This window comes from Mytilus galloprovincialis, chromosome 4 (assembly GCF_965363235.1).
Source record: "Mytilus galloprovincialis chromosome 4, xbMytGall1.hap1.1, whole genome shotgun sequence".
Lineage (NCBI taxonomy): Eukaryota > Metazoa > Mollusca > Bivalvia > Mytilida > Mytilidae > Mytilus > Mytilus galloprovincialis.
This window is the reverse complement of record NC_134841.1, coordinates 401509-473597: the sequence shown is the minus strand read 5'-3', so window position 1 is coordinate 473597 and position 72089 is coordinate 401509. Positions and strand designations below refer to the sequence as shown.

General features: G+C 33.7%; 1 protein-coding gene and 1 long non-coding RNA gene across 4 annotated transcripts; both read left to right on the top strand.

The window, feature by feature from the left end:
* The first annotated feature begins 2946 nt into the window (after positions 1-2946).
* On the top strand, positions 2947-5026 carry LOC143070450 (uncharacterized). The gene is made up of 3 exons (XR_012976525.1): positions 2947-3312; positions 3656-3722; positions 4294-5026. It is a non-coding gene; the product is annotated as an uncharacterized LOC143070450 (long non-coding RNA).
* Positions 5027-16672: 11646 nt separating this feature from the next.
* Positions 16673-67326, top strand: LOC143071075 (zwei Ig domain protein zig-8-like). Of its 3 annotated transcripts, none has more exons than XM_076245152.1 (7): positions 16673-17275; positions 55768-55883; positions 56753-56966; positions 59769-59792; positions 60502-60804; positions 61814-61837; positions 64762-67326. In XM_076245152.1, the coding sequence occupies exons 1-7, from the start codon at positions 17209-17211 to the stop codon at positions 64893-64895; spliced, it is 882 nt and encodes a 293-aa protein (XP_076101267.1). In that variant the 5' UTR covers positions 16673-17208; the 3' UTR covers positions 64896-67326. The 3 variants fall into 3 exon arrangements, with proteins under 3 accessions (XP_076101267.1, XP_076101268.1, XP_076101269.1); XM_076245153.1 differs by lacking the exon at positions 16673-17275 and adding an exon at positions 17663-17720; XM_076245154.1 differs by lacking the exon at positions 16673-17275 and adding an exon at positions 44186-44417.
* Positions 67327-72089: the final 4763 nt, after the last annotated feature.

The window sequence follows — 72089 nt, the reverse complement described above, 5'->3', positions numbered from 1 at the left end:
TCCGGAACCATTAGATGCATTGCAAGGGTTCGTAAAGTGTAGAATATGGCGACTGATACCAGACATTTAACATTTAACATCTAAAGTAGGGAAGGCAATTCAAGATGGCGACTTACATCCCTTTAGGATTTTTTAGTATACGGATATGAATAGTTAACTGCAAATTGTTAGAAAACAAAGAAATATTGTTGTTAGCGTCAAATACGTGAATAAAGTAATACAAATAGACTGAGATACTAAAAAGTATATAAAAAAAAAACATTGATTAACAAATTTTAATCTGCTAACTGAGTCCCTGTGGGTAAATCCAGAAAATCGTATCGGACACATGAATTATCAAACGTGTTGTTTTAATCTTTTACAGAAAGAGTTTAATCGACAGGAAGTCCAAGGATGGTTAAACTTGTATACAGTAATTTCCTTTTTTTTTTTTAAATATTACACAAAGAAAAACAGTTATTGATAAAATTCGTCTATGACAATAGATTTGTTACGTCCTATCATTTGCGTATCATTTGAAATACTGTAAATTACACAATTATTTTTTTGATGAGGTCAATATGTGTTGTTATAACTTTAAAAAAAAAACCGAATTAATTTACTTTAGAAGAATCTGTTTGAAAATTCTTTAATAAAAAAAATTATTTTACGGCTATATTAATTCCTTCATTTTCAATCGAACGAAATCCACAGCCCATTTGAGGACTATGTTTTATAACTGACACCGAGCAGACAATCGATTGATATCACAGCCACTAGCACGTGTGTATAACAGATGTTAAAAGAACGTTGTCTCGTGTGATTCACAGAGTAAATGACTGTAGCTATCACCAAACACGAATGCATTAAACTGATTATAATGGTGCAAACATCGACGAATATTGCAGGAACTGTCAGATATTAATGTTAGGTTTTATTATCAAAATCACAAGGGAGAATTCAAAAGAAAATGTTTTAAATTAAATCATGCATCAATATGTGTCTGTATAAAGCCCCATTGACTTTAGCAAATTAAAGAGGAACTGCTAAAAACTGTTCTATGATTTTTGTTGATTGCTTGAATATTCATTTATTTCCTTAATTTATTTTCTCGGTAAGAAGGTCAATTGTTAAAACAATGACTTATGCTCAACATGTTCAACGTCCCATCGCCGAATTCCCCATGCTTTATTGATGTTTTTGGTTTTATTTACGAATATCAGGACCCATTTTTTTGACGAATGCACCACGTTTCATTGTCAAAGACAATAACAATTAAAACCAAGGAGTAAACAAACACACACAAAACCAAAAGACATTTACATCAACAGTTATAGCTAATAATTAAGAAACAACACGAACTCCACTAAAAACCGGGAGTGAAATCAGGTGATCCGGAAGGGTAAGCATTCCCTGCACCGTATATGGCACCCGTCGTGTCATTTCTTTGTTCAGTTCGGTAATTATGGAAGGTTATTATGACTAAGGAAGAATATCAGATATGATTTCTGACACACTTTTGGTATAATGGCCAATCAGCTCATGATGGCGACCGTAAACTTTCTATAGTGATGACCTTATAATGATTGATTCATAGCCCGGTCTAAGCAACTTTTGAGAAAGCAGTATTCCTCGTTCTCAAATTAACGTACTTTGAGCCAGCTCTAGATTAACGTATCAATTGAGACACATATACTCAATATGCTGGTGCCGATGGGATGTAAGTGAACACTGAATCTATTATTATTAAGAGACAGTACATCATCAATATACCGAAAGGTGAAATTAAATGACTGGGCTAATTTCTTTTCTCCTTTTTGTACAAGCCCTTGTATAAATTCTGCTTCATAGGAGTATACAAACACGTCTGCAAGCAGAGGAGCGCAATTGGTACCCATTGGGATTCCAATAGTCTGTTGGAAGACCAAACCTCCAAATTCAACAAATATGTTGTCAATTAAAAAGTCCAGCATGGCAGTGATATCCTCGTCGGTATATTTTCTCCTTGACTCTGTCTGATTTTTCACAAAATAAGCTGAATTCCAGCCCAAAACTAGATATTTAAAACGTCTAGTGCCCTTTTTGTTAAAGAAACATAAGCTGACGAGTTCTTTAAGTCGAGCTTTAAGGTTAGTATGTGGAATAGTGGTACAAAGATTTGAAAATCAAAGGTTTTAATGTTGGTTCAATGTTTTAATGATTGAGATTGTAAATTCACCGATAACTTTTTTGAATTTTTCAATATCCACATCTGATTAAAACCACTTCTTGAATATACCGTTTCGGTATATTTCTGAAGTCCGTTTTTGACTGCAGTGAGTATGGCAGTAAGAACTTTAGAAAGGGATTTAGTGGAACACTTGGAAGAACCTGCAATATACCTTTCCTTATAAGGATTCTTGTGAAGCTTAGGAATCCAATATAAGGATGGAAGATCCTGGTCTTTATCCTTTGGATTAACACCAAAGGAGATCAGAACCGATTTGTGGTCTTCCATGATCATCTGCTTCGTAAACGTACTTATAGTATATGTAGGATTTCCAAGTGTGTTATTTTCCCCCAGTTCCTTAATCAGGCAGTCAATGTAGTGTTTCTGGCAAACAAAAACAATATTGTTTGAGGCTTTGTCAGCTGGAACGACAGCATATTTGTCATGGAGGCAAGACAACTCCTCTATGACCTAAGGGTCTTTAAAGATGGAAGGAACTTTGGTGCTCATTGACCCTTTAAGCTTAGTATACTTACTCTTATCTGAACCAATGACCTCACTGATTTTACTCACTCCGAAAGAGTGTCAACCTCAACCTTTTCTCTGTTTGCCCAGTCTTTTGCATAACCCTCAACAGAATACATAAGTAGTTTGAAGTTCTGCTTTCAATTGATTGGCTGTGGCTCTCTGTATTTCGGACCCTTAGAGAAAAGTTGTCTCAACTTGTCATAAACTATGTAATTTGCACTTTTGAAATCATTGATTTATATTAAAAATCTACTTATCAAATTCTTATTGAGTCTTTAGTTTAATTATTTCACTCTTGCAAAGTATTTTTACTAAAGGATATTTATCCTTTATGACTTGATTTAGTATATAATTTACGTATTGAGTAATGTTACTCATACATATTCATGAGGGTTGAAATTGAACTCTTGTTTTGATTGGTTCTCAGTTATTGGCGGTTAAGTTGAGTTTTCCTTTGTGCACATTGGGTAGAATTTACCTGGACACTGGTCAGTGAAAGACGTCCATGATTGATTCAGATTATATCATATCAGAAACCCATATTTACAGATTGTATGTTTGCTATATTCAGCTTTACAGTTTTCCAGACATGACTAGTAAGTCCTATTTTCGAGTAAATACTCTTCAGATTGCATGTTTATAACATCGGAATGAAAGATTTGAATGGACGTATTTTTATAAAAGTAATGTAATATTTGCCGCTGATTATAGCGAAATTATGTAATGTTTAGAGATATCGTAATAACAGAATTTTACGAATACTGCATGCAGAAAATGGCGTCATGTATGACAAGTTACAGTATATTGTGAAATAAATATTCGAGTTACATATTGTGTAATGCTATTTTTTATATGGACGAATTGAATAAAATTGTCATGTGATTAGAATTTTATATAATTACGAAGAGTCCGTTCTTATTATTGTATTTTGGTTTTCAGGACTCTGATGTAGATAATTTACATTGTGCCAAGTTCCTTATTTACTGGAGAACTCACTCCACAAGTGGTAAGCGAATAATTTGTAGTTTTTTGTATTATTTTATACCATAGAAATGACAGTAAGTCATGGATTATTTCCATTGGCGATTTGCGCGTTTTTAGCAAATCAATGGTTTAATTTGATATGTCGGTATTCAGACATAGTAAATACTTTTTGAATGTTGTAATATTTATTAAGTTTAATTGTAAACTTTCATGTACTTGCGAGAAGTAATTTTAAGATACATTTAATTCTATTTGGTTGTAAACGCAATGAAACTGGTTACCGTTATATTTAAATGTCGGTCACAGAAACCGGTTTGTTAAAGTACATGTGACATGTGATAAACATTTCACTACACGATTGAATGAATGAACACTCCATAGTAAATGTGTATCTACTGTTTATAGTAACACTATTATATTAGAAACTGTTTGAACTGTATTAAAAATGTCTGTGATATAATATGTGTATAATGTATTCTATATGTTACATGAACTATCATTAATGTTTATAATTTTGTTATTTCAGAGTTTTTATTGTCTGATAATAAAACTATCCGAACCTTAGAAAGTTTTTTGTTATTTCATTTACACAGGAAGAGACCCCTTTCACATTTGGCGCCCACGACGTATTATGGAATGATGTGGCACAGAGAGATCCGTCAGATGTCCGATGTTCCAGAATTATTGTCTTTCTACCCGTAGATCTTGATGTTTACCAATAGTGATGTCATACATATTTTCCAGATCACGTGCACGTGTTGATGTTTACCTCCGTTAGCCATGTGGATGTCCACGTGTATTTGTTTACAAAAATGTATACCGTTTAACCGACTAAGAAGATTGTTGTCCCGGGAGTTACTTTATTGTAACTTAGAATTTTTAGTTTTCAATATTTGAAAACTTGACATTTGCTTTTGATTATTGTACATTGTATTTGTGCATGCTAGAAACCGGTTTGTTAAAGTACATGTGACATGTGATGTACATTTCACTACACGATTGCACGAATGAACATTCAATAGTAAATGTGTTTATTTACTGTTTATAGTAACACTATTAAATTAGGAACTGTATTAGAATTGTCTGTGATATAATATGTGTATAATATATTCTATATGTTACATGAACTATCATTAATGTTTATAATTTTGTTATTTCAGAGTTTTTATTATCTGGTAATAAAACCATCCGAACCTTAGAAAGTCTTTTGGTTATTTCATTTACACCGGAAGAGACCCCTTTCACATTTAGGTCTCCAGAAATTACATGGCCAGCAGGATTATACACGAAATGGGAATGTGAACAGGCACAATCAGGTGGTTCAGCTTTGAGGTCATCAATATTTAGATTCTGCAACATCTTTTTGTGATTAAAATTTAGATGCAACAGGGTTGGTGCAGGAATACGATACTATAGAAGATTTTTCAAATTTTCACAATCCATTTTTCATGTGACTGTCATTTTAGATTGTATCTTTTTAATGCATATTGATAGCATTACAATGTCAGGATGACACTCATGTTTTTGCATAGTTCCGGTCCGATTACGGTGCGTTCTAATTACTTAAAGATATATTAATTATGTACATACTTCAAAGGATCGGTCCGTGATGAAGGAGATAAATAAATAAATTGCCTTTTTTGCATTCGACTAGTTAAATCAATTGCCCCCTAGCGAGTCTTTTATGAACAATAATAACCTTGTGCCAAAGTACTTTTAATAGAATATAACTATACCCAGCTATTCGCGTGGTCTTGACGGGTAAATAATAAACTATTATGATAAATAATTTTAGTTTTTTGTCTCATATGGTTCATAAAGACTTACTTGAAAGGAAAGTCGTTTGAGAGATCAGTCTTTCTTCTCCTGTGTATCATTCTTCAGGGCGACAAAATATAAGTCAGAGTGCTCAGACATTAGAAATAGGGATTACATAAGAATACAGGCATTCAGATACAATCAAAAGAAAATATTTAGCAAACGTCTATGATTCAAAAGTTCTATACTGAAATAAGATGTACAACAAACACCGACGACTAAATATTAAGCAACGTGGACCCCAGCTAATGGTAATTGGAGCTTTTATTTCTTGATTTTTTTTTATTTCAACCTAAATAATGTTTATGATTATTGGTATAAATCTTTTTGCATTTCAGGAAAATTAGCATGAAAGATTTTTTCATATATTCTTTGATATTTTTTCCAGACATCATTTCAAGATTTGAAGAAATTTAAAGCTTACCAGTAATATATTAATACATCGATTGTACTTTTGGACGTTTATCTCATTTTATCATATACTTATAGAAAATAATGGTATAATTGTACCCCTTTATAAAATAAATTTGTACATATTATAAATTATATTTGTAGGACTCGGAATCGCTATTGTACTCCGAATCGCGATTGCCATGCTGAAGTGTGATGATCCACGCTGAAGTGCGATGGTTCTACGCTGAAGTGCGATCGTGGCTACGCTGGAGTGTGATGGTCTGTCTTCCTGTGACACAGAGTATAAAGCAAAATGTGCATATTAAGCTGTTTAAATGGTATAACATCATTAAGATTTGTTTAAACAAAAGTAGCTGCTAACCTCTAAATATCAATTTCTGTTTAGATCCAACCAAAGAATTTAAATCCTAATTTGTTTCAATCTAGTTTTGAATTGTCCTATTATTACGCAGTAATATCGAGTCAGAAAATATAATGTAGAACGTTGAAAAAAAATCAGATTGTAAATTGATATAAAGTAGGTCCCGTTTTCTGCCCTAAAATACTTTAAAATTTGCTGGATCGCCGCTTACTCAGGAGAATAAAGTAAGTTGGGAAGTCCACTAAGCGACACGTCAGGTTAATTTCGGCCTAATATGGTTTACCAAACTAACAACAATAAAATAAGGCTAGGGTGACGATGTTTTTACAAATATAGTTCGAGTTCATCTTTTGCCGCTTTAATTTGTTTCCTATGGTTTGCCACTTCACAAAGTAATTAATGTTATATCCACCTTCACTAGTACTGTTTAAAACTGTTATAGGACTTGAATCGTTCTTTACTTTATTTTTCCTTTGTTTGCATGAAACGTTCGTCTACTCGCATTAAACTTTCATCTACAATATCTTATTCTCCTGACTGCGAATCCCTGTTATATTTGATGTATCGTTGTAATTGAAAACTTCACAAGTATCCAAACGTCATGCCAAAACCATCATACTTCAGCGAAAGGACCATCGTGCTTCGACGTACCCGTGGACCAACGCACTTCAGCGTCCCGATCGCAACACCGAGTCCTACATATGTATTGATTTTCCTTCAATTCGAAGAGTTGTCTTACCCGTGTAATGACTTTCGTTATCAACTGCTTCCGGTATATATCCGCTGCTTCCGGTTTATACCAACTGCTTCCGGTTATTATCGCATGTCTTCCTTTAATGTTATTCTGTAAATGCCGGAAAAAAACGTCAGTCATACATTTTAGTGAAAACAACTAAAAAGAAAAGAAGGACGAATATTAAGAAACAGGAAAATATATCATTTAAAAATGCAAAGCAAATAATAGAATAAATTAATTCTCTAATGTTTTAAAACATTTTTCTTGTCTGTATGGCTTCTTATATCTATATCCTCTGCAGAACACCAGATACATTTACAACACTACTAAACATATCCTCTGCAGACCATCAGATACATGTACCACACTACTAAACATATCCTCTGCAGACCATCGGATACATGTACCACACTACTAAACATATCCTCTACAGACCATCGGGTACATGTACACACAACTAAACATATCCTCCACAGACCATCGGGTACATGTACCACACAACTAAACATATCCTCCACAGTTCATCAGAAACATGTACCACACAACTAAACATATCTTCTGCAGACCATCAGATACATGTACCACACTACTAAACATATCCTTTGCAGACCATCGGATACATGTACCACACAACTAAACATATCTTCTGCAGACCATCGGATACATGTACCACACTACTAAAAATATCCTCTACAGTCCATCAGAAACATGTACCACACAACTAAACATATCTTCTGCAGACCATCAGATACATGTACCACACAACTAAACATATCCTCCATAGACCATCAGAAACATGTACCACACAACTAAACATATCTTCTGCAGAACATCGGATACATGTACCACACAACTAAACATATCTTCTGCAGACCATCAGATACATGTACCACACAACTAAACATATCTTCTGCAGACCATCGGATACATGTACCACACAACTAAACAAATCCTCTGCAGACCATCAGATACATGTACCACACAACTAAACATATCTTCTGCAGACCATCGGATACATGTACCACACAACTAAACATATCCTCTGCAGACCATCAGATACATGTACCACACAACTAAACAAATCCTCTGCAGACCATCGGATACATGTACACACAACTAAACATATCCTTTGCAGACCATCGGATACATGTACCACACAACTAAACATATCTTCTGCAGACCATCAGATACATGTATCACACAACTAAACAAATCCTCTGCAGACCATCAGATACATGTACCACACAACTAAACATATCTTCTGCAGACCATCAGATACATGTACTTAGTATCACACAACTAAACATATCCTTTGCAGACCATCGGATACATGTACCACACAACTAAACATATCCTTTGCACACCATCGCATACATTTACCACAGTACTAAATATATCCTCTACAGTCCACCGGATACATGTACCACACAACTATACATATCCTCTGCAGACCATCAGATACACTTACCCACAGTACTTAACATATCCTCTGCAGACCATCAGATACATGTACCACACTACTAAAATATCCTCTGCAGACCATCGGATACATGTACCACACAACTAAACATATCCTCCACAGTACTAGTCCATCAGATACATGTACCACACTACTAAACATATCCTCTGCAGACGATCAAATACATGTACCACACAACTAAACATATCCTCTGCAGACCATCAGATACATTTACCACACAACTAAACAAATCCTCTGCAGACCATCATATACATGTACCACACAACTAAACATATCCTCTGCAGACGATCAAATACATGTACCACACAACTAAACATATCATCTGCAGACCATCAGATACAAGTACCACACAACTAAACATATCCTCCACAGTACTAGTCCATCAGATACATGTACCACACTACTAAACATATCCTCGGCAGACCATGAGATACATGTACCACACAACTAAACAAATCCTCTGCATACCATCAGATACATGTACACACAACTAAACATATCCTTCACAGACCATCAGATACATGTATCACACAACTAAACATATCCTTTGCAGACCATCAGATACATGTACCACACAACTAAACATATCCTTTGCAGACCATCGGATACATTTACCACAGTACTAAACATATCCTCTGCAGACCATCAGATACATTTACCACACAACTAAACATATCCTCTACAGTCCATCGGATACATGTACCACACAACTAAACATATCCTCCACAGACCATCGGATACATTTACCAAACAACTAAACATATCCTCTACAGTCCATCGGATACATGTACCACACAACTAAACATATCCTCCACAGACCATCGGATACATTTACCACAGTACTAAACATATCATCTGCAGACCATCGGATACATGTACCACACAACTAAACATATCCTCCACAGAACATCAGATACATGTACCACACAACTAAACATATCCTCTGCAGTCCATCAGATACATGTACCACACAACTAAACATATCCTCCACAGACCATCATATACATGTACCACACTACTAAACATATCCTCTGCAGTCCATCAGATACATGTACCACACAACTAAACATATCCTCCACAGAACATCAGATACTTGTACCACACTACTAAACATATCCTCCACAGACCATCAGATACATGTACCACACTACTAAACATATCCTCCACAGACCATCAGATACATGTACCACACAACTTAACATATCCTTCACAGTTCATCAGAAACAAGTACCACACTACTAAACATATCCTCTGCAGTCCATCAGATACATGTACCACACAACTAAACATATCCTCCACAGAACATCAGATACTTGTACCACACTACTAAACATATCCTCCACAGACCATCAGATACATGTACCACACTACTAAACATATCCTCCACAGACCATCAGATACATGTACCACACAACTTAACATATCCTTCACAGAACATCAGATACTTGTACCACACTACTAAACATATACTCTGCAGACCATCGGATACATGTACCACACAACTAAACATACCATCTACAGTCTATCAGATACATATACCACACAACTAAACATATCCTCTGCGGTCCATCAGATACATATACCACACAACTAAACAAATCCTCTGCAGACCATCAGATACATGTACCACACTACTAAACATCCTCTGCAGTCTATCAGATACATGTACCACACAACTAACCATATCCTCTATAGACCATCGGGTACATGTACCACACAACTAAACATATCCTCTGCGGTCCATCAGATACATTTACCACACAACTAAACATATCCTTTGCAGACCATCGGATACATGTACACACAACTAAACATATCCTCTGCACATCAGATACATGTACCATACAACTAAACGAATCATATGAAGTCCACCAGATACATTGATTACACAACTAAACAATTCGTTTGCAGTTCGCCAGATCAAATAAATTCAATTATCCTCAGCAGTCCGTCAGTTATCACATAACTAAACAATTCCCATCTGCAGTTCGCATAATACGTTCATCACACAATTTAACACATTATCAGCAGTTCACAAAATGCATTCATCCCACAACTAAACTAAATTTTCTTCAGTCCGCCAAATACACATTGACCACATAACTAAACAAATTCTCTGTAGTCCGACAGATACATTCATCACATATCTAAACAAATTCTCTACAGTCCGCCAGATACATTTATCACATACCAGTAACTAAACCAATGTTCTGTAAGCCGCCAAATACATTTATCCAATAACTAAACAAATTCTCTGCAAGCCGCCAAAATCCGTTATCCCATAACTAAACATTTTCTCTGCAGTTCGCCACATACCTTAATCACATAACTAAAGAAGTAGTGTCCGCCAGATACATTGATTACATACCAGTAACTAAACAAATTTTCTGCAAGCCGCCAAATACATTTATCCCATAACTAAACAAATTTTCTGCAAGCCACCAAATACATTTATCCCATAACTAACCAAATTCTCTGCAAGCCGCCAAATACATTTATCCCATAACTAAACAAATGTTCTGTAAGCCGCCAAATACATTTATCCCATAACTAACCAAATTCTCTGCAAGCCGCCAAAAACAGTTGTCCCATAGCTAAACATATTCTCTGCAGTTCGCCACATACCTTTATCACATAACTAAACAAATGCAATCTGCCAGATACATCTATCGCGTGTTATCTACTTGGTGACATGCAGTCATTTAGATGACAATCAGGCATTACAATAGTAATTTAAAACATTTTATCAAATTATTATATAAAATTAGATGTTTAAAACAAAATTGAACACTTAAGGTTTATTGTGGAATAAAACACACCCAATATCAGCATATACATTAGCTGACAATATATGTGTATTTAGCAATCTGTTATTTTCTTGTTACTAAATGAATAATTCCTATTAGTTTCGCCTGGTTCAATTAAATAGTATAGCGTCTGATTATCTTGATAACTCCATGTAATGGAATATACTACAAAGAACCTAGTTTGATTAATGTCCATTAGTTATAAAGACAAGGTAGCATATAAAACTGTGGGTGTTGTAGGTAACGTGTGTGTTATGTTGTAAGGTTAGATTTATGATATTCAAATATAAATATACAATGTATTACCAAAGGCATGCATTTAGGACGTAGCGAGTTTTAGTTGTGTATTGTTGTTCATCTTAAAAGCACTTCTTTTGTGTTTTATTTTAATAAATATCATGTCTTTTCTAAGGGTTGCCATCGTATATATCTCGTATTATTATGATTTAGCATGTCGGAACTTTCATGGGGTTTTTATGTAATTAAAAGCTATCTCTAAATATGTGTTGAAAATACTTTTATTTTCATAAGTATTTACATGTAGTTACTTTTTTTAAAACCTTCTGGATCATCACAGAAAAACAATAGTTTAAAGAAAAAGAAGTAACAATGTACTTGGATTAGCAAAAAAATGAAAACATTCAGTTAAAAGTTAAAGGGGCACTAGCTGTCAAATTCATGTTCACAAAAGTTAATCAAATTCTCATATTTGATTGATAACAATGTAAAACATTTATCCAACCTACTGAAAGTCTATTAAAAATAAACAATTAACAGGGCACGGGCATGGACATACGTAGCTTCGTTTCGTGTGTATTTTAGTCTATACGCCTTCTAATTTACTATCGAGTTGACCTCTAAAGTCATCCGATGACAATATAAGCGATGTAAACATAAATATAGATATAAATAGATTAAGCAAACTCGTGCTGTTGGATTGTTCTAGGTCTATTTAATTTCATATTATAGATACAAAATAAATGTTTATAATCGTTTTTACCAGCATAAGAATGGTTTTGTGGATCGAATAAGACAATTAGATGATTTACCTTTGTTTCACTTTCAATGTTGACATTCTTTTTCTTTAAATAACTTTACACATACAATTCACGTGTTATCCATCTCAAGCTAAAGGGTTAAATTCTTCACATGAAAACGGATTCAATGAGGTCCAATTATTCACTTGCAATCTGTTGTTTTATTGCAAGTGAATAATTAGACCTCATTAACTAATGGATATTGTAAGTGAATAATTCATAATCAATTTTCGTTTTGCTTATGTTGACAAAATTGAACCATACTGGCTGCTAAAAGCGAATTATTATTTCACTATTTGCATTTCATTAAAGATAGAGCAAAACAATAATATCTTTTAGATTTTCTATCTATCTCGAAGCAAGTGCCCCTCAAACATTTTGTTTTATAAAAACGTGTATATTAACCATCTCTGAATTCACCTCAACGAAAATCTTTGTGATTTGAAGTATTACTGGTTCCATTGATAGATTAGTATGCAAATACATTGTTGTGTTCTTCACAATATTATATATAATAAGGTAACCATATAATAGCACTATAATAGTTTGTTATTGGATTAAAACAAAACCTTAATGGAAATTTCACATAGAAATAAAACCATCTGTCAGAATACAATAAGCAAACAATTATTACCTTTAAGGCTTTACTACAAAGGAAATTTATATACCACATGTGAAAATACCAGATGGTTAAAAAAACCGTCCTAAATATTTGTCATCTAATAGATTCATACTTAGATATAAACGTGTTTTCCATTGAAATCGTTTGACTTAGCCAATGTTACTTAATATAGTTTGGATACGACAAACTTAATATGATGCAACAAATTTAGTTTAATAAAAATAATAAAAAAAAAAACAGCAAACAAACTGATTGTACTCATCAACCTTATTCCGTTTTTTTTTATAATATTTCTCTGCACATTCTTTTCATCAATGATTATTCTAAATTAAATGCCAAGAAGCTTACATTATATATCTCATCACACTTTAACTAGGTTCAATGGGATCTGGCTGATTGCTATCGTTAATGTCCATATAACATAAACCGTAGTTCAGAGGAGGTTTTTAGAGGTTCTTTTATTGCTCGACCGACTGTTGTAAAATTGTGTTCAATACATCTAAACATTGTAAATAACTTTGAACCAAGTAATTAGTTTCTCTATATATCCTTCTTCAAACAAATCTTTGCAACTTTCGAGGACTTTACTATCTTTATAGTAAATGATGTCATTACAAAGTTGAACAGTTCAAACTGTATAACATGTGCTTTAAAACACAGTATTAATTTATCATTTCATATTCTATAACTCAAAGATTTACTTTATATATACCTATAAACAGTAAAACACCAAATCTTCTAACTGATTAATGATACCAGTAGTCTCTAAGAGATTACGGACCGAACATAGATGTAGATATAGGAAGATGTGGTGTGAGTGCCAATGAGACAACTCTCCATCCAAATATCAATTTAAAAAAGTAAACAGTTATAGGTCAAAGTACAGCATTCAACACGGAGCCTTGGCTCACATAGAACATCAATCTATAAAGGGTCCCAAAACTACTAGTGTAAAACCATTCAAACGGGAAAACCAACGGTCTAATCTATATAAAAAAAAACGAGAAACGAGAAACACGTATAGATTACATAAACAAACGACAACTACTGTACATCAGATTCCTGACTTAAGACAGGTGCAAACATTAGCAGCGGGTTAAACGTTTTGATGGTACCAAACCTTCTCCCTTTTTCTGACACAATAGCATAACATCACAACATAGAAAAACACACGATAAAATATCAATTGGCAGGCTTAACTCAAACAAAAAAAAACGTAAATTAATACATTATGAACGAATAAATTTAATGTGCGATATCTGAATGCAAATGCAGTTAATAAAATATAAGGGACAAACATTCAAGGCAAAAAGGCAAACAAACAAGTCCAAACAAAACCATGACAAGACACCACTGCGTACAATGTAGGACTTAAATCACATTCCATTTAGCTTTCAGAGACAAAACATATGTCAACAGAAATCACAATTTAAAGATTGCTAAAAATAATTGTAACAAAGGTAAGAGGGTGGTAAAAACTATGAGTGTTAATTTTTAGTTTTTTCTGATGTCTATTTAGCTACCTAGCATGTCCAAAATATTCTATATCGGATTTAAACCGTAACCACAACAGGTCTTGTGGCTGGTGGATCGTTGTCAAAATAAGGGACAACAACTGGAAGAAACTGTCAATAATTTGCCAACTTTGAGCCAACGAATTTCGGCCATATGGTAGCAATACACAGTTAGGGGAAACAAATGACACTTATATGTTTTAACCACCCTCGTTTCCTTCCAATCTAATAAATAAGGCTTACTATTTGTGTTATGCATGTGTATATTTCTGGAAAGAACATCTTCCATAGATTTCATTTTCAATAGTTAAAAAGGTAAAATATAATCTCTTTTTGGTGTTACCATGGCAACAATCTGCATTTATCTGATATAAAATATTATTAAAATCATGTCACAACAGTCTCAAAAATTTGGTTCAAAGGGAAATAATCAATTAGAGTGATATCTTTCCGGAAACCATAGACATATATCTATCAAGAGGTCAAAAAAAAAATCAAATGCATTTCTGCTCGTTTTTCAATAAAATTGAATTAAAAAGATCGAGCGTCAAATCTTTGTTGAAAAACACTACAATAATTTCTAGACGTACGGGCGGTACGGATAGGAAAATACGGACGGTCAAACAGAAAATGGCCTATATAACATGCCAAAAATCAATCTAAATGTTAATATAAACCCACTAGGAAGGCTATATTATTCTTCAACTATCTAAAAATCATTTCATGGTACAAAAACTTTCATATTTAAAAAAATCACCATGGCCATAAAGCGAAACTAAACTTCTAACTGAATAAATTGTTACCTATACCATATTCACAAAGAACGAATAAATGTTACAAAACGCCGAATTACATACCAAAATTTGAAGCGTGGATATACTGAACATTATGTATTGCACTATAATAACGTGATGTGTCAGTGTGATATCACCGGAGGACGAAGTGTGGTATTAAACTGATACACAAAGCCCGAATGTGAAAACTATTTTACATCTTAGCTGTCCTAGACTATGAACAATGTTTAAGCTTAAAACATCTGGTTAAGATTGCCATATAAAAATTAAAAAACAGTTGTCAGTAGATAACTGAAGGTCTGTCAACCCTCAAAGATCTATTTTGACATGAAAATATTAAAATTCGGTTTAAAATGTAATTTCAAGCGTCAAATGATAGCTTATTGTACGATGAATCCAAAAATATCTGGTTTCTATACAATTGTTTTTTTTTTATAAAAGGAGATAATGTCCGGTTTAAACAAGAAAGTATTATTTGATTGTTTACTGGACACTGATTCCAAAAAAATATGGTTTAATATACATGAACATTAGATAATACAAAAATAGCTACTTAAAGGGACAGAGGTTCCTCATCCTTTAATTACATCTTATTTCCTTGACTCAGGAGAAAACTGATGCTCTGGAGGGTCATGAGTTGTTCCTGCTTCATCAATGCAACTGGTGATCACCCAAGAAAACACTGCTCTAGAAGATCCAGTAGTTCCATTGTCATTACTGACAACTGCTGCGTTAGTTCTCAAAACGCTTATGTTCTTGAGGGTCCATTAGTTCCTTCATCATTATTGACAACGCCCTTGGTACTCCTTAAAACGTTGGCGTTAATGAAGGGTCAGTAGCTCTGCCTCGTTAATGACATCGCTCTTGTTAATTCTGAAACAAATCCCAATCTACTAAAGTATTTACTTTTAATTTGTCTTTGTGAATATGTCTCTTATTGTAAAATGGTCGTCGACAAATAAGTGTTAGTAAAACAGAAATAGCATGTTAATAAACAACAAAATGATTATAATAAACAAATAATAAAAAATATAAGTTTGAGAAATAAGAATTGTGAAAAATATATAAAAAACTAAGATAAATGAATTAGAACAAAACAAAAATGAGCAGGTTGTGCTAATTGTAGTTTTAAGCAGAAGACATATAAGGCAAAAAGAAGAAAACAAAAAAATATGTGCACTTGCATGACTAAAGATAAATTGAATAATGATTTTCATTCATTAATTGTTTCTCATAAGTAACATATAGATGAACGTGTAGTAACAGAACCACGCGATAGCTAACTACTATAGTAGAAGACATAAATACGACTACAGGCGTTATTAACGGAACACGTTGTCATAAACAATATTATACATAAGTAAATTAAACATCCACATAGTCTATTTCTCTGCCATTTCTAAATGGAATATCGGCATGCACAGTCACTAAACATTCAGTTGGCTGTTTTTAATTATTTTTGTGCTACCGTATGATCTGCTATTTAAAGAGGAATCGTCCACTTAATACATCGTTGTGAAACAGGAATATAGGAATTCTGATGTGTGTGATTAGAGTTTATCGCAGTTACTCAATAAATTAAATCAATCGAGCATATCGTCTTAAAATATCTGATATTGAATTCTTATCGGTCATGTGTTACGAGAAGTTATCAAATATAATAACTTGTTATTAATCATCTAATTACATTTCTCACATGGGATACTAGATTATCCTATTGGATATAACAAATGATCTGTAACGGTTCTAATTATAAAGTCATCAAATATTTAGAAATTGTTATTTTCTATTCATGAACATTGCAAATAAAGTGTCTCCGGAAATCTTATGCCGAATTCTAATGGTAATATATCAACGATAAATGTACAGGAAATTTAGCTATAAATGTGAAGGGTTATATAATGATAATATTGAAGATTTGACAGATGGATATGTTATGTGAAATAAGTTACTACCTGTGGATTATCATACCCTGGATTATACAAGTATTAGGTAAGACTTCTTTATTATCATATCATAGATTATACAAGTATTAGGTAAGACTTCTTTATTATCATACCATGTATTAAATTTATACAAGTATTAGGCAAGACTTCTTTATTATCATATCATGGATTATACAAGTATTAGGCAAGACTTCTTTATTATCATACCATGGATTATAAAAGTTTTAGGTAAGACTCTTTATGATCATACCATGGATTATACAAGTATAAGTTAAGACTTCTTTATGATCATACCATGGATTATACAAGTATTAGGTAAGACTTCTTTATTGTCATACCATGGATTATACAAGTTTTAGGTAAGACTTCTTTATTATCATACCATGGATTATACAAGTTTTAGGTAAGACTTTTTTATGATCATACCATGGATTATACAAGTATAAGTTAAGACTACTTTATGATCATACCATGGATTATACAAGTATTAGGTAAGACTTCTAAAAATTAATATCTATTTACCTGCGAAGTAGACTGAGGTGTAATTTTCGTATATTTTAAATGTATTCAAAATAAATGACATGTGTCTATCATAAAATTGATAATGGAAATAGGGACTATGTCAAAAGGAGACAACAATCCGACCAAAGTACATATAACAAGCGAGAAAATCCCGCTCCCGGAGGTGGTCCTTAGCTAATTCCCTCTCTCTCTCTATATATATATATATACATATTTACGTATATGGTTGTTTTCCAGTCTAGATATGATTGTTGCCTATTCTAGATAATGTTTCATTCATCTTCTGGACTCGTGCAATTTTACAAAACTATCAAATTGGAGGCTTTATACAAAACTATCAAATTGGCGGCTGTATATATATATATATATATATATATATATATATACAAAACTATTAAATTAGTGGCTTTATACAAATTTGAGGCTTTATACAAACTGGAGGCTTTATACAAATTTGAGGCTTTATACAAACTGGAGGCTTTATACAAATTTGAGGCTTTATACAAACTGGAGGCTTTATACAAAACTATCAAATTGGACGCTTTGTACAAATTTGAGGCGTTATACAAAACTATCAAATTGGAGGCTTTATACATAACTATCAAATTGGAGGCTTTGTACAAATTGGAGGCCTTTATACAACTTTGGTGAACTGGTATTCAGGTCCAAAAAATGTTTGAAAGTCAAAGTTACCATTCTTCTATGCCGTAGACTGCAAATTGTATGAAACTAGGAAAACAATTTAGTAATGGTGTGCTTATTATTTTATTTTGCTATGCATGTTTTATGTATATTATTCAATGTTCATGATATATATATATATATAAATAAATAATACATGGTATTTCTTGAGAAACCTGGAAGGTGGGAGGTCTTGTTGGATCTTTTAGTTTCAAACAGATATGTCAATCTATGATCGTATCTCAATATAGAGAACGTTTGAATTGTTATATTATATATTATATGTGCTTATTTCGGCCACTTTGAAAATATGAATAAATTTATTAAGAATGAATAAAGAGGAATGTTTTAAAAGAGACAACAACCCGATCAAAAAGCAGAAAACCGTTGAAGGCCACCAATTTGTCGTCAATACAGCGAGCAAAATTCTGCACACGAAGGCGTGAAGAATTTATGAATTCTTGAAACAATGTACGAGTTCAAATTTAGTCTTTATTTTGCCTGGGATTTAATTACATGCCTTCAAGATGGAACATTATTCTATACAATTAATATATACGGACTGAGTGTCTATTCGTCCGACCATTCGTCTGCGGATGCGCAAGTATTCAATATCAATAAAAGTGTCATATGACGTGGAAAGTGTCCCGGATGAGGATAACCCACGCGGTGTCGGATAACACACACGCGTATGCAATGGACGTGTTGAGAATTGGAGATCGTGATTCATATTTAAAGATGTCATAGAGAAATCCAGGGAGAATGTGATTGCCTTAAACAAATGTCTTTAGGAGTGATTCCAGAACAATAGAGTATACATGTTTACTGTGAGGAATAAGCCTGAAATTAAAGTGAAATTGATGATTTACCCCCATTAAACTTATGGAGGCAAAATGCATTCGGAAAAAATACTATATCAAACTTGCTTGAATGCATTATTTTTTAGTTATACTACAACGCAGATCTAGGAACATACTGATATGCCTGGACTGGGAATAAGACACCAGGGTTTGGGTATCCCCCCTTTTTTTGTTGTATCTAATATACATTTTTTTCTAATTTTTTTTTATCGAAAACACAATCCTCCTTTTTAGTACAGGTAACACGTGCCTGCCCTTCTCAAATTTCATATGAATTAAAAATTGCCGAACAATTTAAATGAAGAATGGTGCATAATCATATATGAGGACCTTACTTTAACCAAACTTCACAGAAACTATAAATTCAGGATCTTTTGAAATCATAGATGAAGCCAATAATGATTGGCCCGACTATTTCTCTTACAGGAAATTCATAGGCAGAACAACAAAAGAGAGAATCATTTTTGCTCCCCCCACCTAAACCCAAGTTCCTTTAGAATATTAGAATAAAAAAAATCTGAATCAAATGTATGTTGGTTTTTTTTTTTTATATAAGAATGAGTTTTTTTTTTCTTTCATAAAACGAAGTTAGACAATATATTTTAAAACAACCCGTGCTTCATTCAAAACCTTCAAAACACGATGTTATATCTTCATCATTATACATTTGGCCGGACAAATATATATTACAACTGATATCTTTGTGTTTACAAAGCGACAGTGAAACGTATGTGGGTTTTACATTATAACCATTATAAACGTTTTTAAATAAGTTTTATTGTTGAATACCAATAATTCCTCGGAATTGTTCTTTCCACAATGTTGACTTAAATTAGACGATAATAGGAAAACTTTGCGTCAAATTAAATCTGTACATTATATTCGGCTGATTTGACTGACCTTTTTACTCAAGAACAATTACAAGTCTTCAGTTATCCTAAATCCATTATTGAAACATAACCTGAACTACTTGTATATCTTTAAGTTTAATTAAAACAAAATCTATAAAGTCCAGTATGCCTTTATCATGTTTATCTGGTATTTATTTGACCGTTATTACATTCTCAAGTGATATATCATATGTGACATAGTAAATGGAACATTCGTGCATTCATTTGAAACATGAAAAACTTAAATGTAAATCTTTACTTTGTTTCCAATTATACGACAGCCTTATTTCATTTTAGTAATTACCTGTCGCTTTCTCTTAAACATTGTGGACCTTTTGTTCTGAAAAACTTAAGAGACTTATCTGACGCCAAGGAAAGCTCAAGCGAAGAGATATATTCTGGTTTCGAGTTGAAAACTTCATGTTATAATGTCATATCTTGCCATAAATAGAGGAGCGCTAGTTAAATCTATTCCATTAACTATCTGTCATGCCCTGTGCACACACTTCTTATAGTCATTCCCTGTACACGTAGCCATCTCCCCTAACAGTCCTGCTCTGTACACCAATCACTCCACATAATTCTTCCCAGGGCATTCCTTATAGTCCTTCCATGAACACCTATCTCCCCTAACAGTCCTTCCATGAACACCCATCTCCCCTAACAGTCCTTCCATGAACAGCCATCTCCCCTAACAGTCCTGCTCTGTACACCAATCACTCCACATAATTCTTCCCAGGGCATTCCTTATAGTCCTTCCATGAACACCTATCTCCCCTAACAGTCCTTCCATGAACACCCATCTCCCCTAACAGTCCTTCCATGAACACCTATCTCCCCTAACAGTCCTTCCATGAACACCCATCTCCTCTAACAGTCCTTCCATGAACACCCATCTCCCCTAACAGTCCTTCCATGAACACCCATCTCCCCTAACAGTCCTTCCATGAACACCCATCTCCCCTAACAGTCCTGTTCTGTACACCAATCACTCCACACAGTTCTTCAAGGGCACTCCTTATAGCTATTCCCTATACACCACCCTTCCTAAAAGTCCTGTCCTGCAAGCTTAAAATATATGCCATAACTAAACATCTATCTGTTCTGCTCTCTGTAAACATCTGCCCCTATAGTTCTGGCCTGTTGTTATATTAATGCTGAGTTCACACGCTAATTCGAATTCGATTCGCATTAACCAATTCGAATTAGTTTTATTCGCATTCGAAACGTTTTACGTCCTATCGTCAATTCTAATTCGAATTTCAATGCGAGTGAAATTCGCTAAACTGTCCAAACGACGTTAACTTTTAATTCGTATTCACAAAAGCGTATTTCTATTTGCAAATTGGATAATTCGAATTAGCCAATTCGAATCAATTCGAATTTAAAAAGAAGAGTGTGTGAACGCGATAAGCGAATTCGATTCGCATTTGATTCGAATTCAATTCGAATTAAATGTCCGTGTGAACGAGGCATCTGATTTCGGGTCTATAGGTTACTTACCATCTATGACACACATATTCGCCATGTTCCTTTACTTATTTTATATATGACACACATATTCTCCATGCTCCTTTACTCACTATATATATGACACACATATTCGCCATGTTCCTTTACTTACTTTATATATGAGACACATATTCGTCATGTTCCTTTACTTATTTTATATATGACACACATATTCGCCATGTTCCTTTACTTACTTTATATATGACACACATATTCGCCATGCTCCTTTACTCACTATATATATGACACATATTCGCCATGTTCCTTTACTCACTATATATATGACACACATATTCGCCATGTTCCTTTACTTACTTTATATATGACACACATATTCGTCATGTTCCTTTACCCACTATATAAATGACACACATATTCGCCATGTTCCTTTACTCACTATATATATATGACACACATATTCGCCATGTTCCTTTACTCACTATATATATGACACACATATTCGCCATGTTCCTTTACTCACTATATATATGACAGTTATAAAAAAATGTAATTGGCAAAAATAACAAATTATAGAAAACAATTGTTCATTTCTGCTTTATTACTATAGTAAATTACATAAGACGACTTGTCCCAAGACATGGTTAAATCGATAGGCATTATATGTTATACAGTCCATTACGTGCTCTGTGTATAGTGATTACTATAGAGTATGGCACTATTGCGTGATGCGATTGCTATAATTCAGAGGAGTTCCTAATGGACTAAATAATATATTGTTACTATCACTATTAGTGACACGAGTAAAAAGACTTACTTACTATATTTATTAAATATTCATTACAAGTGCTGTCTGCATAAATTACAAACAAAATTTTGGTATCAGTACATACGTGATATATTCAAGAGAACACATTATACAATTCAATAGCATTTTCAAGCGGAAGAAAATGTTTTACAATACATATCGTGAAATATTCTAAGATAAGATATTAATTTGTTATTGAATATTTGGTTATGTTTTAAAAATCAAAAAACACGCTAGTTGTTTGATTATTAAAAAAACACTTTTAACGATATGTATCAAATACATAAACAGAATAAATAAAAATAAAATAAAAAAATGTGAATCTAAATTTTTTTAACTTATGTCGTTTGTATTGTACAACATAAACTATTTTCAATCCATCGTTACATTTATCACTATACCAGTTAGTTTTAGCGCGTTATAAAAGTATGCGTCTTATCATTTTAACAAGAGTGAACGACATGCATCACACGTCATCTCCTGGATATAAGTAGTCAGTACTAATTAGCATACCGTCTTTTTATCTGCCAAAATGTGGCACTAGGCTAACGTGCTTTTAATCAACCAATTTGTCAGAACTATTAGGTAAATTACATTCGACCATTCAAAGCCGTTTATATTGGAAAACAAGCGGATATTGACCCATAGTTTGTTTTATCCTTTCTTGTTGACCGAATCGACGAATACGTATATTGTAAAATAATTTTATCGTTTGGAAATTTCATCATGATGTACCATCTTGCTATAAAGATGTTTAAGATTTCTTTGTATGCGTATTTTGACAAAAAAGTACCAGTAAAAAGTATTCAGTAAAATCCATAAAAAAACATCCTAAAATAGACAACTTTCGAGTTCGATGCATTTCCGTCAAAAACTCTGGTTTTAGTGATCATCATTTGTGCGTTTAGGGGCATCGTCACTTCCGCTCCAATGTTGAGCTAGTGGTTGAAAAACTATAATTCTATATTGCACGAATTATTCGGCAAATTAAATTCTTATATATTTGACAATCAGCACTGCTGTCATTAGGGAATTGTGATTAGGTACTTGCAAAACAAATATTATTTCTAGTTTATTCTGCACAATGACGATCACGTAGACGCTTGATAAACGTTAATAGTGCAGGGATACAGGCGATCCTCTCTATCTGGTAAATGACGTCATAAAGGCGCGTCTAATTGACGAGTTTTTTTCCGGTGACGGATGAACTCGAAAGTGGTCTATTGGTCTTATCTATAACTTAGGATACTTTCGAGAACACCACCCAAGTATAAGGTATCTACTTCCTAAGTCTATGGTATCTACATCCTAAGTCTTAAGGTATCTACTTCCTAAGTCTAAGGTATCTACTTTCTAAGTATAAGGTATCTACTTTCTAAGTATAAGGTATCTACTTCCTAAGTCTAAGGTATCTACTTCCTAAGTCTAAGGTATCTACTTCCTAAGTATAAGGTATATCGACTTCCTAAGTAGATTATTACAACTGCTTAAAGATCTTTAAAGAAAAATGAAGTCGAATTTCTTTTACGTTTTTTTTATCTAGATTCTGGGAAAACTTAGGATAGAATTAGTCCAGGTTGAATGTGAAGATTTTTGAATATGAATATAGTGTATTTTCTTCTTCTTTTAAGTATTATCCAGTCATTAACATTAACCTTGGATATCATTATAACTGGTATCCCAATCTCATGCAGCTTATATTAGTATAAGATACACGATATTTTAACTAGTAGTTACGGGCCAGATCTGCACTTAGTGTTTTTTTTGTGGGAATGTCTAAATACCCTACCATGTGCGGTTATTTTTTCTGCTTTGATTCGATTTGATGAGCTTATCCCTTTCCAACTGAATTTTACAATTTTTTCATGATATGTTGTACTGTCCAATGTAAGGAGTAGGGTTGAACCACTACAAACATATTTCAACATAGCCACAATATGTATGTGGCTGTTAAAAAAAATGTAGGAGTCAGGAGTTGGTTTAACAAAAAAAAAACTTACGAGTTAGATTGATCTTAAGTCATGAACAATTCAGTATACTTACGATGAATCTTAGTCGTAAGTTTTTTTTTTGTGAAATCGACTCCAGGTGTCTGTAATTCAGGGCTCTTGGTCATAAAACTTTACTCAGTACTCCGAGTACAAAATAAGTGCTCGAAACACAAAATCCAGTATTTTGATTGGTTGATTCTTGAGTCTGAGTACAAAAATAGTGCTCGAAATTTTTAATGACCGCAAGGCCAGGCGTTATCGTTTGATGCTGTACGTTATGGGTTTTGATCACTGTTGAAGGCCGTATATGACCTATAGTTGCTGATTATGTGTGATTTGGTCTGTGTTCTCCTTTATTTTAAAGTGTATATTCCTTACACTGCGCTGTGCTCTCATAAATATGTGGGTGATAAATATATTTTCTTATTTATTTTCTTTCCGTTAATATGTTTATATTATATTTCCTTTGGTTATTTACTTTGAATATTCTTACATAATATATCAAACCAAGAATCCATAACAAAGCAATAAAAAAGAAATCTCTACTACTAGTAATAACGTGATGAAATATATTAGACAGGTTTTGCCTATCCCGTACGAAATTTATAATGTGCGGAATTAATGACTACATATAAATCATAATCTAATAAATGTTTTAGAACCGAATGTCTGTAAGACTTGTATATAAATAATATAAAAATACTAGGATGATGTGGTATGATTGCTCTGGCATGATTGACAGTTAAATAAACTAACCACCAGAAACCAAACGACGTTACTGTACTCAACTATAGATCATCTTACTGTCTTTAACAATGAACTTAACCATACCATTGGTTACGTCCATTTGTGCTCATGAATGAAATAGAGAAAGTCGTTGGTAAACCATCTTGTCATATATGAATAAGGGCGATTTTTGTTGTCCTACACGTTCGGCTCTAGCGTTATAGAAAACAATGGTGTCATGTCATGTGTACTATTGTTTGTTTGTTTCAATTTTAGCCATGGCGTTGTCAGTTTTTTTTTTTTTGATTTATGAGTTTGACTCTCCTTCTGGTACCTTTCGTTCTTCTTTTAATCGTGACGAAGACATAAGACATAAAGCTTTATTTAGAGTCGGTATAATCATTGCAAGTACAAACATGCACTCTGAAGAAGAAGAGCTTTTAAAACCGACATAACAAAACATACATATCAAGTCATGCACACAAAATATTAAATATATAAAGCAAGAGTTAGTATTAATATCAGTATATAAACATGCAGGCTAGCACGAAAGTTCTTTAAGCATCTTACAAGTTAAAAACATACTGATACATAAATATGAGATAAAAACACAAAAAGCAAAAATAAGTAACTGATTAATTGTAGCATGTACATGTAAGCGTGGCGAATTTATAAACATTCAACTGTCGCATGTAACATGCGTAAGCATGACAAAAAAACTTAAACAATTGTATCAACATGTAAGCGTGACGAAGTAACTTAACATTTGTAGCAACATGTAAGCATGACAAATTCACAAACATAAATGTAGGAGTGACGAAGTTACTTAACAATTGTAGCATGTCACCGTGACGAATTCACAATCATTTAACTGTCGCATGTAACATGCGTAAGCGTGACGAAGTAACTAAATAATTGTAGCATGTCACCGTGACGAATTCACAAACATTTAACTGTCGCATATTACATGTTTAAGCGTGACAAAGTAACTAAACATTTGTAGCATGTTAGCATGACTAAGTTTATATCTACAGTTGTTGTTAATTAGGTACACAGATATACAATGATAGTGTAGGAGTTACAGTTGTTTGATCTTAAGAAGATTGTCAAAATACATGTAATAAAATAATAAGAAAGAGAGAACATAAGTATACCGAAAGAATTTGATGCAAGTTTGGGAAACGATATAACGGTATCAGTAAAGCAACCAAGGAACTATACTAGTATTATGTCTGCATTATTGTGGTTTAAATCAGAGGATAGTGAAAATTCTAGATGCCTTGAACTTTTAAATTATATGAATGTCACATTTCTATTATTGTTTTCGCATGGAACGATTTACAAAAAGTACAGTAAAACATTGCCTCGCTTGTATACGTATATTCCTGTTCAAATCAGCAAAATAAATCAAATTCACTTTATACGTATATTCATATGTGGGAAATCAGCACAGTAAATCATTGCATCACTTATACATAATTTTAGAAATAATAAAGGAACTTATTTTGAATGTATATTATTCGACTTGCAAAAGGGTAAACAAGTTAGGAAAAAGTATTAAGAAACGCCATTTCTACTTGGGACCAAAATTTATTATTGTTTGTTATTCCAATAATCAAAAGTTAAAAGAGGAAGGGTTAGATTAATGAAAAAAACCCTAATTGAACCCCGCTACACAATAGTAATATTTATTTTTATAGAGTAACTGCGACAATACTATACTTTTTATAATTTTTCCCCTGAAGAATCCGCCATATGTTGAGAATATAAAAAGAACATTTTTATTTCATAAGGATTTTATATTTTTTTGTCAATTTTTTGTGTGTTGTTTGTCTTAACTTTTTTTTGCTCGTCATGGACTCTTTTTTTTTAATCATAATTTTATGTTATCTTATAAATAATAATTATACAATAAAGAGATCGCATTTTGTACAAGTAGAACAACGTTAAATATATAACAGAAGAACCAATTTCGCAGTATTTTAACAGAGATCGCACTATTTTATCAGATCTGTTCATGGTACGTTATTTCAATACCCAACCAATGTCTACGTATCTATTGTTTAATTGGTAAACAGAACTTCCTATAGATCACGTGATTGTGGTCTGTAAATATGCTATCCATCATCGATTGTTATGATTTAATTATTAATGTTTACTGATAGGATGAATGTATTAAATATGCATGCTTACCTTTCACTGAACTATGCATGATTAATGTCCGCCTTCAATTAGAAAATTTGTCTGGCAATGTAAAACTTGCAATAGTTCAGCTTAGATATCGTTTTGGTCAAAGCTCACATTTACTCTATGGAGTTACTGGATATCGACTTCAGCTTGTTAAACAACTAACATTGTTCTTATGTTTGGATGTTATACAACTGTCCAAAGTTATGGAAAAGGTTGATAGCCCGCTTTTTTTTTATCCCCACAACATTCTGTATCTGTATGTCTTAAATCAGGAGTTTTTTTGCTGTATATCATAAATTATTTTTGCTACGAGCATCACTGAAGAGACATTATTTGTCGAAATGCGCATCTGGTGCAGAAAAATTGGTACCGTTAATGTTATTATGTTTGCAAGTCGTGTGGTAACAGACGATGTCTGACTTGCCAACAAATACTGAATACTTTTAACATTTACTTGCCACTTCACTTGTGTACACTATATTTTGTAATGTAACTTGCAAAACCCAGAATGTTGTATACCTTCTTCAGTGTCGATGTGGCATGCAGTATGTTGGCGAGACAGAACAGTCTTTCAACAAACGTATGAATGGTCACCTAAGTGACTACACCTGCAAGCCCGACCTCCCCGTAAGTCGATCGTTATTTGAGATCCCCTGGGCACGCCCAAGCTGATCCCCAAAACCTTACCATCACAATCATAGACCACAATGAGTAACACCGGCTTCCTTAATGGACTCTTACAATTCTATTTTATCTTAATAAATATACTCGTTTGAATAAAAGGGTTCTATTCATTTGGTAGGGATGTACAAGTCAGGGATGGGGTAATTAAAAATGTAATTGTAATTAAGTGTAATGCATTACAATTTTCAATGTAATGTGTAATTGAGCATTTTTTTTAATTACATGTAATGGTAATTTAATTAATTACATTGAAAAAGGCATGTTATGCTCAATTACTTTTGAATTGCATTTCAATTACACTGTACTTTAAATTTATAGTGTTAAAGATAAGGTTTTTAGGTGTTTGGTAATATAAATTGAAAAATTATGTGTATTTTTCAAATATTGATATAACATGCTTTTTAAATATATGAAGTCTGTAATTTATTCTGAAGTTTTTTTTATCATTTATTTGACTTACAGATTTTTTTGAATAGTCTTATAATTTAAAAAATGTGAGAATCATATACAATGTATAAGTGTTTTTCAGTTTTTAAGAAAGATCTTTTAACTATATAGGTTGATAAGTAATGCATCACCTTGTTAAACATAAACAAAAAAAATGTGTCACTGTGAAACATCTTTCTTAGAGTTTTTTAGAATTTAAAATCATTTTGTCAAATTATTATATACAAAAGGATTATAGAAATAAAGATTAACAGCTGTAAAAACAAACAGCAATTAATCAGATTAAAATGTCCAGGGGCAATGCCACTATTACATGTATTTCATCTAATTAGCAAAGCATTGCTAATAGTTAGGCCAATTATATACATGTACATTGTATGTACTAAAAATTATTTTTAATATTGTGACTAGCACAAGTTTTAATATTTTTAAAGTAAAATAAAAAAAAATATTTTTAATTCATTTATTTAAGTTTATTCATATTATGTTAAATTCAAATGAGTTCATTTCTGAGATATCAAAATACCCCTCGATGAATTGGAACGAATTCCCTCTCAATCCTATCAATATGATGATTTTCTATTAATCATAAAACTTCCATGTTCTGATCAAGCAATATCTAGCACATTAGCTCCTGTCGAAAGACTATTTACAATTGCTGTTTTCAGACAAGACAGATTCAGACTAAATGACAAAACATTAAAATAACTATATTAAATGGTTATCCAATGCAACGCTTGAACTATAAAAAAGAAGATGTGGTATGATTGCCAATGAGACAACTATCCACAAAAGACCAAAATAACACAGACATTATCAACTATAGGTCACCGTTGCTTACATGAATATTTTACACATGCATTATATATACATGTAAAATATTGTTAAAAAATATCATGATGAAATGTAATGTGTAATTTAATTAATAACTTTAGTAAAGTAATTATAATTTAATTAATTACATTTCAAAAACTGTGTAATGTGTAATTAATGTAATTGATCATTTTTGCAATGTAATGTGTAATTTAATTAATTACATTCCAATGTAATTGATCCCAAGTCTTGTACAAGTACGCAGTCACGTTCATTTATTTAACCTTAGTCCAAATTTCTAACTATTTTTCTAATCTTTATTTAACTTATTTATTTGAGATATTTAAATACCGTTGTGATTATACCAGCTTAGATCGGTCAGTATTGTTTATTGGGAATGTATTTCCACCCAGTTGTGTAACATCTTAGTCCATCTTAACTGATGTCATTTTGGAATTTTAAAATTGTGCCAGTTCATATTGCAAAGAACTATTTTTATTTTAGGCATATCTTTGGGTCTTTGCGTCGTGTTTTGGAAATTTTAGAATTGTACTAGCGTCTCTATATATGATGTTCGAATAAAACTGTTAACTGTTTTATTGTATAGAATTCAAGATCGTTATATAGAGAATAATACATGGCAAAGTCCGTATCATATGTCATATCATCCCGAGACACCAATATCAGCCCAAGGGCCTTTATGCCCGAGGGATGATATCGGTCGAGGGTGATACGGCATGTGATACGGATTTTGTCATGTTTTATACGCTTTATCATATATTTCAACAGGAGAGTTATATTATATTAACTGTTTTCTCATCTATAGCACTAGGTTACCTTCAGTTCTACTTTTGTCTTGTTTTAAATTACTTATCCAAAGCACCTAGGTTACCTTACAATTTGCGTGCTGTTGTTTTAAAAAATAATTGTTTATTATTGTATTTTTTTGTGTTTTGTATTTATTATAGTTGCATTTAGTGTGCCAAAACTATGAAAACGACGTTCGTGACGTCACATGTACATACCAAACAATGACGTCATTCAATAAATTGTGATAAAGGGTGTGCATCAAAGTTGCGCGATATGGATTAAACAGCAGGCTATTTATCAAATATTCAAAACTATTGTATTTACTACTAAGGCCACACCAATTTAATTTCTTGTTCTACGGATTTTTGGACTCCAAAATATTGGGCGAGCGAGCGATTTGAAAATTTTAATAAAAAAATATTTAATTTGCAAATTTTTGAGGCGAAGCTTGAAAAGTAAAGGCGAGCGATTATAATTTTTTTTTGTAAACATTAAAAAGTAAATTTTGACAATATTAAACTTGATTTATCACTTGTACGTTGACATTTCTTTAATTTCTGATGTATTTTTTCCCTGTTCACCAAGAAATAGTTAAATCTGGTCTATGTGTGTGTGACTGACAATGAGACAATTCTCCATTCAAGTCATAATCAGTTTTGGGGCAACCCCTTAATGCTATAAATATTCCTTTTACATGTTTTATGAGGAATCAATATAAGTTATAATATATTTGTTTGTATAAAAGAGCTCATATTTTCTCAAAGAACTATATATATATATCTATCTGGTATTAAGTGGTCAAAACATGTCCAAGAATTTTGTAATATTCCTGGACTTTAACCATGTTAACACATTTACTTTAACAGTTTAATATTATTCAAAATAAGTGGACCCCTCTTTTAGAAAAAGTTGTTTAAAATATGATGCAACTCTCCTCTTTTTGAGTACAAAATTCTAAGTTTTCAAAGGTTTTGTATAGAAGAACTATACAAATCCTTGGTATTTCTATTTTCTTTTCTACATCAATAAAATGACCCCTTTCTGAGGGAGGATTGTTCTCAACCTGATTATAACAAACACAGGTCAAAGTACGGCCTTTTACACAGGGCTTTGATACAGACCAAACAGCAAGCTATAAAGGACCCCAAAATTATTAGCGTACACAATTCGAACAGGAAAACCAACGGTCTAATTTATATATGTTGTGTACAAGTTATCATTTTGTACAAATTATAATTTGTACAAAAATATTGTACAAATTGTAATTTGTATTTTGACTTTGTACAAATTGTAATTTGTACAAAAAGTGCTTGTACAAATTATAATTTGTACAAAATTTGACTTAAATTCACTTATAACTTGTACAATAATTTATGGTATGGATCTTGTTATATAAAAGCCTTGATACACACCAAAGAAGTTGTATTCCATGACCACACACTCAACCTTTATATTAACAACATACAGAAATATTTCTTTATCATTTGTTTGAGTATGTGAGTGAATTATGGCAATGGGAATAACTCTTGAATCATTTGCTTTTCACATTCGTAAATGTCCCCAAAATTAAAAAAAATCCTTTCCTGCTTTTATAGCGAATATGGAAGTGCACTAATGTTGCTGTGAAAAAAATTCCTATAGCAGTTCAAATACTGTACCAAAATTCTCCAGATTCAAGTATTAGACAAATATATCGAGGATTAGTTGTGGTGCGATCATACTGACATTATACACTATAGCAAGTTCTTATAATTTCTGTTTCGTTTTCATGGTGATTCGTCTTGGATCTGTTAGTCAGACAGCGCACGGTTCCTGGCACATATGATTTGTTTTTCAACGTTAGTGTTATCCTAATTGCTTCAATTTCTATGATACTATCAAAATTGTCACTAGGGCAGATATCAGAATTGTCACTGAGGCCAATTTTTATTATTTTGTCAGAATTGTCACAGAGGCCAATTTCTATTATACTATAAGAATTTTTACTGGGGCCTATTTCTATTATACTATCAGAATTCTGAGAGGGGCCAATTTTTATAATACTATCTTAATTTTCAATGTGGCCAATTTCTATTATACTATCAGAGTTCTTAGCGAGGCCAATTTCTATTATATTATCAGAATTTTCTCTGAGGCCAATTTCAATAATACTATCAGAATTCTGAGTGGGGCCAATTTCTATAATACTATCAGAATTTTCAATGAGGCTTTTTTTATAAGTCTATCAGAATTGTCACTGAGGCCATTTTTTATTATTCTATCAGAATTATCACAGGGACCAATTTCTATTCGGCTATAATAAATTAACTGGTATGCATGTACCAATTACATTTGCTGTCTCTGGGTGTTTCTGCATTTTGTAAATACGGTTTAGAAGGTTCTATAGTGTGTATCAATTATTTTTTATAACACAATCCATACTATAAATTATTGTACAAGTTATAAGTGAATTTTGGTCGAATTTTGTACAAATTGTAATTTGTACAGGCACTTTTTGTACAAATTACAATTTGTACAAAGTCAAAATACAAATTATAATTTGTACAATTTTTTTGTACAAATTATAATTTGTACAAAATGATAACTTGTACACAACATATATATATATCCAAACAGGAAAATACCAAATTATGAACAACATCAACAAACGATAACTGCTGAACGACATGCCCCTGAATCAATCAGGACAGGTGCATAAACATGCAGTGGCTATAGATAGTTTTGTTTCGCCAGCATACAATATAATTGCAGTTGAAGGCAAATCCTTCAGAAGTTCTTCGTACTTTATTCTAACAGCGAACATGTTTTGATAGGGAACATAAGTAAGGGGGGAAAGAAACCAACTGTTTGTTCTTTACAGGTATTTCCGTGCTGTTATAAATTTATTTCGGAGCACTTCCTCTTTGGATAAATAGGTTTCATGCCGAAACACATATTCTCACAGATATTTACACCTTGTGGTGGGGTGATTTTATGTTTAAAGTCGTTATATACTGGTTAATCTGTGATTTAAAACAAATGTTGATATATTTTTATAATATTTACAAAAACAACTTTGCGGGAAATGGACATGATTACATTTCCGGATGCGGGAATATAAAAAAAATAAAAAAAATCTGTTTTGAAAAAAATAGGTGCGGGCGGGTCCGTCGAACAAGGAATCAAATTGGTGTGGCCTAAGCATATGATAAAGTTTATAATCAGCATAGATTTACATCGAGATCATACTAATGATATCTGTTATCCGAAATAATTAACATATGTTCATTTTATTGTTATCTTTTGGTGATGTACGTTGAACCTTTTTAGGCCGGTAATCTTTTTGTAACGATAAATATTTTTTTGTCTTTTCCCGTAAAATTCGAACAATAAATCAATACATCTAGAAACACGAGTGTTCGTGTGCCTGTCCCAAATCGGGGACCTTGTAAATATTTGTCCCAAATTAGGGACCTTGTCCACATTTGTCACAAGTCGGAGACCTGGTCAATATTTGTACCAAGTCGTAGACCCCGTCAGTATTTGTCCCAAATTCCGGGACCTTGTTAGTATTTGTACCAAGCCAGGGACCTCGTCAATGTGTGTCCAACGTCGAATGACTTCGTCAATATTTGTTGCAAGACGGGGAACTCGTCAGTATATATATATGTATCCCTAGTCGGGGATCTTGTCAATGTGTTTTTAAGTCGTGGACCTCTTCAATATTTATCTTAATATGTATATCCAAATGTTTTCCTTTGTGTAGAATCAGGGTCAATGTCAACTCTTTTGGTGCTTTGGCTAAATCAAGTATCATCTGTTATAAATGTATGATGATACAAAGCTTGTTTGAGATTATCTAATTTTATTGTTTTGCCCGTTTTGTATAATGTGAAGATTTCACTCTCGGAGTGGTATAGTTTTAAGTTGTTTAAAAATTTCCACAGAAATTCCACACGTACAGTACTAACTGTACATCAATCAAACCCACTGATATTTAAACACATGTTGGTCAAGCAGATTAATTATATTTATTATCAATTATCGTTGTTATCTTGTGCATGTTGTTGGACTAATGAACAAGAAAATAAATCCTACTTCAGCTGTCAAAATATCCGTCTTGACATGCATGGAAAATAAATGAAAACTAACACCTGTGGGCAACATGATTATTGTAATGTTTACAGTATCAATAACTGTTCAGTCGGAAACCAGGTTGAAATAGAACAAAAGAATCGAAGCTCTTTGTTAGAGAAGGCGATAAATGTGTACTGTATTGTTTACTATAGTGACAAAAAATTTAAAAGGTAATAGAAACAAACAAAATTACAATTTTCTTCTCAATTACGAGCTGTTTTATTTTAAAAACACCATTTGCATAAGTTTTCAATTTATCTAGTACATGGTTAAGCAGAACAATTAGATTTCAAGTCGACGACATGGGTATCTTTCAAGTTGGATGAAGAAAATGCATAACCTCAGATTTTTTTGAAAAAATTACCACTGACGGAAAACATATCAATCTATTAGTTCAAAAATTTTCGTGTCTGCTCTTCCATTATGTGACTCAAGAAAAAATTCCAAAAAATGGGTAACAATTGTATCGAAAAGAGAAAATCGAGTGCACCTTTTTATGTTAGGGCGTGTTTGATTTGAATATTTTGTCTTGATTCGTACAAAGTAATATTATTTCATACATCGTTCTCGCTTCAGATTCTATTATTTTTATATATCAAAGCTACAGATTGACTTTATAACACAAAAAATAACAGTATTAAAAGATGAAATATATGGGTCAAGTGAAATACCTATCTAATGAGTCACAAAAACAGAGAAGGTGTGTTCGAATAGCTATTTTTTTACTGAAAGTACTTTCAAGTTGGATGATAAAAATGCATATCTTTGAAAAAATATATTTTTTTGTGTGTGAAAACTAGGGTTTATAGTCTTTATACACTAAAAAAATCTAGTCTGCCCTTCCACGAATTTTTTTATTAGAATTTTTTTTAAATGTTTATGAATTTTCGAAAATTCCACCTGACAACCGAGCAGACAATAGTTTTAATTTGAAACAATGCAGACAAGATCATTAACTGATGCTCATTAGCTAGTTGATACATTTGTATTTTAAAATACAACTGACATATAAGGATCGTAATGGTACAATGTGGATAAATTTATCGGTTTCCATGAGCAAAATTGGTAGCGCGTCATCCCTACAATGGCTTCCATTTCTACATTGTGAAAACGAACTGGCGTAATGGGGAGATAATTCTGACGAAGTAGAATCCTGAGTGTGTTATTGTCCGTGATACAATCTTTAAAAGTATATTTGCACTTCAGTAAAACATGTTTTCGTTAGTATCACAATGTACTACCTGAATACCCTTGCGATGTGGATCATTTATATTTTCGTGAATATATACTATATTTATATTATAATATGTGTGCAGTTCGTACTGTTATAAACCAAAATTAATCTTTTTGTACATGTATTAGGGGCTTCGATGCCTGAGTGGTTTAAGTACTTGAAATACTCTATAAATAGCCTGTTAACGAATAGGTTGTGAGTTCGAATTATGGAAGGTGCGAGTCTCCAATCTTAACTGATTTCCTACAGAAGACCGATGGTTCTCTATGGATTCCAGCTTTCTCCACCAATGAAACTGACCGCCACAAAATATTACAATAGTCTAAGATGATAATAACGCCACATTCTATATATATGTGCATGTCCCAAGTCAGTAGCATGTAATTGGTTGTTGTTTGTTTGTTGCTCTCATCATATTTGTTTTTCATTTATTGTTTTGTAATGTGTTCTCGGGTTGAGCTGTAGCTCCTCTGTACCAGGTTATGGGAGGTGACGACATCTAACTAGTTTAAATCCGCTCAATTTTTTATGCACATGTCCTAAGCCAGGAATCCGTTGTTCAATGGTTGTCGTTTGTTGGTATGGTTCCCCATGTGGAATTGAAAAAATATTCACAACTTGAAAGAAAAGACCCGTAATGCTTTTCAACATGAAAATAGTAGCATACGCTATCGATTTATAACTGAGATACCAAACGGCATATTTTGTTTATAGTGAACAAAAAGGTAAAACATGGTTCACGAGGAGCAAGTGTTCAGTAAGCTGGAGATCCTCATTGGCAACATATTTGTTGAATTTAGAGGTAGACATTTCAACAAATTGTTGGCATTCCTATGGGAACGAACTGTGTTGCATTCCATTAATATATCCCACAGATCGTGAAATTAACGAAACAGATACGACTTACTCTGCCTTATTTTTAGACCTATATCTCAAATTTGACATAAGCGCCAGAATCTATGACAAAGGAGAAAATTTTAATTTTGAAATTTTCAATTTCCACGACCATAGTAGCTATATACCAACTGTACCTGGATATTGGATATACATTTTCCAACCTATGGATATTCCAGAACTTATAGCTGATACCCAAGACTGTAAAATGTCACCAGTGTCTGAGCTGAAAGTTGATGAACCAAGGGTATGTTCTAAAACAATCATAGGTAGATACAAACTTTATTGATAAATATTCCGTATCTACTTCAGAAATAAAATACGATGGTCTTGAAGTATAAATTATAGGTACTGACGTTGTTTACCATCCTAATACGTGTCATAGTATTCTTTTATTTGTCTTTGTAATATATTACTTCTACTGTTTTTTTTTATTATCAATATCTATTTTGACGTGGCTCGGTACTTGTACATCCCGTCAGTGCGTTGGCAAATTGTTTTTATATATGCTTTTTAGTTTGTCTTTGTTGACATATTTGCTTGTTTTTGTAGTGATTCAATTGTCGTCGTTCGGTACTCTGTCATTGCGTTGTTGTGTTGTAGTCTGATGTTTTGTGTTTGCTACTTGCTTTGTCTCTATGCCTTATTGTTCTTGTAGTTGTTGATATAAAAACACGGTGTTTGATGCTGTACCCCTAATTTTGACATTTTTACACATTTGTTGTCAATACAATGGAACTTCATGAAACTGGCACACATGTACAAATGATAGGTTTAGCTGGCTATACAACCAGGTTTAATTCACCATTTTCTACATAAGAAAATTTTTGCACCAAATGAAGAATATGACAGTTAAATTTCGTGGAAAGTTCTAAACGAAAAGTATCTTATTAAATAGGCTTGAAAATCTAAAGCTCAAACACAGCAAACAACTGTCGTATTCTTCACTTGGTACATGCATTTTTATGTAGAAAATGGCGGATTAAGTGTGGTATTAAAAACAAACTTACTAAATTTTTGCTGTGATTTAAAATGTAAGATAATTAGTTGATACATGTACAATTATAGAAGTAATTGTTTTAACAATATAACTATGAGGTGAGTAGTTAGGCAACAGACAGTTATAAAAAACGAAATTCAACAATGAAGTCAGTAGTTAGAAAACAGTGAGTTACAATGTATCAAAATAATACCAGACAATGAAGTCAGTACTTAGAAAACTTATTTATCGCCCTTGGTACAAACATCAATCATAAAATTGGTCAACTGGGAATCGTTTTCTGTATTTCATTAACGAAGCCATCCTTTTAAATTATTGTGTGAAACATCAGATAAAATAACCGATGCCTTTGAGATCATGGCCATTACAAAAAGGAATATGATAAGCTTTTACATTTTACAAATAGATTTTCCGTAGAAATGTAAAATGAATAATACAATCTTATAAATTTAACTCAATGTACTACCAGACAACATCAAATATATACTCACGATAAGAAAATAAATACAATTATAGATATACTACACCATTCACACTTGATCGACCTCTTGAGTGAAACATAAAATATATAGCATCATTTGATCGATGATAACTCTTTGCTTTAATTGAAATTTAATCTCTTCTTGCAAAATATAAAACTGATGACTATATATATAAATTTTACAATTATATGATATATCATTTTTAGAATTACATTATGTACCTACATTATACATCATATTTATAATGACCTACAATTAAGTTATATATAGATTCTACCACTGCATCGAGTGTAATACGATATTTATCCACTCGAGACAGTTAAATTTTCAATTTAAAATTTAACTGTCGAGAGTGGATAAATATCGTATTACACGAGATTTGGTGGTGGATTCTGTTTCTCTAATGATTTTCAAACAATACGCAGGCAAACTTATTCCTTCTTTGCGACTGATCTGAGAAAAGATGTGTTCTTTCTATGTGACGTCATCAGGCATGATCGCCTTTTTTTATGCCGTCACAATAGGATTCAGAGGAAAACAAGAAAATTCAACGTCACAATCGGATTTTAACCAATGAAGTCTTAGAACTGAGATCAAACGAACCACACGTTAATTAAACTTTTTTTATACATTGGGTGCAGAAAGGGATAAATTGACGAAGAATTAGAGAAATTTAAATAATATATCACTTGAACACCTATATTATTAAAAAGACTGATATACCCCAATAACACTCGAATGTACTAAAAAGACTGCTCTGATATACCCCAATAGCACTCAAATGTACTAAAAAGACTGCTCTGATATACCCCAATAACACTGAAATGTACTAAAAAGACTGCTCTGATATACCCCAATAACACTCAATTGTACTAAAACGACTGCTCTGATATACCCTTATAACACTCCAATGTACTAAAAAGACTGCTCTGATATACCCCAATAACACTCAAGTGTACTAAGGGAGCTACCATTTGATTTTTATGGGGGGGCTAGGATGAAAAATTTTGTCCTGCATTTTTTTTTAGTTTAGTTATAATCTCTGTCCTGCCTTTTTATTTTTCACTCTATTCGGTCCTGCCTTTTTTTTTTTTTAGTTTAGCCTGACTTTTTTTTACCTAAATTGTCATCCTGCCTTTTTTTGTTGCAAAGTGTCTCATCCTGCCTTTTTTTTTACTCAAAACTCCTGTCCTGCCTATTTTTTTCAAATTTCATCCTAGCCCCCACCCCCCCCCCCCCCCATAAAAATCAAATGGTAGCTCCCTAAATAGACTGCTCTGATATACCCCAATACCACTCAAATGTACTAAAAGACTGCTCTGATATACCAAAATAACACTCAAATGTACTAAAAAGACTGCTGCTCTGATATACCCCAATAACACTCAAATGTACTAAAAAAACTGCTCTGATATACCCCAATAACACTCAAATGTACTAAAAAGACTGCTCTGATATACCCCAATAACACTCAAATGTACTAAAACGACTGCTCTGATATACCAAAATAACACTCAAATGTACTAAAACGACTGCTCTGATATACCACAATAACACTCAAATGTACTAAAAGACTGCTCTGATATACCCAAATAACACTCAAATGTACTAAAAAGACTGCTCTGATATACCCCAATAACACTCAAATGTACTAAAAAAACTGCTCTGATATACCCCAAAAACACTCAAATGTACTAAAAAGACTGCTCTGATATACCCCAATAACACTCAAATGTACTAAAACGACTGCTCTGATATACCCCAATACCACTCAAATGTACTAAAAAGTCTGCTCTAATATACCCCAATAACACTCAAATGTACTGAAAAAAATACAAATGAAAGTGATTGCTATTAAATGTACTGCAAATTTTAACTAAAAAATCCGCAACCCAGCAACCTAATGTACTTTACAACACGAATAAAAAGGATACACTCTAGCAACGTAATTTATCACAAAGAAACATATATAAGAGCCATCACTTTACCAACACAACGTACCCAAAACCACATATAAAAATGACAGTAACCACGCACCACAATATAGCCCAAACAACATTTAAAAACGACAGTACTCAGCAACACAATAGACAAAAAACCTATATACAAAAAACAATGTTCCACCAACGCAATACATATCACAAATCACAGAATAATATACAACAGAAAACAGCCATAGCAATGCATAAAACCAAAAACACATATAAAAGCACTCCCTCAAGCAACGCAATATATCAAAATACACATATATAAACAGCATATCAGCAACATTATGAAGCCCAAAACAGATATACAAAATATAGCAAGCCAGCAAAATAATATACTGCAAAATGCATATGCATCAAAAACCAATGCAGTATACCACATACTACGCGAGCATAGGACAGCATTACAGCAACAAAATGTTCACAAACCACATGTATACAAAAGAGAGAATCACAGCAACACAACAAACCCCAAAACACATATGAAACCGAAAACAATCAACACAGTGTACTTCAAACCACATTTAAAAAAGCACCCAGGCAACGCATTACACCTCGAACCACCTTTAATGCTACAATGCAACTCAGTGTACCTCAAACCACATATAAAACAGCACCCAGGCAACGCATTGTACCTCGAACCACCTTCAATGCTACGCGCATGCGACGCAGTATACCTCAAACAACATATTAAAAAGCAATCATGCAACACAGTGTACCTCTGACCATATATAAAACGGCACCCAGGCAACGCATTGTACCTCAAACCACATATAAAACAGTACTTAAGCAACGCAATGTACCTCTGACCACATATGAAACAGCACTCAAGCAACGCAGTGTACCGCAAACCACTTTTAAAGCTACACTCAAGCAACGCAGTATACCTTAAATAACATATAAATCAGCTCTCAAGCAACGCAGTGCACCTCTGACCTTATATAAAACAACACCCAGGCAACGCAGTATACCTCTGACCACATATAAAACATCACTCAAGCAACGCAGTGTACCTCAAACCACATTTAAAAAAGCACCCAGGCAGCGCAGTGTACCTCTGAACACATATAAAACAGCACTCAGGCATCGTATTGTACCTCACAACACATATTAAACAGCACTCACGCAACGCATTGTACCTCACACCACATATTAAACAGCACCAAGACAACGCGTTGTATATCAAACAAGATATAAAACAGTACTCAAGCAACGCAGTGTACCTCTGAACACATATAAAACAGCACTCAAGCAACGCATTGTATCTCATCCACATAAAACAGCACCCAGGGAACGCATTGTATCTCATCCACATAAAACAGCACATGACATTAAGGAATACAAGCAAAGACTGTTCGGTTAGGTGTCATCATCAAAACATTCATTTGAACAAGCAGATCTTTTTTTTAACTACAAACAAAAAAACTGTTTATGCATTGTGAAATATAATTGACAATATTTCAAATTAGCTCGTATTAACCATTATGCCGCAAAACTTTTACAATGTTTTTCCATTATTTCTCTGGTCAATGTCAGAGTGATCATTTTAGAAAGACGTTTATATATTTTGTATTAACCTGATTGTACCGATCAACATTGTTAACGTCAGACAGATCCGTATTGGAATGTTAATATGCTTATCAAAGCAAACACTAAGATCTTTATTACAATGATATGAAGAGTAAGATGGTATAAATATATTACTTGAACAGGTCAACTTTATAATTTTCGTCCAAATTAACAATATCAATAAACAGAAGTCTGTAGGTCGCGTGCAGTGGAAGTATACAATCATAGATGTTGCAAGTCTGTAGATTAATGAAGGTTTTATAGCAAAAGATCTTACACAATTCTTTATTTCTTGTAAAAAAAATGTACGTTCACTTACAGTCACTTACGGTCAGATCAGGAACTGTATTCCACATACACAAATTTTCAAAGAAAAAACTCCTATGGAAATGTAACAACTCTAGATAATTTCAAGATCGAATATATATAAGACACTTCTTTCAATAGGGGCTATGCCTTTTCCTTATAAATAGTATAGATATATATATAAAACTTCTAGATTTTATATACATATTTACGTCTAGATGTGTGACAACTTTACCACAGATGTACTTCATAGAATAGGCAAACATCATAATTCATATATTCTTCGTCTCAAGTTTAACCCAAATATGTAAGATCTACAAATTTAATTTTTGAGATTTTAGTTTTTCGCTCAGCTGTATTCGAACGCCTATATCTGAGACTGTGTGGCAATTCCTCCAGCACTGTGTCCAGAACATCAGAATAACTAAGCTTTCATTAGTCGAGTTAAGTCATTCCTAGTCGGATTTATTTAGGGTTGTAAAACGATTTAAGCCATGATTCCTAGTCGGATGTATCTAGGGATGTAACACGATTTAAGCCATTCCTAGTCGGATGTATCTAGGGATGTAACACGATTTAAGTCACTCCAAGTCGGATTTATCTAGGGATGTAACACGATTTAAGTCACTCCTAGTCGGATTTATCTAGGGATGTAACACGATTTAAGCCATTCCTAGTCAGATGAATCTAGGAATGTAACACGATTTAAGCCATTCCTAGTTGGATGTATCTAGGAATGTAACACGATTTAAGCCATTCCTAGTAGGATGCATCTAGGGATGTAACACGATTTAAGCCACTCCTAGTCGGATGTATCTAGGGATGTAACACGATTAAAGTCACTCCTAGCCGGATGTATCTAGGAATGTAACACGATTTAAGTCACTCCTAGTCGAATGTATCTAAGGAAGTAACACTATTTAAGCCATTCCTAGTCGGATGTATCTAGGGATGTAACACGATTTAAGTCACTCCTAGTCAGATTTATCTAGGGATGTAACACGATTTGAGTCACTCCTAGTCGGGTGTATCTAGGGATTAACATGATTTAAGTCACTCCTAGTCGGATTTATCTAGGGATGTAACACGATTTAAGCCATTCCTAGTCGGATGTATCTGGAGATGTAACACGATTAAGTCACTCCTAGTCGGGTGTATCTAGGGATGTAACACGATTTAAGCCATTCCTAGTCGGATGTATTTAGGAACGTAACACGATTTAAGCCATTCCTAGTCGGATGTATCTTGGGATGTAACACGATTTAAGCCACTCTTAGTCGGATGTATCTAGGGATGTAACACGATTTAAGCCATTTCTAGTCAAGATTTTGATAGAGTCTTAATTTGAATTTACATGATTCATTTGACATCGTGCTATAAACCGAGGAAGGATATCTGTTATCCGAATTATCTAACATATTGTTCGTGTTATTGTGTTTTTTGATGATGTTGTACCCTTTTAGACTTGTTATATATTATATTTTGTAGTGTAGTGAATCATAATTATATGATACATCGCCCCTTAAGATTTATCGTTGACTATTTATTCAGTCATTGTATTGTATGTATGGACTTTTTGAATCTGATTTAAAAGTTATCTATTTATCTCTATTTGGTATTGGTTTTGTTTATTCCAGTGAAATCCGTATTGTGACGTATAGTAATTGTATATTAAAGTTGGTCACATTTATAAACGTCATTTTATATCCGATTGATAGTTGGCTATCTGGCAATCATACCACCGTGACATCTTCTTATTTATAGCACACATGTACTGATTTAAGAGTATAACCAACCAATGCAGAATCATTGAATAAAACAAATTAAGTTTATTGTGGGAAGGGAGAAATGGGGGGGGGGGGGGGGGGGAGGGGAGGGGGTGGGCATATATGCAATCATTTTCTCAAACTTTTCTTAGCTAATTTTCAATAGAAATATTTCCTGAGTATAATTTTTGTTATGTGTTACAGTTGAAATCACTGCTGAATAATTTGAGCTCATAACTTTAGTGTAATTACGTTTTGTTGGTCTAACATAATTCAATTTAAGTGTCTTTGAATTGTAGTTCTGTTAAAGGAAAGTTGATAAATGTTTTCAACTTCAAGAATATCGGAAATAGCTTAAGCAAATGATACATAACTGTGTAATATTTCTGAATTCATATTAAAGAATTAGCAAAGAACTGTCAGTCACGAGGAAACAGTAATTTAATATCTGGAATTCAAGTGTCAAGTAATCAAAGACGAATTGTGAAGGAATATCCTTATACACTGGATAATATCGCCAATACTCAAACGGTTCATTTATTTTTACAACTTTACAATAGGAATCCTAAGGGTATATCTATTGATCATAGTTTATCTGTTTGCGGGGTACAATTCAAGGGTAATGGGGGGCTTTTAAATATAATTATAGAATGTATAAATACTATTGACAAGACTTGAAGTTAGTACAGTTGGAGTGGGAATCTGAGTAGATTTCCATTCCTAAGATGAAACATTCCAGCATATGTAGTGCATATCTCAAGTTGAAACGATATTTTCCAGAGCTTGAAATCTGTGTAACTTGACCATCTTGATAGTGTGTTGCTGTTAACAAAGAAGCTACATTAATTTACTGTTTATATATATAGGAAGATGGAGTATGTGTGCCAATGAGACAATTTTCCATCCAAGTCACAATTTATAAAAGTAAATCATTATAGATCAAGGTAAGGTATTGACTCACACTGAACAGCAAGCTATAAAGGGCCTCAAAATTACTAGTGTAAAACCATTTAAACGGGAAAACCAACGATATAATCTATATAAAAAAAAACGAAAACCACATCAACAAACGACAATTACTCTGTTTTTATTGATATCCATTTGACGTGGCTCGGTACTTGTACATCCCATCTTTGTGTTATTGTTCTATGATAATCTCGATGATAATATTCGTATTCTTGTCTTTCAATTATGCCAAAGTGCTTCGTCTATATGCCTTATGTTGTTTCTTTGATACATATGACGTGGCTCTGTACTTATACATCCCGTTATTGTGTTATCGTAAAACATTTTTAACCGGATTTTTGTGACAAAAATGTCGGTTATTGATTTTGGGATGCACGGCGGGCGGGCGGTCGAGCGGACGGGCGGTCGGGCGGGCGGGCGGCAATCAAATGTTGTCCGTGCATTAACTCATGAACCGTTCAACCAAAGCTTTTGAAATTTTGATACTGACAACTAAATGAAGGTCAAGTTCAATAATGGCGATTTTGACTTTTACCGTTCAGGAGTTGTGGTTCTTGAAAGATTGAAAAATGGAGTTTCCAGTTGTGTCCGTGCATTTACGCATGAACTGTTCTACCAAAGCTTCCCAAATTTTAATATGTTGTTACTGACAACTAAATGAAGGTCAAGTTCAACAATGGCGATTTTGACTTTTACCGTTCAGGAGTTATGGTTCTTGAAAGATTGAAAAATGGAGTTTCCAGTCGTGTCTGTGCATTAACATATGACCTGTTCTACCAAAGCTTCCCAAATTTTAATATGTTGTTACTGATGACAAAATGGAGGTCAAGTTCAATAATGACGATTTTGACTTTTACCGTTCAGGAGTTATGGTTCTTGAAAGATTGAAAAATGGTGTTTCCAGTCGTGTCCGTGCATTTCCTCATGAACCATTCTTGAAATTTTTATATGTTGTTACTGATGACAAAATAGAGGTCAAGTTCAATAATGACGATTTTGACTTTTACTGTTCAGGAGTTATGGTTCTTGAAAGATCGTAAAATGGCGTTTCCATTCACGTTGTTGCATTTACTCATGAACCATTCAATCTAAGCTTTTCAAATTTTAATATGTTGATACTGATGACAAAATGGAGTTCAAATTTGATATTGACGATTCTCACTTTCACCATTCATCAGTAATGGTTCTTGTGATATTGCCAGGACACAAATAAATGTTAATAAATCCGGTTTGCTGTCGTTGTGACAGCCTCTTGTTGTATTCTTTGATAATGTGTTTTGTCTATATGAAATTTTAATTTTCTTTGATGCATACTACGTTGCTCTGTACTTATTCACCCCTTCATTTTGTTAGAGTACTATGGTAGATTTGTGTCTTTAATTTTTACTGATCTGCATGTTTATATGCCATGTTATGTTTCTTAATTACATATTTGTTTGTTTTCATAATGATTAAGATTATAACACTACATTGTGTGTTGACTACTGTACCTAATTTTTTACATTTTTAGCTCTTCTCATCAATGGGCGTCCGTCATCGTTACATTTTACAAAAATCGTCTCCTCTGAAACTACTAGTACTTGACCAAATTTAACCAAACTTATTATTGGGGTATCTAGTTTAAAAAATGTACCCGTTGACCCAGCCAACCAACCAAGATGGCCGTCATGGCTAAAATAGAACATAGGGGTAAAAAAGCGTGTATTTCTAAAACCAAACCATTAAGATCTGATTCAAATCTGACCTTGTGTAAAAATGTTTATCTGGTAAAGACGTATCTGCCTTGATATTTTAGATGAATCGGACAACCCGTTGTTGGGTTCCTGCCCCTGAATTGATAATTTTAAGGAAATTTGCCGTCTTTCGTTATAACCTTGAATATTATTTTAGATAGACATAAACTGTAAACAGCAATATTGTCCATCAAAGTAGGATCTACAAATAATGTGTACTTTGTCAATGTTGTCACTTGGGTTGCTGTCTCAATGGTGTATGTTGTTTATGTTCGTCGTTCACTTGGGTTGCTGTCTCAGTGATGTATGTTTTTCACTTGGGTTGCTGTCTCAGTGATGTATGTTTTTCACTTGGGTTGCTGTCTCAGTGATGTATGTTATTCACTCGGGTTGCTGTCTCAGTGGTGTATGGTGTCTATGTTAGTCAATCACTTGGGTAACTGTCTCAGTGACGTATGTTGTCTATGTTTGTCGTTCACTTGGATTTCTGTCTAAATGGTGAATGTCTCTATGTTTGTCATTCACTTGGGTTGCTGTCTCATTGATGTATGGTGTCTATGTTAGTCAATCACTTGTGTTTCTGTCTCAGTGGTGTATGTTGTTTATGTGTGCCATTCACTTGAGTTGCTACCTCGATGGTGTATGTTGTCTATGTTTGTCATTCACTTGGGTTGCTGTCTCAGTGGTGTATGTTGTTTATGACTGTCGTTCACTTGAGTTGCTACCTCGATGGTGTATGTTGTCTATGTTTGTCATTCACTTGGGTTGCTATCTCAGTGATGTATGGTGTCTTTGTTTGTCATTCACTTGGGTTACTGTCTCAGTGATGTATGTTATTCACTTGGGTTGCTGTCTCAGTGGTGTATGTTGTCTTATGTTTGTCATTCACTTGGGTTGCTATCTCAGTGGTGTATGTTGTCTATGTTTGTCATTCACTTGGGTTACTGTCTCAGTGATGTATGTTATTCACTTTGGTTGCTGTCTCAGTGGTGTATGTTGTCTTATGTTTGTCATTCACTTGGGTTGCTATCTCAGTGATTTATGGTGTCTTTGTTTGTCATTCACTTGGGTTACTGTCTCAGTGATGTATGTTATTCACTTGGGTTGCTGTCTCAGTGGTGTATGTTGTCTTATGTTTGTCATTCACTTGAGTTGCTATCTCAGTGGTGTATGTTGTCTATGTTTGTCATTCACTTGGGTTGCTGTCTCAGTGATGTATGGTGTCTATGTATGTCATTCACTTGGGTTGCTTTCTCAGTGATGTATGTTGTCTATGTTTGTCATTCACTTGGGTTGCTATCTCAGTGATGTATGGTGTCTTTGTTTGTTATTCACTTTGGTTACTGTCTCAGTGATGTATGTTATTCACTTGGGTTGCTGTCTCAGTGGTGTATGTTGTCTTATGTTTGTCATTCATTTGGGTTGCTATCTCAGTGGTGTATGTTGTCTATGTTTGTCATTCACTTGGGTTGCTGTCTCAGTGGTGTATGTTGTCAATGTTTGTCATTCACGTGGGTTGCTATCTCATTGATGTATGTTGTCTATGTTTGTCATTCACTTGGGTTGCTGTCTCAGTGGTGTATGGTGTCTATGTTTGTCATTCAGTAGGGTTACTGTCTCAGTGATGTATGTTATTCACTTGGGTTGCTGTCTCAGTGGTGTATGTTGTCTTATGTTTGTCATTCATTTGGGTTGCTATCTCAGTGGTGTATGTTGTCTATGTTTGTCATTCACTTGGGTTGCTGTCTCAGTGGTGTATGTTGTCAATGTTTGTCATTCACTTGGGTTGCTATCTCATTGATGTATGTTGTCTATGTTTGTCATTCACTTGGGTTGCTATCTCAGTGATGTATGGTGTCTTTGTTTGTCATTCACTTGGGTTACTGTCTCAGTGATGTATGTTATTCACTTGGGTTGCTGTCTCAGTGGTGTATGTTGTCTTATGTTTGTCATTCACTTGGGTTGCTGTCTCAGTGTTGTATGTTGTCTGTTTGTCATTCACTAGGGTTGCTGTCTCAGTGATGTATGTTGTCTTTGTTTGTCATTCACTTGGGTTACTGTCTCAGTGGTGTATGTTGTCTATGTTTGTCATTCACTTGGGTTGCTGTCTCAGTGATGTATGTTGTCTATGTTTGTCATTCACTTGGGTTGCTGTCTCAGTGGTGTATGTTGTCTATGTTTGTCATTCACTTGGGTTGTTGTCTCAGTGTTGTATGTTGTCTATGTTTGTCATTCACTTGGGTTGCTGTCTCAGTGATGTATGTTGTCTATGTTTGTCATTCACTTGGGTTACTGTCTCAGTGGTGTATGTTGTCTATGTTTGTCATTCACTTGGGTTGTTGTCTCAGTGATGTATGTTGTCTATGTTTGTCATTCACTTGGGTTGCTGTCTCAGTGGTGTATGTTGTCTATGTTTGTCATTCACTTTGGTTGCTGTCTTATTGATGTATGTTGTCAATGTTTGTCATTCACTTGGGTTGCTGTCTCAGTGGTGTATGTTGTCTATGTTTGTCATTCACTTGGGTTGCTGTCTCAGTGATGTATGTTGTCTATGTTTGTCATTCACTTGGGTTGCTGTCTCAGTGATGTATGGTGTCTATGTTTGTCATTTACTTGGGTTGCTGTCTCAGTGGTGTATGTTGTCTATGTTTGTCATTCACTTGGGTTGCTGTCTCAGTGATGTATGTTGTCTATGTTTGTCATTCACTTGGGTTACTGTCTCAGTGGTGTATGTTGTCTATGTTTGTCATTCACTTGGGTTGTTGTCTCAGTGATGTATGTTGTCTATGTTTGTCATTCACTTGGGTTGCTGTCTCAGTGGTGTATGTTGTCTATGTTTGTCATTCACTTTGGTTGCTGTCTTATTGATGTATGTTGTCAATGTTTGTCATTCACTTGGGTTGCTGTCTCAGTGGTGTATGTTGTCTATGTTTGTCATTCACTTGGGTTGCTGTCTCAGTGATGTATGTTGTCTATGTTTGTCATTCACTTGGGTTGCTGTCTCAGTGATGTATGGTGTCTATGTTTGTCATTCACTTGGGTTGCTGTCTCAGTGGTGTATGTTGTCTATGTTTGTCATTCACTTTGGTTGCTGTCTCAGTGATGTATGTTGTCAATGTTAGTCATTCACTTGAGTTGCTGTCTCAGTGATGTATGTTGTCTATGTTTGTCATTCACTTGGGTTGCTGTCTCAGTGGTGTATGTTGTCTATGTTTGTCATTCACTTGGGTTGCTGTCTCAGTGGTGTATGGTGTCTATGTTTGTCATTCACTTGGGTTACTGTCTCAGTGATGTATGTTATTCAATTGGGTTGCTGTCTCAGTGGTGTATGTTGTCTATGTTTGTCATTCACTTGGGTTGCTGTCTCAGTGATGTATGGTGTCTTTGTTTGTCATTCACTTGGGTTACTGTCTCAGTGATGTATGTTATTCACTTGGGTTGCTGTCTCAGTGGTGTATGTTGTCTTATGTTTGTCATTCACTTGGGTTGCTGTCTCAGTGTTGTATGTTGTCTGTTTGTCATTCACTAGGGTTGCTGTCTCAGTGATGTATGTTGTCTATGTTTGTCATTCACTTGGGTTACTGTCTCAGTGGTGTATGTTGTCTATGTTTGTCATTCACTTGGGTTGCTGTCTCAGTGATGTATGTTGTCTATGTTTGTCATTCACTTGGGTTGCTGTCTCAGTGGTGTATGTTGTCTATGTTTGTCATTCACTTGGGTTGTTGTCTCAGTGTTGTATGTTGTCTATGTTTGTCATTCACTTGGGTTGCTGTCTCAGTGATGTATGTTGTCTATGTTTGTCATTCACTTGGGTTACTGTCTCAGTGGTGTATGTTGTCTATGTTTGTCATTCACTTGGGTTGTTGTCTCAGTGATGTATGTTGTCTATGTTTGTCATTCACTTGGGTTGCTGTCTCAGTGGTGTATGTTGTCTATGTTTGTCATTCACTTTGGTTGCTGTCTTATTGATGTATGTTGTCAATGTTTGTCATTCACTTGGGTTGCTGTCTCAGTGGTGTATGTTGTCTATGTTTGTCATTCACTTGGGTTGCTGTCTCAGTGATGTATGTTGTCTATGTTTGTCATTCACTTGGGTTGCTGTCTCAGTGATGTATGGTGTCTATGTTTGTCATTTACTTGGGTTGCTGTCTCAGTGGTGTATGTTGTCTATGTTTGTCATTCACTTGGGTTGCTGTCTCAGTGATGTATGTTGTCTATGTTTGTCATTCACTTGGGTTACTGTCTCAGTGGTGTATGTTGTCTATGTTTGTCATTCACTTGGGTTGTTGTCTCAGTGATGTATGTTGTCTATGTTTGTCATTCACTTGGGTTGCTGTCTCAGTGGTGTATGTTGTCTATGTTTGTCATTCACTTTGGTTGCTGTCTTATTGATGTATGTTGTCAATGTTTGTCATTCACTTGGGTTGCTGTCTCAGTGGTGTATGTTGTCTATGTTTGTCATTCACTTGGGTTGCTGTCTCAGTGATGTATGTTGTCTATGTTTGTCATTCACTTGGGTTGCTGTCTCAGTGATGTATGGTGTCTATGTTTGTCATTCACTTGGGTTGCTGTCTCAGTGGTGTATGTTGTCTATGTTTGTCATTCACTTTGGTTGCTGTCTCAGTGATGTATGTTGTCAATGTTAGTCATTCACTTGAGTTGCTGTCTCAGTGATGTATGTTGTCTATGTTTGTCATTCACTTGGGTTGCTGTCTCAGTGGTGTATGTTGTCTATGTTTGTCATTCACTTGGGTTGCTGTCTCAGTGGTGTATGGTGTCTATGTTTGTCATTCACTTGGGTTACTGTCTCAGTGATGTATGTTATTCATTTGGGTTGCTGTCTCAGTGGTGTATGTTGTCTATGTTTGTCATTCACTTGGGTTGCTGTCTCAGTGGTGTATGTTGTCTATGTATGTCATTCACTTGGGTTGTTGTCTCAGTGGTGTATGTTGTCTATGTTTGTCATTCACTTGGGTTGCTATCTCAGTGATGTATGTTGTCTATGTTTGTCATTCACATGCGTTTCTGTCTCAGTGGTGTATGTTGTCTATGTTTGTCATTCACTAGGGTTGCTTTCTCATTGATGTATGTTGTCTATGTTTGTCATTCACTTGGGTTGCTATCTCAGTGATGTATGGTGTCTATGTGTGTCATTCACTTGGGTTGCTGTCTCAGTGGTGTATGTTGTCTATGTTTGTCATTCACTTGGGTTGTTATCTCATTGATGTATGTTGTCTATGTATGTCATTCACTTGGGTTGCTATCTCAGTGATGTATGGTGTCTATGTTTGTCATTCACTTGGGTTGCTGTCTCAGTGATGTATGTTGTCTATGTTTGTCATTCACTTGGGTTGCTTTCTCAGTGATGTATGTTGTCTAAGTTTGTCATTCACTTGGGTTGCTATCTCAGTGGTGTATGTTGTCTATGTTTGTCATTCACTTGGGTTGCTGTCTCAGTGGTGTATGGTGTCTATGTTTGTCATTCACTTGGGTTGCTGTCTCAGTGGTGTATGTTGTCTATGTTTGTCATTCACTTGGGTTGCTGTCTCAGTGGTGAATGGTATCAACCTAACTAAATGTAATCAATCCGAAATACATGTAATCAATCTAAAATCCAATATTACGACCTATTATCGTCAACCAGTATAATCACAATATATCTACCTTTTAAATAAGCGCAAACGCAGTGAAACACAAAAACGGCTGTTCCGCATGTTAAAGCTGTATACGCCTTAAAACGAATACATTTACATTGGAAGAATATATAAGTGAAAAATGCGATTAAAAAATAATCATTGAATTATATAATATTACTAATATTAGCAAAATGTGGTAAAACGGAACAGCAATAAACAGTATCGTATGTATAGGGCTTTCGCGCTTAACAAAATTACCGAATTTGTCCTATTCGAATCAAAATAATTCATGGCAGCCGTAGATTTGTTTACATTTAACCATGGGTTAGGCATTATTAAGAGGGGTAAAATATGAATATAAATGCCCAACCCATAGCTAAATGAAAACAAATCTACGGCTGCCATGAATTATTTCTTAAATACAATATGTAAATGTATATAAACACTAGAACACACCCGTGATATCACGGGTCCGTGACTGAATTAAAGCATATAACTATGCGTAAGCCTTATTTTAGTATTGGTATTGCCATCTGATAAAATTGTGCCGATTACAAGATGCACAGTTTTCTCTGTTTTCAAATCTTTCTGTTTGAGCCCGTCGACCTGTAACTTATTAATTATTGGTAATATTTATTATTTGGAAAATAGAATGGAGTATTTTTTAATCAACAGCATTGTTCAATATTATTTATAAATAAAGTTGAATTTTTGATTCGCTGTTTTACGTCATGTCCGTTAACAAATTGAAAACTACCTATACGGCTTATTTTAAGTCCAGATTTTTAGTATTCATATTGTTATCTTAGAAAGTCTTACTGGTTAAAATGCTACAAAAGGGAAAAATCTGACAATGATTGAATTAAGTAGAGTCAACCTTGTGATTATGACCAGTGTATACAACACCGTTTGGTGGTGCGCCTGTCAGATGCGGAACTAGAGATAAGGTAATAGGTAACAGGTGGATATATTATTGGTATCGATATTGGGAACTTGTTAATTATTGGCAATATTAATTATGTGGAAAACAAAAGGGCCTGGAGTGGTGTAATTTTTAATCTACACCATTGTCCTATATTAGCTATATATATAAAGTTGAATTCTTTGATTTGTCGTTTTTACCCCATGACGGCTGACAAATTGGACCTCGTTATTTTAGTATTATAGATAGATGTATAAAAGTGGGGATATGTGGTAGGATTGACAATTAGACAAATATACATTAGTTACAAAGAGACGTCGATGTAAAAAAAAGTTATAGTTCACCGTGCGACCCTTTACCATGAGAAAAACCTATATCCATAGTAAGTTTGAAAATCAACCGTAAACCAATAGCCTGATAAAAATGATAATTTGTTTTTCTCGTGTTTTAATATTTTTTCTCGACTTTTGTATGTTTGAAAGATACGTTTAAACCTACTACAAACAAAATCATCTGTTTCCAATGATATGTTGGCAAAGGTTATACATGCCTGACGAATATTACCATGCATTAAATGCACGTATTTGCCAACAGATTCTGTACTCGTATAAAAAGAATAGTTTTCTTTCAATACGAATTATAGAAGATTCTAGGTGAATGTCAATGAGACATTACCACTTGACACAAGTGTACCAGAATACATTTTGACTACATGTATACATTCTACTACATGCATCGATTGTACAAAACCATGTGTATGAAAGACGTAGTCTGATGGCATTTCGCACGTCTAAATACGAATTAACAAGCATTCCATTGGTAGCCGTAGAAAAAAGTATGTGTAGTCTTCGGACACACTAACTGTATAGATATTTATTGTATTTTTTTAATTTCTGATTTAACAAGGGTGAGGTGTGATTTACAACCGGGCATTTAGCCAATCAGATTACAAAATTGTTTTTGCATAAGAAATAATAGTTGTTCCGAATACTAAAAATATTATCTTTTTGTACATAGCTAAAAAGACTCCTTCCAGCTGATGCTAAATTAAAGTAAAAAAGTAATACATTCATTTCAACTTTCTTCTTTCAAACAAAGGTCATACAAACTTAAATGGGAAGTGGGTGAAAAAAATACCAAACTACAGTTGTTGAGCTGTGTTAATTTCCTAACTCGTTCACTATGCCAGGGAATTGATGTAAAGACAAACACAACATAAAACACCAAATACTGAACAACACGAGTCACACCAATACTGCAAGGATGACCTTATCCTGCTCTACGTGTGACATCCTTTATGTTTCTCTTGTAGGTACAAACACAATAATACTGTCACTTTCATGAAAAAGAGGACAGATTGTGGTTCCATCGGAACATGTCCGTCGTCATCTCTGAAACATGTATTCTATAACGATCAACCAAATCGTGATGGCGTCAGTAAAACTTTACAAAGAAACGACTTCAACTACACCACTTAGAAATCTTGGTTTTAACCTTCCTAATAAGCAGCAAACCTCTATAAAGGAAATCATAAATCACAATAGGAAAGGAAAGCTCTTGAATAACATATATCGGAGATGTATACTCCATATGCATGCGATGCGGGAATTTTCCTGCTACATATAAAACGTGACTGTATCTGTTGTAGATCCATTATTTCAAGTAAAACTATTTAGTACATATGTAATACTAGCTTCTTTTCATTCTTGCGAAGAATCATCTATATAAAGTCTGTATCATATAAATAAATGAAACATCTGATTCAACTGTTACAACTAACAGGTTATATTTGCTTTTTGTTTTGTTTATTGGTAGTTACTCAAACAGGTGGTGTCTCAGTTTAGTCATGCATAGGCCTTTATCACTGACTATATATAGCATTGATTTTGGGTCTGCTAACAATTGTATTATGCCGTATAATTGTTAAGATCAACGTCAAAACTCCTACTGTTATATTGTGCCTCATCTTCGCTATAGCCAAGGGCTACGATCCACTCCCGTTCTCTTCACTTTCCAATAGATGTCACAACATTGTTATCACAAATGTTGGCTTAATCACCCAAGGAGTGGATCGTAACCCTTGGCTAGCGAAGAATGATTGTGCATATGAAACCGTAAAACTGCAAGCATTTCAATGACTAAAGTAAACAATATTTCGTCCGGTTCCGTATACAACAAAACCAATATTCCTATGATAAGCTGGTATTATGTTCTTCTTAAAAAAGCTAACATTATAACAAATAGGGTTGAACATTACATGATAACAAATAGGGTTGAACATCCGACATGATTAAACTTGATCTGACCTCTCATTAACCAAAGATCATAATTGATCAAAATGACATAAATTCATCAAAATTATATTATCTTTTTCCCAGGTTGATATTCATAATTCTTATATCTTTCCAATGAAACTACTTATCCGCTGTGCTGGTTCCCAGGTTTGTTCACATAATTGGTCTATCAAAAGTACTGCCGTCGATACCAGAAATCCTTGACGCTAGTTCCTAAGTTGATTCATGTAAAAACTGTTTGATAAGAATTATTTCCATTGATGCCAATTATTGAATGCAACAGCTAAGTTTTTTATTTTGCTTTCGACAGATTTGATTTTTATTATTCCTTACTGTAGATTTACAATATTGTGTTTTGTCAATTAATTTGCATGAAGCTCCTTGGTATTCAATCCAACGCATGGTTTATCAATTATTTGAAATATAAATGGTAACGTTCTCTTTTAAATCAGATTAGTATTCCTATACATTTGTTCTTATATAATCATTCATAGCAAATTCATCATTAATTGATAACAGTTTATAGTATCTGTACGTATCATACATAGGTCAACGTACTGTTTGATAACGTGAACATGGGGACATATTGACATTCATTATCGTTGATTGGGAATGTGTTTTAACTCTAGACTATTCCAAGTCATGCACCTGTTTCTATTGAGATATATAGTTGTTAGATAACATGACAAAGATAATTGACATTGTAAATATGTCTCTAAGTATATGTGTTTGACTCGTTTCAGGTAGGAACGGTCCTGTATTACCACCAAAGTTTTTACCTGTACCCAGGCATATAACAGTCCACAGAGGGGAGACTGCAATGTTAGAATGTACAGTAGAAAACCTAGGAACTAAAAAAGTGTGTTAATTACGTATTTTTTCTTACTTTTATTAGTTATGGTATATATAAATGAAATATATTAAAAAATTCGATTGCGTAGTGTTGAAAACAATTCTCCTGGTTGAACACAAAGCCTTATGAATAAGTAAATTACAATAAAATTGAAGCTACGGCAAAGATTACAGGTCCGTCTAGAACTAACGAGACAAATAAAAGTCCTGGTACATGCATTATATACTATCTGCATTGTTATGTGTTTTATATACTATCTACATTGCTATTAGGAGATAACTGTATTGTATTTTAAGCTCCGACGGCATCAATTGGGGATTTGATGGTCGCAAATTAAGTTTACTGGCGACGCGTTAGCGGAGACAGTAAACGGGTATTTGCGACCATCAAATCCCAAATTGATGCCGTCGGAGCTTAAAATACAATATTGTTATCTCCATTCTAATGAAACTGACAGAAAATAAAGTTAAAACATGTATTTAAAATCTGTCATATGCCGTCTGCGCTTGCGCGTACGTCCCATAGCATCAATTGTCAATCGATGCCATGTAAGAAAGTGACGTTATCCAATCAAAATGAACGTTACAAACGTTGTTGCATTAGAATGTGTTTTATATACTATCTATATACATTGTTATGTGTTGTATATCCTACTATCGGCTGTATTTTGAAGATCTTCTATACTCAGATCATATTACCATCAAGAATCTGTCCCGTATGATTCGGAAACCAAGTGCATAAACTATTATCACTTTCAACATAGGATTTTCAATCTGGTTTATATGGCGTAAACAATATTAAAAAAAGATACGTGAATGTAGTTATTACAAAAAAGACTGGTTACATCATAATTATATGGATTTAATAATTTTCAGGTTACATGGAGGAAAATTCCTTATATAACACCAATAACAACTGGTGAACAACTATTTGCTCAAGACAATAGATTTCAGGCCAAACATATCTCATGGAAACAACAGTGGAATCTAAGTATAAAAAATGTGCAGTTACATGATGCAGGGGCGTACGAATGTCAAGTTAGTGTGCGAGGGCTGATGCTCCGACAGAATATAACTTTATCTGTGATAGGTAGGTTTTCAATTGACGTCAAAATGCTCGATGGAGAGTTGTCTCATTGGCACTCACACCACATCTTCCTATATCTATAGGATGGAGAGTTGTCTCATTGGCACTCACACCACATCTTCCTATATCTATAGGATGGAGAGTTGTCTCATTGGCACTCACACCACATCTTCCTATATCTATAGGATGGAGAGTTGTCTGATTGGCACTCACACCACATCTTCCTATATCTATTGGATGGAGAGTTGTCTCATTGGCACTCACACCACATCTTCCTATATCTATTGGATGGAGAGTTGTCTCATTGGCACTCATACCACATCTTCCTATATCTATAGGATGGAGAGTTGTCTCATTGGCACTCACACCACATCTTCCTATATCTATCGGATGGAGAGTTGTCTCATTGGCACTCACACCACATCTTCCTATATCTAGAGTTGTCTCATTGGCACTCATACCACATCTTCCTATATCTATAGGATGGAGAGTTGTCTCATTGGCACTCATACCACATCTTCCTATATCTATAGGATGGAGAGTTGTCTCATTGGCACTCACACCACATCTTCCTATATCTATAGGATGGAGAGTTGTCTCATTGGCACTCACACCACATCTTCCTATATCTATAGGATGGAGAGTTGTCTCATTGGCACTCACACCACATCTTCCTATATCTATCGGATGGAGAGTTGTCTCATTGGCACTCACACCACATCTTCCTATATCTATCGGATGGAGAGTTGTCTCATTGGCACTCACACCACATCTTCCTATATCTATAGGATGGAGAGTTGTCTCATTGGCACTCACACCACATCTTCCTATATCTATAGGATGGAGAGTTGTCTCATTGGCACTCACACCACATCTTCCTATATCTATAGGATGGAGAGTTGTCTCATTGGCACTCACACCACATCTTCCTATATCTATAGGATGGAGAGTTGTCTCATTGGCACTCACACCACATCTTCCTATATCTATAGGATGGAGAGTTGTCTCATTGGCACTCACACCACATCTTCCTATATCTATAGGATGGAGAGTTGTCTCATTGGCACTCACACCACATCTTCCTATATCTATAGGATGGAGAGTTGTCTCATTGGCACTCACACCACATCTTCCTATATCTATAGGATGGAGAGTTGTCTCATTGGCACTCACACCACATCTTCCTATATCTATAGGATGGAGAGTTGTCTCATTGGCACTCACACCACATCTTCCTATATCTATTGGATGGAGAGTTGTCTCATTGGCACTCACACCACATCTTCCTATATCTATAGGATGGAGAGTTGTCTCATTGGAACTCACACCACATCTTCCTATATCTATAGGATGGAGAGTTGTCTCATTGGAACTCACACCACATCTTCCTATATCTATAGGATGGAGAGTTGTCTCATTGGAACTCACACCACATCTTCCTATATCTATCGGATGGAGAGTTGTCTCATTGGCACTCACACCACATCTTCCTATATCTATCGGATGGAGAGTTGTCTCATTGGCACTCACACCACATCTTCCTATATCTATCGGATGGAGAGTTGTCTCATTGGCACTCACACCACATCTTCCTATATCTATCGGATGGAGAGTTGTCTCATTGGCACTCACACCACATCTTCCTATATCTATCGGATGGAGAGTTGTCTCATTGGCACTCACACCACATCTTCCTATATCTATAGGATGGAGAGTTGTCTCATTGGCACTCACACCACATCTTCCTATATCTATAGGATGGAGAGTTGTCTCATTGGCACTCGCACCACATCTTCCTATATCTATTGGATGGAGAGTTGTCTCATTGGCACTCACACCACATCTTCCTATATCTATAGGATGGAGAGTTGTCTCATTGGCACTCACATCACATCTTCCTATATCTATCGGATGGAGAGTTGTCTGATTGGCACTCACACCACATCTTCCTATATCTATTGGATGGAGAGTTGTCTGATTGGCACTCACACCACATCTTCCTATATCTATTGGATGGAGAGTTGTCTGATTGGCACTCACACCACATCTTCCTATATCTATTGGATGGAGAGTTGTCTGATTGGCACTCACACCACATCTTCCTATATCTATTGGATGGAGAGTTGTCTGATTGGCACTCACACCACATCTTCCTATATCTATTGGATGGAGAGTTGTCTGATTGGCACTCACACCACATCTTCCTATATCTATTGGATGGAGAGTTGTCTGATTGGCACTCACACCACATCTTCCTATATCTATTGGATGGAGAGTTGTCTCATTGGCACTCACACCACATCTTCCTATATCTATCGAATTAAAATATCGTGTTATCGTGGTAGGTCTGATCAATACACAACAATAAGGTTTGAAGCTTGCTAGAAACTTTGCTGTCATGATTTAGGCTGCAAACATAAACACAGGCAATAGTAGTATACCTCTGTTTACTTTTCATACATCTAGTTAACTAAAACAAATCCGATTCACAAACCAAAACCGAGGGGAAAACATCAAATATAAGAGAAAAACAACGGAACAACAGAAACACTGAAACAAAAAACAAAAACCGAACATACATAGAAACGGACTATTTGATAACAACGGTAAATTTTCTAACTTGGTACAGGACATTTTAAGACGAAAATGGTGGATTGGACCTGGATGTATGGCCAGTCAAACCTCCCGCCTATAAGACAATGTTAAAAATGCCGATTAAACCGACGTTTCAATTTAAAATTCATATCCCATACAATTGTAGCGACAATAAATAAAAATGAACGTGTTTATTTCTTATCTTTTCAGATGCAATATTACCGAGAAAAGCAGGTAAAATAATTAGTATTTGTTTAGTATTTATATGGTATTTATATACTAGTATGTATATATATATATAATATATAGGACAAGGCCGAGGGAAGAAAGAACGATTTTGCAAAGTTTGAGACGAACTATATATATCTAAACAACAATGATAGATCTGTAAATTTGATTCGCACAAATTGCTGGGCATCGAACTCGTGCTACTGAGATATCGTGACACAAAATTGCCAGAACTGTATCCGACGCGCTAGACCACTCGACCATCTTGGCTTCACTCGCCCACCTAGACTGAACCTATATCTATATATTCAGTAATATATATATATATATATATATATATGTTCAGTCTATGTGGCCAGGTGGTCTAGGGCGCTGAACGCAGTGCAGACGGTGTTGTCTCGATATCCCAATAGCATGAGTTCGAATCTCGGCTATAGATATGTCAGCAGTATTCATTATTTAAAACAGGTGATTAAATTCTCAATATTTTACTTTAAAATATTATTTTAATACTTTATTCAAAACTCGAGTAACATACATGTAATTAGGAAAACTATCACAGATAATCACAGTTATGTTGCTGTGAAACCGTTACTTTTATGGTATTTATGGTATATAAGGAATATACGAGTAGTTAGCAGTTTTTAATCTGATCTAAGCAGAAAAATTCTTACACGTTTCTATAGTCATTTATTGCATATATTTTTCTTTTCAGAAATAAGAATATCCGGAACTGAGTTTCCAGAAAAAGGAAGTTCTATCAAACTATTTTGTAATGCCACGGGAACTCCGAACCCTCCCGATGATATTCAATGGTTTAAAGACGGAGAAAAACTTTTTTCAGACCCATATGAAAAAATATACATTAAAAAGCATTATGCACGTAATGCTGGTGTATTAACTAGTTCTTTAGAAATAAAAAGTTCGAAACTTGACGACAATGGGACATATATCTGTCGAGCCACAAGTCACAGTCAAGATGATCTCATTACTAAGATGAAAGTCAATGTTTTAAGTGGTAAGTTAATTTGCAGATAAAGTTAAAGCAACATTATTTACCACAATACAATTTCATCGTAACATCAATTGTTTGATTTATTAACAGTACATATACATGTATATGTGAACTCGCGTTATCTGCCGTATAGTCATACGATATATTCTATTTTAAAACGTTTTACTGTTAAAGTGTCAAAACAAAATAGGATACTGAATCAAATTGGAGGTAAAAAGTTTTTCCCTTGTAACCTGTACGGCGAGACATAGTAATAGTCTTCCACATTAGTTATTGTGTCAGTCTTTCTCCTTTCTCATTTGTAATTATTATAGTTTTTGTGTGTTTGATAATAGAGTTGAACGTATTTTTTGAAATGAAGCTTTTGATAAACTCTAATAATGAGTTATTGGTATATGTTTTGTTCCGCAGTTGCATTTGACTAACAATGACTCCGCTTATTCGGACATTTTGCACAGCTGCATTTAAGGGTACTCAAAGAAAAATATACCAAGCTGTCAATTAACATGTACACGAAAGACCTTTGTCAATAGAAAGAACAATGACAGAAAAACAGTCCACAAAAGGCAAAACAGACAAAAGAAAATACACCGTGTCGGGAGACATATGAATACAAGTCACAAGAACCATCAAATAGAATACTAAAAGATTAAGCGACATGAAGCACATCTGCCGTTTTCATTTAAATGATTAAATCTATTTTTGCACATGCATTTTTGTCGATGATCTGCATGTATTATCTGAAGCTATATTGATTTTGACACTTCTAACATCTGCTTCATCACTTTTCGATAAATTCAAATGTAAAAGCCATTACAATTATCAAAACTCTGAACGCAATAAAAAGATGAAATGTTAATGGAGTATGCATCTTTAGTCATCACATACTAATGGGATATGCATCTTTAGCCATCAAATCGTATGTAGCTATTATCAATCTTTAAAGTTAATATAAATTGATTAAATGTATTTGATACGACATCACTAAAACTTTTTTATTTTATTCTTACAGCTGGTTCCAACTATGCAAAAAGAGGTAAGTGACGAAATAACTTTTTAAGTAAGACAATTTTGTTATCAATCTCTTTTTAATAACAATTTAGGAGAGACACTTTTGTTATCATTGTCACTTTAATAACAATTTAGGAGAGACACTACTTTTGTTATCTCTTAAACAAAATTTAGGTAAGCCACTACTGTTTGTCATTTGAATAAAAAAATAATAAGACACTATTGTTATCATTGTCACTAAAAATAACAAAAGAGGGGCAACATATATCAGAGGGACATTCAAACCCCTAGATAGAAAATAAACTGACATGCGATGGCTAAAAAAAGAAAAAGAAAAAGACAAACAGACAAATAATAGTACAGAAGACACAAAATAGAAAACTCAAGACTACGCAATACGAACCCCACCAAAAGCTGGGGGTGATCTCAGGTACTCCAGAAGGGGAGCAGATCCTGCATCCGTCGAGTTGCTCGTGTTACTACAAACCCTGTCAATAGTATCATTCTGTAGGTCGTATTCGTGTTATCATATGAATAACAAATTAGGAGAGACGCTACTTGTGTTGTCTCTTAAATAACAAATTAGGTAAGACACTACTGTTTTCATTGGCACTTAAATAACAAATTATGATAAACACTATTATTATCATTGTCGTTAAGTGTAAACACTATCAATATTACCGTCTTTAAGCTGTACCAAGTTCATACAAGATATTAAAGTGTAAAACTAAGATTTACTGAGATCATGCGAGAATTTAAGTGTAAAATTAGATTCACCGAGATCATGCAAGACATTTAAGTGTAAACTAAGATTCACTGAGATCATGCAAGACATTTAAGTGTAAAACTAAGATTCACTGAGATCATGCGAGACATTTAAGTGTAAAACTAAGATTCACCGAGATCATGCAAGACATTTAAGTGTAAACTAAGATTCACTGAGATCATGCAAGACATTTAAGTGTAAACTAAGATTCACTGAGATCATGCAAGACATTTAAGTGTAAAACTAAGATTCACTGAGATCATGCAAGACATTTAAGTGTAAAACTAAGATTCACTGAGATCATGCGAGACATTTAAGTGTAAAACTAAGATTCACCGAGATCATGCAAGACATTTAAGTGTAAACTAAGATTCACTGAGATCATGCAAGACATTTAAGTGTAAACTAAGATTCACTGAGATCATGCAAGACATTTAAGTGTAAAACTAAGATTCACTGAGATCATGCAAGACATTTAAGTGTAAACTAAGATTCACTGAGATCATGCAAGACATTTAAGTGTAAACTAAGATTCACTGAGATCATGCAACACATTTAAGTGTAAACTAAGATTCACTAAGATCATGCAACACATTTAAGTGTAAAACTAAGATTCACTGAGATCATGCAAGACATTTAAGTGTAAACTAAGATTCACTGAGATCATGCAAGACATTTAAGTGTAAACTAAGATTCACTGAGATCATGCAAGACATTTAAGTGTAAACTAAGATTCACTGAGATCATGCAACACATTTAAGTGTAAAACTAAGATTCACTTAGATCATGCAAGACATTTACCACATCTTCCTATATCTATTTAAGTGTAAACTAAGATTCACTAAGATCATGCAAGATATTTAAATGTAAAACTAAGATTCACTGAGATCATGCAAGACATTTAAGTGTAAACTAAGATTCACTGAGATCATGCAAGACATTTAAGTGTAAACTAAGATTCACTGAGATCATGCAAGACATTTAAGTGTAAAACTAAGATTCACTGAGATCATGCAAGACATTTAAGTGTAAACTAAGATTCACTAAGATCATGCAAGACATTTAAGTGTAAAACTAAGATTCACTGAGATCATGCAAGACATTTAAGTGTAAACTAAGATTCACTAAGATCATGCAAGATATTTAAGTGTAAAACTAAGATTCACTGAGATCATGCAAGACATTTAAGTGTAAACTAAGATTCACTGAGATTATGCACGATATTCAATTATAAAACCAAGCTTCAATGAGATCATACAAGACCAGAATGTGTAAATAGTAAAATAACATAAATAGCGACTGTTATGAAAATCCAAAGCGGAAAGTCCGTAATCAAAATGACAAGTATAAGTTTTACTTTAGCTTCGCGTGTATCATGCAAGACAATTACGGGTAAAAAAGAGACAAACATAAATAAAACACCGAAAATATCTGACAACACCATGGTTGAAAAAGACAAGGCAAACAGACAAACAACTTTACATAAACCACAACATAGAAACTGAGCAAAATGAAACCCATCAATGAAGTTGGGTGATCTCTGAAAAAAATGTGAAAATGTGTGGAAAATATTGGTTTTCTTTTCGTTTTGCATTTCCGATAGCATAAATAGGTAGAAAAAATGAGGTACACTTATAATAATATATTGTAAGTACACTTATAATGATATAATATAGGTACACTTTATTTTTATATATTAGTTGAAACATATTTATTCATCATCAAAACAAATATATCATCATACAAAATACACAATAATAATAGGATTCGGAAACAAGCTATATATAGCTTATATTAATCTGTTTCCTTGAAATACAAACTCCAGTTAACTATTACAAAAAAATAGCATGCAATGTTACAATGATATGTAACACGAATAAATAAGTTACTATATATATCACTGAAAAAAGAAAGGAGAAAAAAACTTTAATTTTAAAATAATGAAAACAAATACAACAAAAGAAGAAAAAAGTAAAAAAAGAAAAAAAGAAAAAGAAAACTACACTGAAATACTATACAAATGTTTAGATGAAATAATATATATACTGTAGGTACACTTAACCACACTTCAAGGTGAATAATATATACATTGTAGATACACTTAACCACACTTCAAGGTGAATAATATATATATTGTAGGTACACTTAACCACACTTCAAAATGAATAATATATATATTGTAGGTACACTTAACCACACTTCAAGGCCAGAAAGTGTAGACCCTCGAGATGCAGCCAGATTTTTAAGTTCAACAGCTGGATTAATTTGTACTGTCCTATTCCTTCAAGTTGTATTACACGTTGGTGTGTTATCATGATGGTTAGACCACCGGGGTTAGACCACCGTCCATTAACAGATCTTTCTTTGATTCTGGTCGCTGGTCTTATATAACACGGGTTTATTTGTAACACATCAACACTCTATATTTTGACAATCTGCTTGTAGCATGTAGTTTATTGAATACTGTACAACGCAGCAATCATAATGATCATGGCATAGTTCTAAACAGGAAGTGAAAGTACGCATGTCGTATATTACAATTCTGTGAAGATTTATTTTCTGCAAATTTAGTGTATCATATTTTATTCTACATATTGAACAAGACTGCGTGCGCATGTCAATGACAAACTTCATTATTTGTTAGTGTCACAATTTATGAATTTGATTAAATTAAATGTTATTTTTGTCGATTAACAACTCATTACACGTACCATATTAAATAACATTTGCTTATTCATTTTCATGTCACCAAAAGTTTATATGCATAAGTTAATATGTACAGTAATACTTACTTTTTTCTTATGTAAATACTATTCAAAAGTTTATAGCTTTATTGCTTTATATTATTAACACTTTTATATAGTTTTTTTTTAAATACAAGCATATGATTTATAGTCAAATGTCAAGAAAAAACACCAAATGTTAAAATCAAAATATCAATGTCATAATTACCCCATGCAACGTTATGATAGCTAATAATTACAACTTAAGATATTAACTTACACATGTATTTTTTTGAAATCAAGAAGTAAATTCAGGATCTTCAACTTTGATATAAGTCTTTGTTCACTATAACGTTAGTTTTTTCATACCTACTTTGCTTATAAAACTAGCACATTGACTTTTTGAGACTTTTTTGGGGGGTAAATCAATGTCAAATTTTCTGATCCTGTGTTAGAAAAAATCAATGTAATATTTTTTTCTTGCAAGGATTTATAAAGCTTCGGGAAGTTAACATACATTCTTTTGATTTATAAAAGAATAGAGAAATCAGTGATTGTAGAATTAGTGGAAATGGAATTAATAGTGCGTTTATATTAATTAAAGAAAGGGCTATATAAATCAGGGACTGTAGAAATACAGGACTATAGATATAAACAAGCTCCCACGCGACATATCAGAAAACGGGAGCGATGAGAGATCGGTTTTTAATTAGATTGGATGTTGCCTTAAATCAGTTTATATAATCTATATCAACACAGCTCACTTGAAATGCAACGATGTCCACCGTATGTTTTAATTATTTTATGCATGTTACACCTTCATTTTTGTAAAAATAGACAAATCGCAAATCACGCATCAACTTGACCTCAAAACACTTTTTGAGTTATTGAATTTCAGCTGTAAATTTCTTTTATCTGTCATGCTTAACCATGTTAGTTCAGTCTATTTTTTAAGTAACATTTATTACATATTTCCGACCAACTACAGAGGAATCGATTGTTAAACATACAATAAACGAATCGATTGCCTTACTACAACATCGGAATAGATCGTCCTATCTACAAGAACAGAATCGATTGTCCTACCTACAGCAGCAGAATCAATTATCCTACCTACAAGAGGAGAATCGATTTTCCTACCTACAATAGTGGAATCGATTTGCATGCCTATAACAGTGGAATAGATTGTCCTACTTACAGCAGCAGAATAGATTGTCCTACCTTCAACAGCAGAATCGATTGTCCTTCCTACAACAGCAGAATCGGCTGTCCTACCTAAAAGAGTAGAATCGATAGTCGTACATACAAGATCAGAATCGATTATTCTGTTTTCTTCAGACAAATCGAATGTCATACCTACAACAGCCGAATGGATTATCCTACCTACAACAGCATAATCGATTGTCCTACCTACAACAGACGAATAGATTTTTCTACTATCAAAGAGGAATAGATAGTGTTACCTACAACAGCGCAATTCATTGTTCTTCTTATAACAACGGAATCGATTGTTCTTACTATCAAAGAGGAATCGATAGTTTTACCTGCAACAAATGAATCGATTGTTCTTCTTATAACATCGGAATCGAGTGTCCTAACTATCAAAGATGAATCGATAGTTTTACCTGCAACAGAGGAATCAAAAGTTTTACCTGCACCAGATGAATCGATTGTTCTTCTGATAACAACGGAATCGATTGTTCAATCTTTTAAAGCGGAATCGATAATTTTACCTACAACAGATGAAACGATTATTCTTCTTGTAACAACGGAATCGATTGTCCGAACTATCAAAGAGGAATCGGTAGTTTTACCTACAACAGATGAATCGATTGTTCTTCTCAATGTCTCACAGGACACAGTTTTTCTGAATAAACAAAGGAATTGATGACCATAATTCTTTTTAATTAAATAGTGTAATATGTTAATATGTGCTTATTTCAATTTTGTCACACAATTGTTATTTGTTAAAATTTGTTATTTTTCCCTACAGTTTTTATAAAAATTAAAAAATACTGTTCAGTGCTTAGCATATTTATTAGTAATAATTCCATTCCAATATATGTACAATGTCCAGTTTGTGTTCGAAAAATTCAACCCTAGTTATTAGCAATTGTACAAGAGGTTTAATTCAAACAAAGAAAGGCTTGAATTTGTTTTAATTACGTTTCTCATTTGTAATCCGAGCCGATAAGCAGACAGATTAAATCATGATGTCCTGTGATAAACAATTTTATTTAAGTTCGTCGTAGGCCTTTTGTAAAAGAGGGGCAAAACAATATCATAGGAACAATCAAACTCATAAAGCGAGAATAAAGTGACAACGCCGTGGCTCAAAATGCAAAAGACAAACAGACAAATAATAGTACACAAAAACTAACATAGAAAACTAAAGACTGAGCAGCACTAACCCCACCAAAAAATTGGGATGCTCCGGAAGGGATAGCAGATCCTGCTCCACATGTGGCACCCGTCGTGTTGCTCATGTTATTACAAACACGGTTAATAGTCTAATTTGGTAGGTCACATTCATGAAAAGGGAAGGGGATTGTAGAAACGACGTAAGACACATCAGATATCATGTTTCTATTTCATAAGCGTCTATCAACTCGAGATGGCGTCTGTAAAATAAACGAAGGGATGATTTCAACTTTTACATTTGAACCCTTGGTTTAATACCTTCCTTGTGAGCAGTATTGAACTCTCTTTCAAGGAAATCATGATATGAAATACATGCACGTGGAAATCGTATCAGTTGGGAGATATATACTCTGTTTGCAGCCGCTGATGGAATATTGCTATATAGAAATGGAAACTTCACAATTTGGAAGCTGACATCATCTCGTTTATCGTAAAGATATATTTCCAACCGACCCTCATTTTCAATTTCTATATGTAAGTCAAGATACGAGGACGACTTAACAGTATCTTATTTATTGAGAGAACATCATTTATATAGCTGAAATTAATTTTAAAGGATATTGCGAACTTCTTATTTTTCATCCTGAGAAGTTCCTGTATGAAGTAAACCTCAAAATAATTAAAAGAAAAGTCGGCAAGAAGAGGGGCACAATTGGTTTCCATTGGAATGCCGACAGTCTGATGATACATGTCCGCCAAACGTAACAAATATGTCGTCAATCAAGAAACCATACCGTATAGTAATCTATACAAGGCAACAAAAGAAAAAAAGGTGTATACAATTACAAATGTACATGTTACAGCACGGCCTTCAAACAAACCATACCTTAAAGTAATCTATACAAGGCAACAAAAGGACAAAGTTACTTTTTAATTTAGCAAACAAATGCACTCACAATACAATACAAGATTTTTATAGGCCTAACAGCTGTATTTTCGATCCTCACTCCTTACTTGCACTTGGATTTAGCGGGAAGTACGCCGACGGAGCATGCGCAAAAACGTATAAGACACGGGTCTATAAAGGTCTCCGAATTTGGAAATTTTCCCCCAAATAGTTATCAAAGGTAACAGGATTATAATTTAGTACGCCAGACGTGCGTTTCGTCTACATAAGACTCATCAGTGACACTCATATCAAAATATTTATAAAGCCAAACAAGTACAAAGTTGAAGAGCATTAGGATCCAAAATTCCAAAAAGATGTGCCAAATAATGCTAAGGTAATCTATGCCTGGGATAAGAAACAGGCGTTTTTTGTGAAAACAATGTTTCAAAGACACATTTAGGAAATACAAGACACTGCATTTATACGTCATATCACAAATATTTCCGACTCTTTTTTGGTTTCAGGTAGTTGTGGCTTAATGAAAACGGTCTCTTTCTTTAGTAGTAATACGTGTTTATATGTATAAGATATAGATTAGAATACTTGGTATTTATGGATGAAAATACTGCTACATTTTTGTAAAAGTGATTTGTAATTGTCCAGAACACAGGAAGCAATGTTTAACAATGGACATAATTAGAACCTCTAGTTTTACATAAATAAGGTCGTTAGTTTTCTCGTTTGAATTGTTTTACATTGTCTTATCGGGGCCTTTTATAGCTTACTATGCGGTATGGGCTTTGCTCATTGTTGAAGGCCGTACGGTGACCTATAGTTGTTAATGTCTGTGTTATTTTGGTCTTTTGTGGATAGTTGTCTCATTGGCAATCATACCACATCTTCTTTTTTATATAATTAGGTAAAAATACATAAATTCATGGTTGGAAAAGGTAACGCTTTTTGTACGTCATGGAAAAGATTGCAGCAACCTTTGAGGTGTATCTCTCTATGAGTCACATGTATTTGTTATGAAGGGAAAGTGGGGAGGATCTGATTTTCCTTTGTTGAATCATACAGTGGAAGTAAAATAAAATCAATGAAATTACTGTGCACGCATCCATGATTTCTTCAATTTCAGTTGTCATGTCTCATAGAGTTATATCATTTTCTTTATCCTAGGAATAGTTTACATAAGCCTACGCATTGGAAAAGGTTAAAGCATTGAAAAATAACCTAATATTGCTATACCAAATCAAAATACAGAATATTATATCTTCTCCCTAAAGACAGATAAAGCTGTCTAACGGAACAGTGAACCGTGTCGTCGTGCAAACAGACAGTTATTTAAATGTAATGAAGTTCTATAGTAATGATTCGGGTGCAATGATGTATCGATAATCAATGGCATTGCTTTGTTTTAGCTTATATCCTCTATCCAATATATTTGTTACCTTTTGACTGGTGTTTTTCACTCTTTATAGATAGAGTAAGATGTTATTCATTGTCGTATTACTGTCGTTTAATGGTGATTGTTTTCCATTCGTCCCACAAAACAAATACTTTTTAATACAGTTTTTACAACTTTTTCCACTACTGTAATTTATCTCGTTGACATATAACTTGATTAACTTATCGTAAATCCCCTATCTTAAGACTGTTAGTACGTCTCTAGAAAATTAAAGATACATACAACAAGAAATTGATTTGGCTATTCGGAATGTTTTGTAATAGTCTAGATGTTCCGTTAATCAAGAAAGACAAAAATATATTAGGCAAACCAATAGGGGTAAGAAACATTGCATTGATTTTCGTTTTTGTGTGATTTGAGTAAAGTGTCTGTTTGTTCGAGTGATACACGTAAAGTATCCATTTGTTCGAGTGATACGAGTAAAATGTTCGTGCTCGTTTGTGGAAGTGATCGTGATGAAGTGTACGTTTTTTTCAAGTGATCCGAGAAAAGCGTCTGTTTTTTTTCAGAGTATCAAATTTTATTGTTATCAAAGAAAACTAACTAGAAAAGAAAAACTATGTAGCCCAGTAAATTCCGAGTTTGTAAAAAAAAAAAAAAAAAAAAAAAAAAAAAATTGAAATTTAATATTAAAAAGGCAACAGGAAAAAGTGGAATCTCTTCAAAAGTATTTAAACAATCTGAATCTGAATTGTCAAATTTAAAAATTAATAGTTTAATCATTTGAATCAGCTGTTTCCCCAGATAAATTAAAAGGAGTTCAAGTTATAACTCTTCATAAAAAATTGAACACGCTAGATAAAGGGAACTATAGACTTGTAAGTATATTGCCCATATGTTCCTATGAAAAATCATAATTTTATAGATATTTGGTGTATTTTACATAAAAACACACAACAGTTTACATGGAGAAGAAAGGATAAGGCACAAGCTAGTACATGTAGGATAAATTTAGGATAGATTTAATTTTAATTGCAAAAGAAGTTCAGTCTCTCGTTGAATATTGTAAAATTAAACCGGCACTGATTAAAGTGACTAACCATCAAGGGATAGTTTTAAACTTTAAGACAGGGGCTTCAGAAAGATGGAAGTGATACTGGAAACTAAATAATTATATTTTAAAGGATATTGAATATATATAAAAAAAAAACAATCAACAGAGTAATGAATCAGTTCGAAAATCGTATAATTAATAATGACAGTAGCGATATCCGTCTATTATGGGACAATCTAAAAATTGAAATTAGAGACGAATCTATTCTATATTGTAAAAGAAAATCGAAATTATCAAGAGAGACAACAAGAAAATTAGAAAGCGAATTAGAACACTTAACGGCAATCAGAGATGAACAATTAAAAACGAAGATGAAACACTAATAAATAATATAAAACAATTTGAATTACAATTAGACACAATTTATGAATATAAAGCAAAGGGGGCTCCAATTAGATCAAGGGAGAAATGGATAGAACTAGGGGAAAAGAATAATTCTTATTTTCTGGGATTAGAAAAACAGCGACAAGTCAAAAAATCTATTAACAAACTCAGAAATGAAAATAACGAGGTAACAACAAATCAAGAACAAATTTTAGAAATGATTAAAACCTGTTATAAAATATTCTATACAACCACGGCTCCAGATAAAGATCTACTGCATAAATATATAGGTGGTACTGTTATGGAAAGGTAGATCAATGTAAATGACTTTAAAATTTGTGATGGGGAGGTTACTATAGATGAATAAACTAAAGCTATTAGCACGATGAAGCTAAATAAATCACCTGGTCTAGATGGTTTAACATTAGAATTTTATAAGACGTTCTTTGAAAAATTAAAAACAGTGTTAGTAAAAGTTCTAAATAAGGGACATGAGGAAAAACTTCTTTCAAATACACAACGAACAGGTGTTCTTACTTTATTATTCAAGAAAAATGATCCATTATCTTTAGACAATTATCGTCCAATATCATTATTAAATGTAGATTTGAAAATACTATCTCATGTTTTAGAATAGAGACTAAAAAAACTTCTTCCTAAATTAATTAATGAAGATCAAACCGGGTATGTAA

What these genes read in the sequence shown, in the direction of transcription:
- LOC143071075 (XM_076245152.1), top strand. Translation starts at nt 17,209, where the DNA reads ATGGATATGTTATGTGAAATAAGTTACTACCTGTGGATTATCATACCC. An exon ending in AATATTACCGAGAAAAGCAG is followed by an intron (nt 59,793 to 60,501) that starts GTAAAATAATTA and finishes TTTTCTTTTCAG; the next exon opens with AAATAAGAATATCCGGAACT. An exon ending in TTCCAACTATGCAAAAAGAG is followed by an intron (nt 61,838 to 64,761) that starts GTAAGTGACGAA and finishes TATATATTGTAG; the next exon opens with GTACACTTAACCACACTTCA.